Below are 71,612 nucleotides of genomic sequence, written 5' to 3'. Positions count from 1 at the left end.
TTGGAGAGCTGATCTGGGAGGATTACAGTGAGTTCAAGGCCAGCCTGGGTGGGCTATAGAGTAAGATCACGTCTCAAAACAAAACAAACAAAACCCTATTGAGATTTAATCAAGTACTTCATGTATTTTCACTTATACACAAAAATATTGGCTCTCACAACCTCTACTCTGTATTCTTGTTTTAAATTTTGAACACGAAACTCTCAAGCCCAAGTATTTGCCAACACTCCAGAATATGGCGTTTTGAAACACCAGGCATTTTAAATCAACTGCCCCCGACAATGAGTGTGCTGCCGGAGGGAGGCTTTACCCTAATCCTTTATCTGAATTAAGCCCAGTCCTACAGTGGAGGCTTCTTCCAGCTCTTCCCCCAAATTCTCCATCTACAGCAAGAGAAAGAAATGGCAACAGCTCTTGTTGTCCAACTTGGTATCTGTCCCTGGAGCTTGTTCAGATCCTAAAGACAAGCTCTCCTCTGCCCTAAAGTCCACTCCTCTTTCTCAGATCATTCTTTATACCATTGGCTCTCAACCTTGCTAATGCTGCGACCCTTTAATATAGTTCCTCATGTTCCCCAACCATAATATTATTTTTGTTGCTACTTCACAACTCTAATTTTGCTACTGTTAGGAATTGTAATGCAAATATCTGATATTCAGGATATCTGATATATGACCCCTGTGAAAGGGTAGCTCAACCCTGCCCCCCCCCCCCAAAGAGGTTGCAACCCACAGGTTGAGAACTCTACTCTGGAATGTCTGTGCTCCACCTCCATGAAAAGGGCATTTATGTTGAGTATGGTGGTGTATGATCGTAATCTCAGCACTACAGAGGTTAAGGCAGGAGGATCAAAAATTAGGGGCAAGCTTGGGATGTAGAGTGGGACCCTACTTCATAATTACACAGATAGATAAAGGGGGCAGGACTTAAGTCTCACACAGCCTTTTCTTTGAGTTTCATTATTTTGCACAGCTGCTGAGCATGTGTGTGTGTGTGTGTGTGTGTTGAGCATGTGTGTGTGTGTGTGTGTGTGTATTGAGCGTGTGTGTGTGTGTGTGTGTGTGTGTGTGTGTGTGTGTGTAAATTCTGTTATGGCTTTTGTTCTATCAGTCTATTGTTAGCTTGTTTCCTCAGACTGGATTTAAACTTGCAGATGGAAAGTATGACCTTCCCACAGTCACATGGAACGATGGAGTCTTTGGGTGACTCACTTCTACCCAGTCAGTCTCTTACACTCTGCTCTTAACCATTCACTGTGAATCTGCTGTAGAATGGGGAGTCCTACAGGCTTGGCTACCAGGCCTGCTGAGTGACCCGCCCCCGCCCCCGCCCCCGCCCCCGCCCCCAACTATTGCAAGCTTACTCTCTGAGGACCAAGGATCGTTTTTGAAATGAGCTCCAAGTCTGGAGACACCCAGACACAAATTGTTTACTTACCAATGTTTGTATGCTTCCTATAGGAAAGACATCCAGAGCCCACTCAAGGATGGTTGGAACCAGCTTTTCAAGAAGGACACTTTCAGAAGAAGCCAGTTTACCTAGTCCCCGACCTTTTGAGGTCACAGGCTCAAAATTCCTCTCCCAAAACAGGATACTCTCCAGAAAAGAAACACTTAGCCTGGAGGACAGTGTATATCGAAAGAGAAGTCTGGACTTTTCTTCTCCTGTCTAGCCAAATTCCTCCCAACGGATTAGGGAGGGGACTGGAGCTTGTGACAACAGGCTTCCTTGCTGGTTCACCGCTCAATGAAGGTTTTACAAATTAATATTTATTTATTTACCTATTTATTTATTTACTTGTGTGTGTGAGAAGGTGTTTCTATGTGTGTTGTGTGGGGGTCAGAGGACAATTATGGGAGTCAGTTTTTCCTTTTACCCTGTGGCTCCTGCGGCTCAAACTCGGGCCACCAGCTTGTTCAAAAGTACCTTTATCCACTGAGCTATCTTGCTGGTCTTCAATAAAGTTTTTATGTTTTGTAAAATCCTGGTCCTCTGTAGTCCTGGCTCCTGCATAAGTTAGGGAGCTAAGCCCTGGCTAGTTAGCAGAGTGCTTCACACAGGCAGACACCTGCTCTGTAGCTGTGAATTCTTTAAATTAACCTCTGCCTATTAAAGAATAAGTAAGGAAAAGGGCCTACCGTAAGGCTTCCATGAGTATTGTTAACACAATGGTGGATCACAGTGCTAAGGATTAGACCAGTAACAGCTTTCTGAGAGGTAGGGGCTTAGCAATGACCCTGTTTGGATACAACAGAAAAAAAAAACAACAACAACAACAAAAAAAAAAAAAAAAAAAAAAAAAAACAACAACAATAGGCTGAGCATGTTGGCACATACCTGTAATTCTAGTCCTTTGGAGGTAGAGGCAGGAAGATCAGGAGTTAATGGCTGGCCTTGGCTATAAGGTGAATTCAAATCCTGACCTTCCTGCATCAGACCCTGCCTCCAAAAACCAAGGAAAAGCTGGAGAGGTAGATCAACTGGGAAAGTGCTTGCCATGTAAGCATGAGGATCTGAGTTGCATGCCGAGAAGTCAAATAAAGATAGACACGGCAGTGCACGTCTGTAATCCCAGCTCTAGAGGAGGAGGGAGGTGAATTCCTGGGCCTGCTAGTTAGCCAGCTTGGCTTAACCAGCAAGTTCAGTGGAAGGCTACATCTCACTGTCTCAAAAAACAAGGTGAGGGGTGGCACCCGAGGACCTTGAGATTGGTCTCTGAACATCCCAGGCAGGTACACACACAAACACACGTACATACCTGCACACATAAAATCGAACCGAAGAAAAATAAATTTTAAAAATACTAAAATAAAAGACCTGGCTTTGTTTTCATCAGTTTTAAATTTTCTGTGGATGAATCACTACCTGCTCCCCTGCATCTGTTAGGTGTTCAACCTGCATCAGCCCTGGATGAAGCTGCTGGTGGGGCCACCTATGGTATGTACTGACCCCTCTGCTCAGAGACACCCTGCTTGCTGGCTCACCTTTGGAACATGTCTTTCATCACCAAGGCAGCAGCTGCTGAGGTCACTGGGGCCAGCTTGCTTCCCATCACTCTCCATCCCATCTGCTACAAGGCTCCCAATGCAGTGCAGCCCCTGCCCTCACGCCATGTGGAGACAATGCTGCCAGCTGCACAGTAGGTACTCAATGTGCACTCCCTGAAGAAGAAGAAACACAAAGAGGAGAGTACATGCGCAGGGAGTGGGGGGAGGGGCGGGGAGGGGACTCGATGGGGGAGCAGGCCGACTGCTGACAGGAATGTAGTCTGTCTCTAAACCTGGCAGGAAAAAAGAGAGAGAAGCCAGATAGATGCCTGAATGACCACCAAGCAACTAATCTGCTACTAAATGAGATCGAACTGTCCCCAGATTAGAGACCAGAACATTCCACTCCCAGCATGATGTGAAAAACCCTTTAAAATCAATTCGGAAAGCGAGCTCAGAGCACTCAGAAAGACTGCAGGGTAGAACCAGAAAACTTGGGACCAAGGTTCTGAGCACCCACCAGGCTTGGGATGGTTCTAGAACAATGGGAATAACTTTTATCTAAAGACCTGACAAAGAAAGTTCTTCTGGACTTTGAGCTGCTGATTCCTGCTGTTTAAGGATAAGTCCTTAGAGAAGTTTGTTAAATCTGCATTGTGGCCAGGCAGTATTTACAGGGGGATTTAGCATGTGAGGTATAACAAAGTTCCGCAAGGTTTTCATTCAACCCATTGTAAATACTTGAGAAATGGCAGCCAGATCCCATCTAAGGACTGTAAACTACTACCTCCCCCTGAGCTCTCAGGCATACCCTGGGCTCCCTGTGATACTTCCGCCACCTGCTCAGTAGATCAACCTAACAAAGCCCAGCAGGTATCCTCCAGGAAGGGAAGATGGCCATGTGTGGTAGTGCACACCTGTAATCCCAGCACTTTGGAGGCAGTGGATCAGAAGTACAGGATCATCCTCTGCTACACCACTGCTTGGAGGCCTCTCTGGGCTACATGAGACCCTGTCTTAAGAGGACGAGGAGGAGGTTTAGTAAAAATGAGATGTGCATAACCAGGAGAATTGCTTTCCACTTTGTGTGGACAAATTCCTGTGTACTTTAGAAAGAGAGGCTTTGTGAAGTATGTGGTCGCACGGACTGTGTGAGAGCACCTGAAGCCCCCATGCTGCTCTTTCCTAGCTTTCTCCCTTATTTTAGAAGGGAGAACAAGGCAGGATTTTACTGTGGCCTGGATTCTATCTCTAGTCACAAAAAAGAGAGGCAAGAGCTGAGGCTAAGCCAGCCAGATTACTGGGAATCACCAAGTGGTTTCCTGGCCTTTTTTGTAGTGTGTGTTGCAGAAATAACTTTCCATGGTAATGAGTAAACAAGCAAATCACACTTCCTCCTAGATGACTGTCCTCTTTAAGATACTGACATGTAACTAAGAGCAAATAATAGATTTGGAAGTTCCTTTGTGGAAGACCAAGAAATGTCACCTAAGAAATAGAGGCAAATATCTGTGGGCCAGAGTAGTTAACAAACTGTCAGCTATTCATTCAGTCTGTATCTTTTTTTTTTTAAATTCATCTATGTATTTTACATCCCAGCCACAGCCTCTCCCCACCCCCACCCCCACCATCCTCCCCTCTCAGGCCCTTTCTCCCATTTCCCCCTCCTACTCCCCAACCACCGCTTCTTGCATCTCCATACAGGAAAGGGCAGGTCTCCCATGACTATCAATAAGACATGGAATATCAAGTTGCGATAAGACAAAGCACCTCCCCATGTATTAAGTCAGCTGTGTCTTTAAGCAGCAATAATGGGACATGCTGGAAAACTCCTGTAGGGTGCTGAGTTGGTGAAGGGAATTGGTCATAGAATGAATAGTTACAGGTTTAGACCAGGAGAAGGTTATGAAACCATGTTAGCCCATGTTGCCACCCAAAACCAAAGATGCTGAATCAATGTTATAACTATTAAGAAGTGACCTGCTTTTAGAAACCTAGATTCTCTAGAGGTACAAGGGTAGTACTGACCTCCATCAAGCACAACACCATAGCCCGGGAGCCAAGGATTCCACCTTCCTAATTCCTTTCCAGTCTGGCTCTTTCTTTACTCTGGGAGTGAATTAAGAGTCCTAAATAGGTCCTCAAAGAAAGAGGAACTGGGAGATGCTGATAGTCAAGAAGTATGCCTCTCCATTGTTCTATGTCCCAGACCTCATATCTTCGTTCCAGTAGACACAGCCTTCTAGGACCCGATCTGTCAACAGGACCCATAGAAGCACCCCATACCCCACAGCACACAACACCCACAGCAGTTGGCTCTGCATTTTCAACACTTCCCAAATCCATTGACCCCAAGCCAGGACCAGCACAGTCCCTATATCCTTTTCTTGTCCTGGAAATCCAAGTTTGATTGCTGAGTGGTCCCTCAACACCACTACTCATTGTCTACAAAATTGTCTTATGCTGTCTTCTCTGTTTGCCCCAAAGAATTCCAAAGAAAATCCCATACCACTTGGCCTCACAGGACTCCATCTTCTCTATCCTACCTCCCACACTGCAGGCTCTAGGCTCACTGTCCTACATTCGTTCTCTTGTCCACAAGGTCTTGCCATATGCTCCTTCCCACATGGACACCACTCTTAGCTATATTACCCTTAGAGCAGTTGTTCTCAATCTGTGGGTCGAATGACCCCTTTGCAGGGGAGATGGATGAGTAGATAGATGGATGGATTGGTGGATGACTAAGTAGGTAATGGATTGTTGGTTAAATTAGGTGAATGGGTTGATATAATGGATGGTATTCTATGGACACCTGATAAAAAGGTATGAATGAATCCTTGGGAATCATGCCTGTTTTTTTCTGAACCCCAGATAACATTCCCCTAAAAACCCTGCCTAGACGACATCCTGAATCCCCATAAAGGCTCTGTCATTCCCTTTCTCTCTCTTCTCCCTCCCTCTCGCCCTCCCTTCCTCCTTCTCTCTCTACCCCTCCCTCTCCCTTTCATGTCTCCATACTCCCCACTTCCTACTGGTTCTGGGATCTGTGGTGACACAAATCTGCTGTTTCATGTGTTCTGTTGGGTTGCTTCCTTAGTATGTCACAATCACACTCCAGTCCCAGTTAGACAGTGGCCATCTTGGGAGGAAGAAACTGTATCTAGGTCAATGAATAACGACCAGAATTTTTGCCTGTTTCACTCTTGCCTGTGGAAGGGGCACAGGGTCTGGCAGGCCAAGGCTGGAATTTACAAAGAAATCTCAAGACAACATTAGAAAATAATGTAATAACCAGCTGCCAGGGACAGAGGAGAACTCAAAAACTGCCTAGTGTCCTGCCTCAGCTGGGAGGACTCTGTGGTTGGCCTTTACCATGTCTTGGGAGGCTGGGCTCATTAGATCACCTGTGTAGGCTCCTTCTGACGGTGATGCACTTGATGTCTTAATGGACCACTTACTCCAAAACTTTGTTTCTGAGTCTAGCTGGATGGGATGGAGCACGGTGACGTGGGGGTGGCAGGAGACAATTAAACCTAGTTTCCGACATCTCGTGACTGGCTTGGGTAAATTTACCCTTTGATTCAGGGCCTTTAGTCCAGGTGCCTGCCATGGCTCTGCCTTTGAACTCCCCCTAAGCCTTGAGGTAGGAGACATGCAACACTTTCCTCAAGAGAGGTCGGGTCCATTTTCCTGTCTCTCTGACCTTTCTTGTGATCCTGCCACGTCACAATGCTCTAGGAAACCCTGAAAACGGCCTATTTTCACCCAATTTGGTTTAATGTTCTCAGGGAACTTGGCATTGTTGAAAATCCAGAAATTCCCATGTTCGAAATCCTATTTAAAAACTGCCTATCTATTTAAAGTTCATGATTGGAAGAATAAAAGAAAAAAAACGATTCCAAAAACAGGAGGGGGGGGCACAAGATAGGAAAAAGGCAGTTCCAGTTTGCTTCTAAAAAAGGCTGAAAACTGTGTCTATCCATGGCCTTGTGCCTCAAGTCTCACATATTTTTCTTTCTCTTTTGGTGGTTTGCAATCTGAAATGGAATTTTATTGTGGGTTACTTGGATGATCCTCTTCAAGTCCCTAGCCCCCAAAGCCTCTGTTCACTAGACCGCATGCCACTGAGGCTCCTCACGCTATGGGAAAGTGAATGGACCCAAAATAAAGCAGCCATATCTCTTGGCTCCTCTGCACTCCCCATCGTGTTTCCACAGCTCTGAGCCAGAGACCAGCCACACGGTCGTCCTGTGAACAACAAAACCGTGATGAAGGCAACAGGAGTCAGAATGCTATTCACGGCAGGAAGCCCCAGCATCCGGTGAGAAATAAGAAGTACTAGAGCACAGGATGCGCCCTGGGTCAGGGGGACGTAAAAAGCCTGGAGTCTGTAACCTTCTCTGCACCAGAGCTGTAGCGGCTTTGCAGCAGAGGCACAGCCCTCAGCTCCCCTCGGAGCACAACCCGGTGCCAAGCTCTAAGATCCAGAGGGGGCTGCTGTCATTGAGGGGGAGTCTAACCTCTCCCTGAAGAAGACACAGCAGAATGGCCACCTCAACAGGTTTGCTGCTGCTGCTGCTGCTGCTGCTGCTGCTCCTGGGCCAGCCCCGGGTAGGGGCTGCTGCTGATTCAGAGGCTGTCGTATGCCAGGGGACTGCCTGCTACACTGCCCACTGGGGCAAGCTGAGCGCCGCTGAAGCCCAGCATCGCTGCAATGAGAATGGAGGCAATCTAGCCACGGTGAAGAGCGAGGAGGAGGCCCGGCACGTCCAGCAAGCCCTGGCTCAGCTCTTGAAGACCAAGGAACCCTTGGAAGCCAAGATGGGCAAATTCTGGATCGGGCTCCAGCGAGAGAAGGGCAAGTGTACGTACCATGATTTGCCAATGAAGGGCTTCAGCTGGGTGGGTGGTGGAGAGGACACAGCTTACTCAAACTGGTACAAAGAGAGCAAGCGATCCTGTACCTCTAAGCGCTGTGTGTCCCTGATACTGGACCTGTCCTTGACACCTCACCCTAGTCACCTCCCCAAGTGGTATGAGAGCCCCTGTGGGACTCCTGATGATCCAGGTAAAAACATTGAAGGTTTCCTGTGCAAGTTCAACTTCAAAGGCATGTGCAGTCCCCTCGCCCTGGGTGGTCCAGGGCAGGTGACTTATACCACCCCTTTCCAGGCCACCACCTCCTCCCTGGAGGCTGTGCCTTTTGCCTCTGCTGCCAATGTAGCCTGTGGGGATAAGGCTGAGAATAAGGTCCGTTATTTCATATGCAATGAAAAGACTCCAGGTATATTCCATTGGGGCAGCTCAGGCCCCCTCTGTGTCAGCCCCGAGTTTGGCTGCAGTTTCAACAATGGGGGCTGTCAGCAGGACTGCTTCGAAGGTGGGGATGGCTCCTTCCGCTGTGGCTGCCGGCCTGGATTTCGGCTGCTGGACGACTTAGTAACTTGTGCTTCTCGGAACCCCTGTAGCTCCAGTCCATGCACAGGAGGGGGCACATGTCATCCTGTACCCCTCAGCGAAAACTACACATGCCAGTGTCCAAATGGCTACCAGCTGGACTCTAGCCAAGCACACTGTGTGGATATAGATGAGTGCCAGGACTCCCCCTGTGCCCAGGGATGTATCAACACTCCTGGAGGCTTCCAGTGTGAATGCTGGGTGGGCTACCAATCCAGTGGTCCCAAAGAGGAGGTCTGTGAGGATGTGGATGAATGTGCCCACTCACCCTGTGCCCATGACTGTGTCAACACTGTTGGCTCTTTCCACTGCTCCTGTAAAGATGGCTATGCCTTGTCTGGGGAAGACAGTACCCAATGTGAGGATATAGACGAGTGTTTAAACTCCAGCGGCAATACATGTGACACCTTTTGCTTCAACTCGGAGGGTTCCTTCAGCTGTGGCTGCCTGCCAGGCTGGGAGCTGGCTCCCAATGGAGTCTCTTGTATCAAGGGCATTGTATCTTTAGAACCACCAACCAGACCTCCCCAAAAGGATGGCAAAGGTGATAAAAAGGGGAGTACTGTGCCTCCTTCTGAAATGCCCAGTTCTTCCAGAGGCTCTGAGAATGTCTACAAGGGAGGACACACCACAGATCATCCCTCCCTCCCATCGGATACCTCCAATGCCTCTGTTCCACCAGAAATATCAGTCCCTAGTGAGGCATCTGGTGTCTGGATGGAGTTGAGTACACACCTCCCCACGGCCACTGGCCATAGCAAGCCCACACATGAAGATTCTGTGGCGGCACACAGGGACAGCGACACCAATGGGCAGAAGCTGCTTCTGTTCTACATCCTGGGCACTGTGGTGGCCATCTCACTCTTGCTGGCTCTGGCCTTAGGGCTTCTCATTTATCGTAAACGGAGAGCCAAGAAGGAAGAGATAAAAGAGAAGAAGCCCCAGAATGCAGCTGACAGCTATTCCTGGGTTCCAGAGCGAGCCGAGAGCCGAGCCCTGGAGAATCAGTACAGGTAAAGAAGCCAGAGGTTACTTGGGTAACTGGGTGGGCAGATGTGGGGTGGGAAGCACAGATCACAGTACTGAGGGGCAGAGACAGAAACAGTCAGCTGGCCATTTGATGTTAAACCCAACCTCCCCAGCCCAGTCCCAGGGGAGCCTATCCTGTAAGTGCGTGTGGAATGGAGGCAAGGGACCAAGATGTAGATGTGACAAGGTCCCATGGCTTCCAACACTGAAATCTTTTGTTTCCCACAGCCCAACACCTGGGACAGACTGCTGAAGACAATGCGGCCATAGAAACACAGGCAGCTGCCACTACTTTCAGAACTTTCCACTCCCGGATAAGGGGGAGACCTACATCATTCTGAAAGACTGGGCTGGACTCTCAGCAAAGAATGTGCACTGTCCCCTTAAGAGTCTGGTGACATGGGATGGGCAGGTATTCTCCAGCTGCATTTGCTTTGTCTAGGCCTGAAAACTGTGTGTTGGCTTGTCATTGTGGGGAGTTTTGTGGATATTGACAAGCCTCACTCACATAACCCTTTCAAATCCAAAATCAACTGATTTAATGTGTTCTTCTGGTTCCTGATCAGGACTTGAGGAGTCACGGGGGGTGGGGGAAGTGGGGTGGGGGGGCTTCAAAGACTTTTCTTATCTCTTCATTCATCGGAGAAGAAAAGGAGCTACTGGTGCTAATTAGGATGGAAACAATTCCTTTTCCTTCCTAGGGTAGAGAACAAAACCATTTAATTATTTAACTGTGTGAGAAGAAGGCTCTACCCTTCCTATGCGGGACTTTTTCAGGATGGCTGCCTTTGTGTACATTTGCCGTCTGGCATTTCCCCTTAATCCCCCTCAGTATTGTTGAAACTGTCAGAATGAGAGGAAGTTCAACCCACTGCTTAGGGAGCAAGCAGGCAGGATGTTTAGACATCCTACCCCCTCGTTCTTAACTTTCTGATGGTCTTGGGCTTATGGGCAAGTACAGCTGGGAACTGGAAAGTTGCTTCAAGTGAGTGAGAGGCCTTGGTAACAGCATAATCCAGGGGGAAGCAGCAGGGATTAGGCTAACAGATATTCGAACTAAATTTTCTGAATGGACTGATGTTAACACACTTGACTACTGAGAAACAATAATAGAACCCCAGGAACAATTTGTCTTTGAGCCAGCACAGGCCCCCAACCCCACTCCCCTGTGTCCCCTCACTGCATCCCTAACTGGGAAGCTTGGATAGGGGGCCTTTTATTCTGACTGTAAGGAAAAGATGTGTGAACCAGGCGATGATGGCTTTGCTTTGAACACTGTCACTTAAATGGAACTTAACCCAATCCACAGTTAAGAGTGCATCTGGAGGACTTTAGCCCTGATTTGTCGGTGTGGCACACATCAAACCAAGGACTAGTCACACAGAAGGTTCTCTCTGTTTGCTTAAAAACGAACATACAGAGGAAAGGGGAAGGGAAAGAGAGAGCAGTGAGGCTATTTTCCAACCGTTAAAACTGCTTAGAGCCATTTTATGATTGACATGTTTATTTCAAAGTGTACATTTGCAAAAGTGTGCCTTAAGCTTGTTGGTGCTGGAGATGTTCCAGCTACACTGGTGTGTCTGGGTCCTGTAAGGCAGCCCTGATGAGTCACTTCAGCATCTCTGGGAAGCCTTCAGTATCATGGAGGTTTTTTTTTTCTGCCTCTGACATTTGGAAAGCTGAGAAAGTGTCTCCATCACGGGATCCAGAGTCTTTGTTCTGAGATCAGGATGCCCTTTCATTTCTGGTTTCAAATGCATCCATCCTTCAAATTGATCTGGGGAGTGAAGATGAATAATGGCCACATTCAAGGCCTATGGAGTTAAGGAAATATCTTAAAAAAATAAAAACAAGACAAAACTCTCTCACACACACACAACACACACACACACACACACACACACACACACACACAAACACAAGTTGAAGAATGGTGGGAGAAAGACAGAGCTCAGTGGGATGCCTGAAATCTGTGCATTTAAAAATCAGCTCACCATCTGGCTTTCAGTTGGAATTTGGGTGTTTAAAACCTAAGGGAGATCAAAGCTATATCTAATTGGCAAGAAACTTCATTGGCCCTAGGACCCCTGGCAATAGTTGAGACTGGCAGCCAGTCCTTTACAGAGACCAGCACCCACCATGCAGATAATTTTATGTAGATGGCAGTATCTGTACATACAGACATGAACCCAAATACAGCACTTTTACCTCCAGGCCTTCCACTGCTCACTCTTATGGCTTGAGGTGAGAAAGATAAACTGATTCTAGGTTCCTGATAGCCTTGCCTGGTCTATGCTCAGACTGCTGTGTGGGGACTTAAACTAACGAAGACCACTTAGGGTGTAGACATGAAACCCTATCCCCAACACCCTCAAAGGCACTGGATCCTCGCCGTGAGGACTCCCAGAGAGGAAGGGGTGAATGAACATATTGCCTCAAAGTGTGCTTTCAGCATCAGTCCCACCCATGGAGGCAGAGCTCTCTTATCTACTGACCCGCCACAGCCTTGTGCAGAACCATACCTCACGTGTCTAGGCCAATGAAGCCACTCACTGTTCCTAAACCGGTGCTTCACTCTCCCTTCTGCCTTTTTGCTGTCGTGATGTTTGAGACTGGAAAATTTGGGGTTAGAGCATCTAACAGGCCAAGCAGTAGATAAGTGAACTTCCGTTGGCCCCCATCATCCAAGAAATCAGTGAGCAAGGACAAAACATCCTGCCTATAAGGATGAGAGAAGAGTCTGCTTGGCAACAGAATTTTCCTAAGTCCATACTTGGAAAAACTGTATTTAGAACCAACTCATCTCCTCCCATTCTTCATTTTCCAAAAAATTCCAGAGAATTTAGGGGCCATGCCTTCAAGCCTTCAGCCCTCTCATTCCTTAATTTCAGGTGACCATCATTCATTCCTTTTTGTCTTTTATGTGGTGCTGGTGATGGAAGCCAGTGCTGTAAGTATGCTAGACATGTGCTTTCCAGGAGCTATACCCCAGCCACATAATTATTTTTTGTTCATTAATAAGATAGGTGATATAGTACCCCCCCCCCCCCCAGTAATATGAAGAGCTTAGAAAATGAACTACTCAGAAAGAAATGCCTTGGGAGGGACTCCTGAATGCTATTTGTAAAGGAAATCTTGCCTTCATTTTCACTGCTATCTAGCTAGCATGGCTCTGATGCAAACCCAGATGTATCCATCTTCTGGCTTTGGTGACCCATTCATCTGTACCACCACCATCACTATCACCATCATCATAGCCACTTCATAGTACTGTGCATTCTCATGGCATTTTCTCAGTGACGGTAACTGGATGAATCCCAGCTGGCTCTGACTGAGAGCAAAAAGACCAGAAAGAAAAGAAGCAGGAGGCACCCACTGCTTGCTTTCTTTCAGGCTCTTACCCAGGGACAAGCTAGCAAAGCTCTGGGAAGGCCTATTCTGACATTTTCCCCAGAATGGTGGGGAATGTGGAGTGAAACTCAAACATTTCTGAGTGTGTGGTCACCTTCACTGTGCAGGGCAAACTGCTTAGGAAATGAATTCTTTTTGTCCTCATGAAGTTTTCAGCCTCTTTGAGCTCCTAACCCTGAGCCCTTCTGTGGACTCTACTCACCAACTAAACTTTCAATAGGTGGATGGGGTCATTCGGTCCTTTTGTTCTAATCCTCTTTTCCTATAAATATTTCTGCCAAAACTAAAGGAACAGAGATGAGATTTGACCAAAAAAAGGAAAAAAGATTACTCCATTCAAAATAACACAAAATTTTAAAGCAAATATAGAAAAGCCTTTTCCTATTATTTTTCTTCTTAGTTTCCCCATTGTCTGAATCAGGAAAACAGGAAAGCGTTGCTTTCTAGCACCTGCAAAATGGCTTAATGCCCTGCATATTTCCATGTCCTTCAACAATAGATTTAGCATGGGAATCTGAGATAGGCGTCCTGAAAACATCTGTCCATTCCCTGGCTCTCAAACCCAGGTCTTGACTGTGTGTGGTTTGTGAAACCTATCAACCAAAACAGAGGGGCAGACACACCTCAATCCTCCATGGGTTCAACAACCAGACACCCTGATGACCCCTCACTCAAGAGCTTGTTGAAAACGGCATCACGTGGCCTATTCTTGACAGTACCCGTCTATTTCAGTTGTTAACTCTGGACTTTCCATCCTCCCCATCTTACCTGAAATGTGGCAAGGGGCCCCTTTCTGCAGCTTTAACCTGTTATCCACGCCCCTCCCCAAGTTGAAGTTCATTGGCAGATGGGGGTTAAGCTTGAATTGTGTGGTGGTCAGTATTGTTCTCTGTTGTCAGTGGGCTATCATAAATGTTAGTCATCACACCCTGAGCCCTCAGTGAGAATGTAAGTATTTTAAAATACATGCATCAAATCCATTTCCTGGCTCCTGAAACTATGGACTGTTCAGACAGGAGTGACTTTAATGAGTATTTCCCAGGCTGTAGGGAGGGAAGGCTCACAGGGTACATGTCTTCTTAGACCTACAAGACGACATTCTGAAGGGAGGCTCAGGATCCCCTTCAAGAAGTTGTAGCTTTGTCATTCTTTGGGCTTCCTGTTATGTACCTGTCCTAATAAACTCTGAAAAATATTTTTGGACTTGTTTCATGTCATTTGTGGCAATTTAAAGCATGTGGAAGAACTTCCTTGTGATTATTAAATTTATGTGACCCTTTGTGAACAGTTACCTTGATGGCATGTCTCTGACCAGAAGGAATGTTGTATGCGGCTTTGTTGGTGCTGTGTCTCGGGAAGCACCCTTGGTAGACATGGGATACAGAGCAAGACTGCACTCCGGGGGACAGTGGCCATGACAGCTGAGAGCAAGCCCTACTCCTTCCAGATTTCACATTCTCATCTTGGTCACCATGGCCACCCTTAATTCCCAATATCTTGTTAATTGCCTGAGTGATGCCTGGTAGATGATTAAATGCAGCCAATTGGTGTGATCAGAAAGCACCCCCTACAATTATCTCAGAGCATTATCTCCGCTTTGTCAGCCAAGCTCTGCCAGTTTATTTAACTAATTGGACAGGATCATTGCCTGTTTGGCTGCAAAGATCTCACTAAGATCCTGGATTGTTGGAAGCAGATGACAACTGGTGATTTTCAGATGGTATGCTTGGTAAAGAGAGGGATTAAGTGAGATAAAGGGCTCCATTCTATAATGCTAATGGCATAGGACACTTCCAATAAATATCCATTAAAGTTAAATAAACCTGATCTTCTAGCAGTTTAGGCTCTAACAGAATTCAGAATTCATTGGGAAATATAACCTTATTCTGAGACTTACAACATGCACACACACGTTTACAAATGCAGATACATGCTCACAAACATAACACACACAGCATGCTTCAGTAAACACACACAACTATAGACATAGACACAATATTCAGATACCCAGAAACACACAATTCTAACACCTATTTCATGCTGAATCAACTGAAGACCAATGTTCTTTGGTTTAGGGAAAGGTTGTGAACAAAGGTATCACCTTTTAATAGTGGCATTGTTGGGTGACTGTAGAGTACTCAGGTGTCAGGTAAATCTGTCAAAAGTGATTCATTTACCAAAGCCCTCAATGTACAGAGTTACTTATATCCACCGTACATCTTCATTGTCATCAGACACCTAGGTTGAGATCAGAGTTATGTTTATATTGTGGTGTTTGTTGTGAGTTGAGTGAGCATGCCAAGTTCTCAGCCTAATCTTAAATGTATTTGGTAAGAAAGGACGGTAGTATCAGACAAAAATATACCCCCAAACCAAAGCAATCTCAGCTTAGATTTCTTCTGAATTACATTTTAGAGTGACATGGAACGACTTTAAGAGAGACCTGTGGACTGGTTCTTCACAACCCATCTCATAGGAGATGATGGGCAGGTCAACAGTGAAAAGAGAGGAAAGAGCTAGAGTTGGTGGTGCATGACTATCTGAGCACTTGAGAGGAGACAGATGACTTAAGTTCACGATCTGTTTGAGCTATATACTGAGAGTCTTTCTTGAAAATAAAAAGAAAAAAGGAAGGAAGGAAGGAAAGAAGGAAGACAGAAAGAATGAATGAAAGAAAGAAAGGAAGGAAGGAAGGAAGGAAGGAAGGAAGGAAGGAAGGAAGGAAGGAAGGAAAGAAGGAAGGAAGGAAGACAAAATGAAGGAACTGATAACTCTTCAGACCAACGATTAATCAAAGAAGTAGGATTTGACGAAAGACCTTCACAGGACTGCTTAGCCCAGTGAGGGCACTCTCCAGGAAGCTTGCAGTTAGAGCAGGTCATGAGCCATTTTCTCTTGATTAATTCTATTTCTTGGGGTTTATTGAAATTCATCTCCATTGTCTTGGGTGTTGATTGATCTCTTACATTTCACCCTGGTTCATAATGTTAAAATTAGTGAAAGGAGGAAGTGAAAGAAAGAAGGGAGGAGAGAAGAGGAGAGAGGGGGAGAAGGAAGGTGGGAAGGAAGAGGGAGGAGGGAGGAAAGGAGGGAAGAAGGAAAGGAAGGAAGGAGAGAATAAAAGAGAAAAAGAAGAAAGAGAATACAAAGGGCCAGGGATGGACCCTGCTGTGGTGATGTTCACTGGGCTGTATCCACAGCTCTCACTTCAGCTGATGAAAGTCTTTATTCCTCAAAGCCACATAGACCCACTTTACTATGTCTGAAGAAAAGCAAAGCTGTTTTGGTGGACCCTTGTGGGGATTAGCAGCCCGTCTGCTGCTCACATCCCCTCCTGCTGAAAAATGTTGCTTCTCTCTTCCATATTAGGCTAAACTCCTGTTTACATGTATGTGTAAGAAGCCTTAAGCTGAGCCTATGACGTCTGTTACACTGGATCCTTCTAAAGTAGAATACAACAGTAAAATGGTGAAAATGATGACATGGTAATAAAAAAGATACAAATGGTAACTTTTATTTTTTTTCCCTCTCCGAGATCTTGCCCCTCCCCTAAGATTGGGTACAGAAGCATTTTCCTTTGTTGTCAAAACAATCACGTCTCCGGGCACTCAAGCGTGCCATGTGTATGTAATTCCTACATCCAATCCCACTGCGGCCTTGCCCTCTGCTGCTCAGCCCTCCAGGCCTTGCTGGACAGTCTCCTTTCCATGTTGGGGTCTGTCAGAAGCTCCCTGGGTTTGATCGTTTGGTTTCTATAAAGAGCTGTGTTGTTTGTGGGACTGACACATACCTAGTAGGCTGCTTCCTTTGCCAATAAGAAAAATATAACCGTTGGAACTATTTCATTCAAATGATGTGTTGTCCGGATTTAATATTTATTTTATTTTATTCATTCTACTTTAATTTCCTTTTTTCTTTTTTTGGGGGGGAGTGTCACTTTGTGTTATCATGAAGCTAGCTTTCACTTCGTGTAGTTTTTCTTTTCTTTTTTTCTCTTCAGTTTGAAATACCTTTTTTGCAATGGAGAAGCCATTCTACTTGCATTTCCAAGGGTCCTGGAGGCTTCTTTTATACGTCCCCTTCACAATGATGTCAAGCTAACTGTGTTCATCTATTATAAAGTCAGCCCCACCAGGCTGTTCCTACTTTTGCTCTCTAATATGTCCCAGCCACCCAGAACAGGAACTGACATGCAATGGTACTTGATATATCCATACCAAATGTGTGACTGACTTGGAGATGGCATACCATTGTAAGAGGCATGGTGAATCATGTCAAGGCCTTGGAGATCCTGTCAGATGCCTGAACACCATACAAGAGCCTCCGCTGATCACCTAGCTCCTGAGGCCCTTCAGCTGCCTTTCCATTGGCTACTCCTTTGTCTTGTATCTATTTGTGGAAACTGCGCACATTCAACCACTGCTTGCCTAGACAATGGCAACCACAGCTACCTAGTCTCCAGTTATTTCCATCCCAGCTCCTTGTCAATCCTGATGGGAAGATTCAAGTTGCAAATAGCTCATGGAGAACAGTGAGAGGGACCAGGGTAATGGTGTCACTGAAAGCACAGGGAAATTATGCAAACACATATGTGGTAATTCACTGGATGGCTTGCTTTTATAGATCACTAGTAGAAAGCAGTTCAGATGCTATGGATGAGTAAGTCCCAGAACTTCCAGGTGATCCAACATTGAACACAGTGACTTTTCATTTGGAGTAGTGGAATCTCTGGGTGCAGATGAGATGCTGGTAGGTGGAGTCTGACCTAAGTTCTGACAACTGACTACAGGCTGCTAGTGCAACACCACATTCCCTGTCTTACTTATATCTGCTCTCTATACCATGAATAGTTACCCCTTCCTAACTCCTTCCCTCAGGGATCCTCAGTCTTTAAGGAAGAAATTGGCTTTCATAATTTCTCTGATGGGCCTCACCATAATAACTGAGTAGTTATGTGTCCTGGCTTCCTGAGAGACTGTAAGACACTGGAGAGGGCAAAGATCACGTTTTTATTGTGCCCTAATTTATATTCCAGTCCCAGTTACATTGGACAGAAGGCCAGCAGGATACATTATTTCATAATAAATGTTACTAAAATCATCTAACTTTTAAAACTTATTGAATGTGAAAGTTGTTGTGTGATATTTGATATTTTGTTTGTATTCTGACAAATAAAGCTTGCCTGGAGATCAGAGAAGCAGAGCAGCCAGCCACCAGAAACTTCTTACGTCTATAAAATCTCAGACCAAATGGGTCAGCTTCTCTCTACAAATTCTCAGACTGAGTGAGCCAAGATCAACCTCTTCATATTCCTGTCTCCACCTCCTATGTGCTGGGATCAAAGGCTAGATCCTCTCAAGTGATGAAATCAAAGGCTTGAGTCTCCCATGTGCTGAGATCAAAGGCATATACCACCATCATCTGGCTCTGTTTCTCTTTTAGACTGGATAAATCTCGTGTAGACCAGGGTGGCCTCGAACTCCTGATCTTCCTTTTTCCTCCTCCTAAGTGCTGGGATTAAAGGTGTGTGCCACCATTGCCTGGCCTCTATGGTTAACTGGTGATTAACACAACCAAAATATCATACAACAGGAAGTAGCATTGATTTATTGAGCAATAGGTAGTATTTCTGTGCCCTACCAGACAGGGACATTAGGACAGAGAATTTCAGAATCTGTTCACAGATGACAGATGCTGATGTAGGGTGTAGATCACTAGGTTTCACTGACTTCTACTAAACATGAACAGAAACTACATCTGGGAACTGTAATGTGAATAAAAAATATGTGTCAACCATTCAGTTAGGGAACAAGCTGGCTTTCAGCCTTTTGGAATAGGAGAAGTGGAAGGTTGAGCAATATGTGCATTTTGACAATGTTTTATGGTCAACCAGACATACTTGTGTCTACATACCCCCCCCCCAACACACATGTACCAAAGACAGTCTCTGCAGTCCCCAGAGTCATTACATACCCTACAATGGGCTTTACCTGATTTAAGGCAGATCGCATTCATCCATGTTTAGACTAGTGTGGTCATCTTTTCTGCTTTTGTTAGACAATGTGCTTGTGTGCAGTAGTGGAGGGAGAGGGAGTATGCGGATTGCTTCATGGACATATCTGGCCCTCAGAAGCTCAGTTGGAACTGGAATACATGCTGCTGGGAAGGTCAGTGGCATAGGCTCTTCAAAATCAGCTCCTATTTTCTTAAAGAGTTAAAAATACCCTCACTGTGAATACCAGTTGTTTTGGGTGGGGTGGGTGGGGACCTGCAATGCTGGGGATTGAACTGAAGTCCTCACATATTATAAGCATGTACTATACCTATCTCAGAATCCAGATGTTCTGCTCTTAGATGGTTATTTAATAGAAATGAAATCATGACCTCTGCAGTTTTGGCCATAGATCTTCATAGGAAGTTTATTTGTAGAGCTTTTACCTGAAAGCCATCCAGATATCCACTAGCAGGAAACTGGAGAAAGCCCATGGGTTGTCTATAGAGGAGAACACTCCTCATTAGGAAACGTCTTATAGTCAATGAGCTATTAAGGAGGATTCAGGAGGACAAGGCAAGCTAGATGCTTAGGAGTTAGTTTGTATGATTCTTGAACAATGGAAATAAATCTATGATAAGAGAAGGTAGATTAGTGATTAGGTGAGAGGGAAGTGAGGCTTACTGTAAAGAATCTAAGGACCTCCATGGAACCATGGAGCTACCATGTCTTGATAAGATGGTGGTTACATGGATGTTTGCTTTTGCCATCACTTATTAAACCTGACACAGAAAATGGGTAAATTTTATTGAATATAAATTAGAGCCTAACAGCATTGATTTTTAAAATGTTGCCCATCAATGTTCGAGAAAAATAAAGATTTAAAGATATGGCCTGAATTTATTTTTCTAGAGAAGTGAGACATAGTTTCCCCAGGCTTTATTATTCCAGAGGTAGTAAAAGGTGAATAAATCTCTTGTGGGTTTGAGTTGGCTTGTGCTATCTCATTTTTCTCTCCTGATTGTTCCTTGCCCAAGCCTACTGTTCATCATTAGTGATTGTGGAGCCATACTCTTGTGACCCTGCTGCCATGAAAGCCTTCCACACAAAGTAGCCTAGTGATCAGGCAGTGCTTTGTTATACTAACCTCCATCAAACTATTCAAACTCTTCCTGAAGCATCTCCTGTCTGCTCTGTTGCCATCTTCTTCTCCTCATACTGAGTATTAACTTCATAAATGTGAAGTGCCAACCTCTTTCTTTTACATCCTTTTACATTTCCTTTTTACATGCAGTCAATCAATCCAGGCCTGCTCTTTAAAGGACATGTTTTTTCACTATGGAGACAACCTTTGCTATTATCAAACTTTATAAGCAAAAACAACCACGGCAAAGCTTCTGGCAGAGTCTACAGGTGCCAAGCTGGAAGTGGAACTGGATCGGTGATAAAGTCATGGCTTTTCATTAAGATGGATTTTGGGTTTGTTTTGTTTCCACTACACAAAGAAGACCAGATGCCCAGTTTGGCTACTTCAATGCTCTCTGGGACTGGATTGGATGCTTAATGGATTTGTGGCTGAAATTAAGCGACATCTATTAATTTGAATTACATGTTGAATGGTCTTCAGCATGAGTTATTTATCCTTTTTGAGCAAAGGAAAAGATGACTCATTTGGGCCTCATTATTTCAAAATCTGGAGTCATGTTGAGTTGGAATCAACCCATGCATCAGCTTCACAAACAAGAAAATAACCCAAAAAACATTTTTAAAGGGTTGTTAAAGGAAATTATGTTCATAAGTAGGCTAAGCTGCAGGCCTACTAAAAATTCTTCTGGTGGGGGCATTTACCCCTGTGTTTATATTTACACAATATATCAAAAGGTATATTGTATATGAATAATATACAAATATAGAGAACCAATATATGTCATAGATATTTTTTCTGATTCTGATTATATGTAAATAAACTATATTTGACAGTGAATTTGCTTGCACATGATAAAATCTAATGATCAAAAATCTTGATCTTTTTCTTAAAATGAAATGTTCAGAGTAGCCAAAGGAGAGCTTCTGCACTGACTGTTCATTGTATTTTGTCTCTGTGGTCTTCCATTACCAGTATGTGGCTTTCAGCCTCATGCTTGACATATAAATGCTGTATTTCTGAGTCTCATGCAAAAGGTCCACCCACTAAAGCATTCTTAGAATTTTCTGGGCAAGGATGTGTGCTGGAGAGAGGGTTTAGCAGTTGAGAACATTTACTGCTCTTGCACAAGATCTGGGTTTTGTTCCCAGCACCTACATATAGCTCTCAACTATCTGTAACTCCAGTTCTAGAGGATCCAATACCTTCTTCTGACCTCTAGGACTTTTGCGTGCACATGGTGCACATAAATACATCCAGGCACACATGCATGCATAAAATAAATAGATGTCTTTAAAAATAATTTTAATTTTTTTCTACTTAAAAAATTATATGTATGTATACATCTGTATGTGAATATGTGCATGTGATGGGAGGTGCCTGCAGAGGCCAGAGGCATCAGGTCTCCCTGGAGCTGAAGTTACAGGCTGTTGTGTGCTGCCTGATATGGGTACTAGAAACTAAACTCAGGTCTTCTGGAGGAGCAGAACATGCTGTAAAATGCAGAGCTGTCTTTCTGGCTTTGTTTCTAACACACTGTCTTGCTGTGGAGCCCAGACTGGCTCCAAACACTCAATCCTCCTTCCTCTGACTCTTGAATTCTGGGTTAGCATGTAAGTGCACCATGAGACCTTGTTAACACTGGGCTTGTGCACCTTATGGGTTTTGACATACACATAGTGATTAATCACACATTTTAGCACAGCAATATCAGACAGGGCAGTTTTAGTGGCATGAATGTCCTCTGTGATCTGTCCACTCAAGCTGCTTCCCTTGAGAACTATGATTTTGTTCATTGATTACATAGTGTTGTCTTTTTGGGGAAGGTGCTTTGCATAGTGTGTAGCATTTTCAGATTGGCTTCTTCTACTTGGCTGAGTGCATTGAAGGTTTATCCAGCCATTTTTATGGCTTGATAATTTTTTTTGGTTTTGATCATTGGCTAATATTCTATTGCCAGTTATCTACTCACCTGCTGAAGAACATCATGGCTACTTCTGAGCCTTGACAATCATGAATAAAGCTACTAATATATTCTCATACAGGCATCTTTGGGGATCGAAGTTTTCAACTCATTTGGATAAATGCCTGGAGGTAGAATTAATGACTGAGAGAGTAAGGGTGTACCTATGTTGTAAGGAAGAGCCAGTCTTCCAGAGCATCTAAGTCATTCTGCATTCCTGTTACTGACAGCCACACTGTCCTACACTGTCATCAAGTGTAAGTGTTGGATTTTAGTCATTCTAATAGTTGTGTATTGGTGTCCCACTGTTTTAATTTGGAGTTCTCACCGAGATATGTTGCTTATATAGATCTTTGCTACCTGTGTCTCTTGGGATTTGGGGGCCATTTTTTTTTTAACTTGAGTTGTTTGCCTGTTGAATTTCAGGAAATCTTTGTGTATTTTGGAGGCTAGTCCTTTCTCAGACAGATATTTTACAAATATGTCTTCCAAGCTGGTGATGGTTTGTCTTTAAATTCACCCAGCGGTGGCATTCATGAAACAATTGTCTTTAATTATGAATGTATTGTACGGTGTACTTTAGCTCCTCTTGGGTGTTGGGAGTTCGGATGAATTTGAGAGAACGCTGAGCTTTCAGGTGGTAGAACAGCGAATACAGAAACTGCACGCCAAATAGAAGCAAGTGCTTTAATTACAGTGTTCCTGTATACGAGAGGCTGAACTCAGGGAAGACGCTGACTATGTTGTTTGACCCCCAGTGAATATTAGGCCAACAATGGGGTGTTAAGATTGAGCTTGGCATTGAGGGAGTTGTGAAGAAAAGGGTCTAGTACTCCACAGAAGGAAGAATGTGAGAGGAAGGGCAAGGAGGTCAGAGTAGGAAAACGCTGCACTAACTGGTGGAAGCCACGGCTGAGGATCTGAAAAAGACATCCTCAACTCTGAGATGTAGGCTTCATCCTCATTTTGAGGGAAGAGGCTGAGCTCAGGAAGATTCACTCTTCTAGAAAGACAGCCAAGACTAGAAATACTTGCTCAAGATAATCCCATGGCTTGGCTCTGTGTTAAGTGTAATGCTTTGAGATTCGTCCATGCTGTTCCACGTTCACTTCTTTAAGCTATTGAATGGAATTCAATACGCCACCATTTATGTATCCATTTTCTTGTTGATGAAAATCTGGTGCTACGGCTCATGTTCTGGAAGCTTGGTCCCCAGTGTGTGTTATTGAGCAATTAGTGGACTCCTTAAGACATAGAGCTTAAATCACTGCTCTTAGAAGGGATTAGGATTCACATCAGGGGGTAAGTTAGGTCTCTCAATAATGAAGTGCTTCAAATGAGATTAGGTTGCTAATGGCAAGATTATCAACATGCTTGGTCACTTCCCTGTGTGCCCTCTCAGGAACTCTTGTCATGTGATTCCATCTGCCAAGGCCTGTGAGTTGAATGACTCTCTTTTCTTTATAATGTTTCCAGTCTTAGCATTTTGTTATAGAAAAAGAAAACTAACGCATATGGGGGTTTCTGCTTTGGGACTATTTTGAATACAGTGGCTGTGCCTCTTCATCTATTCAATGCCCCTTTCACAAGACTGCCTGAATGAAGACTTGAAATGTCTCAGAAGCATAAAAATAGACAAGCTCATATTTCTTTTGACATTTCATTTTGCCTAAGCCATTTTAAGTGTAAACATATGGTTACATGTGGATGTTAGTGTTTATGACTTAGAATTGAGTCCTGGTTTCACAGATACCCCATGTCTTTGGCCAATTTAATCTGCTTAAATTTGGTTTCATCCTCTGTAAAATGGGAATAATAAAAATGATGTGGACACTTGTTATAAGAGTTGAAGGAAATGAATTTTGATTTATACTTGATATGATGTCTGACACAAAGCAAGTTATCAGAAAGTGGAAGGAATGAAGGGAAATGATATATAATAAAGGTTTAATATTAACCCAAAACTCTAAACATCAAGCATGGCAGGGATTCTAGAACTTACCATCAGGGACATCTACAGAGAAAGTGTTTTATAACATTTCTAAGGAAAGGGATTCCATATATCTGAAAATAAAGCTTTCTAAATTGGCCAGTTGTCAGGAATGTGGACTGTTCATTTGTTATTTTAAAGGTAATTTTGCCATCTGTCATTGAGTAAAATGGCATAGTTACACAGTTTTGGTTAGCCTGTGTGTCACCATTTCTGGAAAATGAAATGCTATCATAGATCTGTGGTGATATTGTGTTCCCCAATATATCGTGCACCCTAATAAATTTATCTGGGTCAGAGGACAGAACAGCCACTAGACAGACATAGAGGCCAGAAAATGGTGGCACTCACGCCTATAATCCTAGCATTCCAGAGGCAGAGATCTGCCTGGATCTCTGTGAGTTCAAGGCCACACTGGAAACAGCCAGGTGTGGTAGCAAGAGACTTTAATCCCAGGAAGTAATGGCAGAAAGCAGAAAGGTATATAAGCCATGAAGACCAGAAACTAGAAGCTTTTGTTTGGTTAAGCTTTTAGGCTTTTGAGCAGCAGTACAGCTGAGATTCATTCTGGATAAGGACACAGAGGCTTCCAATCTGAGGAAACAGGATTAGCTGAGGAATTGCAAGGTGAGGAAGCTATGGCTTGTTCTGCTTCTCTGATCTTCCAGTGTTCACCCCAATAACTGGCCATGGGTTTGTTTTTATTAATAAGACTCTTTACGATTCATGCTACATAGACCTTACTCCAAAGAGGAATCTGAGGAAGACTGAGTCCCATGACCGCAACTACCAATGAACTCTGTGCACACCATGTTGCATCAGATAGCTTTCAATGTAGGACACTTATTGTTAACACAGTCCTGAGGTGAATGCAAACCCTGACCAGCCCAGGCTGCACCAACACGGTACTATGCATAACACGTTCTTTTAAAGGAAAACACAAGAGTGGCAAAAATCTAGAAAACACATTCCCTTTCATTACAGTATAGATGTTGACACTTTGATTGTCCAGTGGGTAATGCTCTTGGCAACAGAAGTTTTTAATTGGAAATAGTCAATTTAGTGGAGAAAGAGATGAGGAGGTCATTTAAGAGTTAATAAACTGCAGTCCAAATACTGTATCAGTTTATGTGCTACACCAGAAATACTGGGGACCATATGCCATTTTGGCAAGAAGGCTTTTTCCCACTTGGTTTGGTTACTAATCCTTCACTGTCCTTTCACTCTGGGGCAGTGGTTTTCAACCTTCCCAGTGCTGTGAGCCTTTAATACAGTTCTTCATGTTTTGGTGACCCCCAGTCATAAAATTATTTCATTGCTACTTCATAATTTTACTACAGTTATGAATTGTAATATAAATATCTGCTACCTGCTATGCAGGATATCTGACACAAAACCCCTGTAAAAGTGCCATTTGACCCCCCCAAGGGGTCACAACCCACAGGTTGAGAACCACTGCTCTAGGGGCTCTAGTTTGATGGCTTAGTGCATTCACATGGTCTGTAGAAGGTAGAACAGGGAGACATAAGAGTCAATCAAAGCCAGGCAGTGGTGGCGCACGCCTTTAATTTCAGCACTCGGGAGGCAGAGGCAGGCAGATCTCTGTGAGTTCAAGGCCAGCCTGGGCTACAGAGTGAGTTCCAGGAAAAGGACAAAACTACACAGAGAAACCCTGCCTGTCTCGAAAAAACAAAAAAACAAAAACAAAAACAAAAAAAAAGAGTTAATCAAGGGAAGAGAAACACAGAGTGGGGGAAGGAGGGAGAAACAGAGAGAGAGAGAGAGAGAGAGAGAGAGAGAGAGAGAGAAATAGAAGATGGTTTCTATGCTGATGGCTTTGAAGAAGGAAGAAGGGCCTGGACTGGTAGCCCTAACAAAAGATGAAGGAAAAGACTCTGCCTGGATTTCCCAAAAGGCATTAAGCTCTGTGGAGTCTGAGATTCTGGGTCTCTCATATGTAGAGCTGTAAGATATTGCATTGTTATAAACCACTTGCTTGTGGTAACTGGCTGTCACAACAACTGTAAATGCGTACATCCTATCATAGAAAATACTATACTATTTGTTATTAACAACAGGTATTTTTTTGAGTTTTAAAAACACAACTTAGTAACTGATGGAAACAGATGCAGAAATCCACAGCCAAGCACCAGGCCGAGCTTGGGGAGTCCAGACGAAAAGAGGGAAGAGGAATTATATGAGCAAGCAGGGTCAAGATCATGATGGTGAAATCTACAGAGACAACTGAACCAAGCTCATAGGAACTCACGACCTTTAGACCGACAGCTATGGAGCCTCCGTGGGACTGGACTAGGCTCTCTGCATATGGGAGACAGTTGTTTAGCTTGGTCTGTTTGAGGGGCCCCTGGCAGTGGGATCAGGATCTATCCCTGGTGCATGAGCTGGCTTTCTGGAGCCCATTACCTGTGGTGGAATACCTTGCTCAGCCTTGATGCAGCAGGGAGGGGCTTGGCCCTGCCTCAACTGAATGTACCAGTCTTTACTGACTCCCCATGGGAGCCTTTACTCTTTTGGAGGAGGGTATGGGGGGAGGTCAGGGGGGAAGGATGGGGGGAGTAAGAGGAGGGATGAGAGGGGGATCTGTGGTTGGTATGTAAAATGAATAAAAAAATTCTTAAATAAAAAAAATTGTAACAAAACAAAAAAAACACAACTTAGGTCTATAGTGTCAGAGTAGTCCAATGAATTGAAGATCAGTTAGAATGGACATGTACAAAATGGAGTGTGCACAAGTGTGAAGTCTGAAGGGTCAGAAACTATGGCTCCTGTTGGCTGACTCTGCCCAACCTAATTAGAGGATAGAAGCTCCTTGGTAGCAGGAAAGATAGATCTTGTTAACAGCCAAACAAGAGACGCATTATTACACATCGGGGGTGATGAGTTCAGAGACTGGAGGGCTCTGAAAGAAGGAGTCTCAGACTTTCAGTAAGCTACACAACGAGGTCTCCCCCGTGTCCAGTGAAGATGGGGAATCTGGAGCTATTGGATTGTGCTTTTGTTGGAGGGTACGAGGATGCGTTTCCTCTTACTCATGACACAGAACAGTACTTCTTTCTTGTTCTATGGTACAAAGCTAGTGGCTCTAGGCTTTTCAATCTCCAGTGCATCTTGAGTTTTCTTTTCCTCCTCTTCTTCCAGTCATTAATGCCTCTGTAACCCCATGACTTGTTCAACAGCCAGAGCGGGTAAGAATTTTATTCTGTATCTGTTGAATAAAATACTTCTTAGTCATTGGGTTTCCCCTTTCTATCTCTAGCTCTTCTTTCAACAAGAAGAAACTTTTGTAAGCAAAGTCTGCATCTTCTGAGATTCTTTTGTCAGTGTGTGCAAAGCCAGTTGAGAAATCGATGGCCTGAAGACCCAATCTGTCCCACTGCATGTTTTTAATGTAGCCTGTGAGCCAATAAAAATAGTTTTTTTTACATATTTTAATGTTTAGAAAAAATTAACAGAAGAAAAATATTTCATGGTACATGAGAATTATAAAATTTCACAGTCCATAAACCAAGTTGCATTGGAAGGCAGCCACATGTATTCATTTACATACGGTCTGTGGCAGCTTTTCTGCTGCAACAGCAAAGACCAAATGGCCTGTAAAGGCCAGTGTATTTGTCATCTGGCCCTTAGCAGAAAAGGCGTGTTGACTTTGCCTTAAGGTGTGTGACCTAATAAACTTTGTTCCTCACAATAGTTAATAATGCTTTTTGACTAATAATAGGGGCTAGGCTTGATGATGAAAGGTCTGAGAACCAACAATGTGCAATCCAGTGTACCACACTCAAACCTTGTTCAAGTTCATACAGACATGCTGACACTTAGTAGCATGGTCAGTTTCCTCACTGTAGTGGCAGAAATCTAATGAGGATTTCTTCCTTTACCCTGACAAGAAATCCAGAGCTTGGCAGGACATGACTGCTCTGTGAATTCTGAAGACCCCAGATGCAGGGGTCGGTCATTTCTCTTCCTTTCATTCTACTGTAACTTTCAGCTTCATGACATTGATGCTTGTCCTACTTTTCTTTGTGTCAAAATTCTAACATTCCATTTATCTTGGCTTAAATGTAGATTTCTACCACCACATCAGGGCATGGCTTGGGGTAACTGTGCCCAGGGTCAGAAACTATGATTACAAGGGCCAAGAAAGGGTAAGCCAAGTTCCAAGTGAGAAGCCCAGGAGGGAGAGTTAAGATGATGAGGATGGGATAAGAATCTTGGAAGCCATTAGTTCATGCCTCTTACAGTGAGATTATATTCCTCAAGCCTGTGCCTCAGAATCCAGTGGAAGGCTGAGGCTAACACCTCAGCTTTTGATCCAGTGTGTTAGGGCTGGAGGCCAGGAATTCTCTTTTCAATCAAGTCCCCAGTGGCTGAAGTAGAGAAGATACAAAATTATTGTCTTGATCCACTCTGAGAGAAGACCATCAATAGCCTGATGGGAGGCAAAGGGAAAACCCAACTCCTGTTCAGGATGCTCACTGAGGCCATTGGGTTGACTAGTTGGCTCCTCTAACACAGCTCCTCCAGGGGAGTATATGCAGCAAATCTCCCAAACACCCTCCCCTAGTATCTCTTCAGCAAGCACACTCTGACACAAAAGGCATAGGGTAAAGACAAATATTCTGCATTTCTAACAAGTGTCTAGGTAAAATGGAAGGAGCCAATCTGGGATCACATATGTTGAGCAAGGAATGTAGACTATTTCTTATTTGTAGACTCTTCTATTCCTCAGTCTGTGCCACAGCAGGCCACCCTCTTTCCAATGTGAACTGCATTTCATTCTGCCAAGAGCCCTGAGGCATCCAGAATTCTAGGGAAGAGCATCTGCATCTTTGTTACTTTTATTGAACCCTGGGGACTGATGGGTTTCAATGAGATTCTCAACTCTTTAGAAAGAAATTGGATCAGCAATGGAGTAACAGCAGCAACAGGGAGAGAAACAGAAAGCCAAATATTTTGTTTACAAGGACTGATTAATTCCTAATGAAATACAACTTTTAGACAGAAAGATGAAATACAAAAATGATGTCTAGGCTTAAGACCACAGACAACAGCAGGATGTACAAGATGATAAAATTGAAAGTTCCAGTGTCTCTGGAGTATTTCAAGTTCTGGGTTTACTAATTTTTCAGCTGTTTGTGTTTATCCTATTTGCAGTGGAACCAGCTGGACTTTGAAATTTGCATCATGGCTGGTGTTGCCAAAATTATCTTTTGCAGCTGTTGGCTCAGTAGTTCTTTAGTGGCCAGCTGGTCATCAGGAACAGAAAAGTGACTTCTCATTCTGAGAAAAAAAACAGACAGATAAATGCCCATCCCGTTACCCCATTTCTGGAAAACCCTGGAAGTGACTATGGGAGGATGCAATTTGATGTGTGTTCCAAAAGTCCCTTCCAAGGAGGAATAAACCTCACAGAGGAGCTTTGGCCAATGCTTCTGTGGGATCTGGCATCAATTATCACTCAGTTTAATTATCTGTAATGATTTGGGTGTAGAATGGATGTTTTCCACCCTTCCCTTCACCTTGAAGCCCATGGTGGGTGGGCTGGCTCTTGGTGGAAGTAAGTGGGTCTGCAGCTCCCCCAGTGAGGAGCATTCCTTTGCTCTTTCCAAGGAGAGAGAGATTCTCAGTCATCCACAGGCTTGTGGGTGGCAATGTGATTTTTAAATGATGGACTGAAGTGTTGGCCATCTCTGACCCCAGAATAAAGTCCTCCCCTCCCCTCCTGTCCTTGAAGGCTTCACTCCTAGAGGTGTCACACCTGTCATAGCCATAAAGGGTGTGAGGTTGTTAATCTGCAATCCATAGTCTTGACTGAGCCATATGTGCAGAAAATATGTTGCCAGCCTGTATCATCCTCTGCCAGCTGTTGAAAGAACTCAGTTCAAATCTATTTGGTCATGGTTGGATGGAAAGCTCAAATATTGAGTGTTCCCAACAGAAAGTGCTGGGGATTTTTGTTACAAGGCAGCAGACATTGAATTGTTATGGGATGCAGCTAGTGTTTTCCTCCTTCATGATACCAATGCAAGGCTGTCTGGTTACAGCAGAGATGGGAGGTTCCACACATACTGAAAGAGTGATTCTGACCCTTTATGGAAAAACATATCTGTCTCTGTTCTAGGATGTCCCAAGAATTACTCTAGATCCATGGATCCTACGGAGCTCTCTCACTGCCTGTCCTTTATACATTAAGCTAAGATATAGTGTGATATAGCAGCCAAATAGTAAACTGGGACTGGTAAAGACTAGAGAAAGGCTAGGCACCTTCTGAACGGCCTGAACCCTCGGGATAAAAATCTGTCCTCTTGTAAAATGTGTGTTTGGGGAATCAGGCTTACTGATGCAGGGTGAGCTCACAGGATGCAGAACATATATCTTCTTAAGTCCTAAGAAAAGCTTCTATCTGAAGCTCATTGTGAACAGAGTTAGAAATGTCAAAATAGCTCCTGTTTGCATAAGACTGCAAAAATGAGACTATATTCATAACCAAAGCACTTGGGAGTCACTAATTTTCATTGCTTAGAAGTAATTTCATCTTCTTTATAAAAATTGAAACCTTTACTTATGAAATTTATACTTGTATAACAAAAAACAGAAAACTAAAAAGTGGTTGTTATGCTTTCACTCAGAGACAATTTAACTGTTACAGAGTTTCTAAATTAGGCAAGGCTATTTCCAGAACTTTCCACCCAGTGGTTGTATTAATTATAATACTTTCAATATACTTCTCATGTTAATGAAATGTTCAGCTTTTTTCCCAAAAAAGATTAAAGGCAAGCATTAAATATGTTCAATTAATTTTAGGACAGATGTTTCACTGCTGGATTTCTCACCTTTAATAATTTAAAGTCCATATTAAATTATTCTTCTATCATAACATTAAAATAGATAGTTCTTTTTTTATATTCTCTTCCCTACCAAAATAAGTTATATTCTCTACACATGCTTGATGTTTAAGCCTCTTGTGCTGTGTACTCATGAGCTCTGAATTTACCCCCCAGGAAATGTTTGTGAGAAGTCAAAGCACATTTGACATCTTTCAAATAACACTTCTGAATTTCTTGGCTCTTCTATAAGGGCTAGATTCCAGGGTGCTGTTGCTGAGTGTAAGAGCATATTCATTTCAAAAATGCATTGTGTTTCAAATTAAAATAAGATCTATGAGAAGTATGGTGTGCAAACTAAAGGGAGAGCCTAACATGACATAATGTACCTTGACAAAATACTAGAGGTTGTAATTTGACTGACAGAGAGTTCTATGTTCTTTCAACTTAGTGGTTCTTAATTTGGAAGTTCTGTCAACTTGAAAGGAGAACAGGTACATTTTTATTTTCATTAATCTTGACATGAAATTTAGTGTATGTTTTCATTCAGAAAGAGGAAGAGGAGAAAGAAAAAGAAACAGAAGGGGAGGAACAAGCAGGGGAGGAAGAGAAAGAGGGAAATGAAAAGAAGAAAGAAGGGAGGAAGTGGGAGGCAAAGGAGGCAAAAGCAGAGAAAGAAGGGGAAGGAGGAGGAAGAATAGGAGAAGATGAGAAGAGAAAAGAGGAGGTCAAAGGTGAAGAGGAGAAGAAGAGAAAAAGGAGGAGGAGCCAGCACTTACCACAGCAGTGTTGACAGGACTCGGGCCACCAGCAGTGGGAATCACAGATATTCGCAGATATTTGTGTTGGTGCAGATCTCTAGAAACATTATTTACACAGACCACCAGTTTGAAATGATGGAGAACTGGGATGAAAAATGCTCAAAAAGAAGCATTTGTGGAGGAGGGCAAGCTCAGGGACACCACTGAGAATGTCAAGGCAAGATCTAGGACAAATATAGCATCCTCCCAAACCAGCAGAGGATAATCTTTAATACCAAGCAGCTGAAAGATAGCTGTACCCTGTCTGACTACAACATCTGGAAAGAGTCCATGTACTGAATGCTTTGCCTCAGGGGTGGGATGATAATCTTTGTGAAGCCCCTGACAGGCAAGACCATCACCTTTGAGGTAGAGCCCAGTTACACCACTTGGGAAGCCAAACAATGGGAAGATGGGCATACGTTTCTCACTACAGTATCTAGAAAGAGCCCTCTTTGTACTTGTTCCTGGACTTGGCGGGGGGGGGGAGGGTGTCTTAGTTTCCCCTATCTTTTAAGCTTTCGACAAGCTTAATTGCACTTTCAATAAAGTTGTTGAATTTTTTTAAATAAATCATTTGTTTGCTAGCAGATATTTGTTTTATTTGATCACATTTCAATATGAATGATTTCTTTTTGGAATTCTGTATTTTGGTTGGGGTATTTATTTTAAATATTATTCTGAAAATGAGTCCATAGGCTTTATCTACTAATGATAGATGGTTCATGGCACAATTGCTTCTTATCTCTTATTCATCAACTATTGGCCAATAATATACTGCCATGCCCCATAGGTAGATTGTTTCAGAAGGGTGCCTTGCTCAGTAGGCTTGGATGCTGTTGGTCTCTTTCCATTTTCCTCAAGGTTCCTGCTTTATTTAAAGACTCTTCTGATAAACTGAACTTGGAAGAGTTCTCTGGAAGAGCAGCCAGTACTCTTAACTGCTGAGCCATCTCTCCAGCCACAAAGAGATTATACTTATCCCACATAATAATTTTGATACCTTTGTGGGAATCAATTAACCATAAACATGTTATGTTCAGATTCTTCATTCCACTTTGCTGATTTAGCGGCCATCTGCAAATTTTGCTTGCTATAGCTTTGTAGTATGTTTCAAAAGGAGTAGGTGTGGATTTTCCTTTATTGATCTTTTTTCCCCCAGGAGTTTTTGACTTTTCAATTCACAACTTTACGAATCTCAGGTTACATGTTAAAAAATAATGAGCTGGCATTTTTATAGGTAATGCACAGAATCTTTAGATTAATTTGGAAAACATTGCCTCCTTCTCTGTATTAAGTCCTCTGACCTACAGGCAGTAAGGCAATATTAAAATAAATTTTAAAAGATGTAAACAAACCTTATGTCTGAAAATTAAACATTTAAAAAACTGAGCTGAAATAATTGACATGTTACTAATTAAGTCTCAGATGTGTCCTGCATTATAGATCTTTTATCTAAACAAGGTCTGGTGACTCATTTCACCATGTATTGACTGTGTGATTTTTGGGGGTCACCTATTCTATCTGGGTTTTGGTTTCCACATCTGGAAAATGAGGAGATTAACAGTGGATGCCTCCAGTGTGGACTGGAACCAGAGGCCCTATATCACAACATCTTCAACTGTTTCCCTATGCCTCCTTTGTTCCTTCAGATTTTTTTTCTCAGTTGCTCATTATTATAATTGGCAAAAATGCTTGGCTGCATTAAATTTAATCCAGTAGACAGTGACTTTCTAGTGAGGACCTAGAACCATGCTGAGCATTGGAAGCAATTAGTGGCTGCACTCAAATTCCAGAGAAATGTGTGATTTTTTTTTTTAGCTAAAATTTGAGAGTTCATTATAGTTCAGTTTTACTAAATGCTTTACACACATAAACCTATGAAATTCTCATAATGCTTTTACTATTATGATTCTTATCACCCAGTTGAGGAAACTGGGGCCCAGAGAGACCAGAGAAATGTGAGGTTTTCAAAAATCTTAAAATTAAGAAAGAAAAATCTTGTAAATGATGGGGGTAGGACTCAAGAGCAGCCAAGTTAGCTCTAAATCCTGTACTCTAAATTACCCTGAAGGTTCTGAGGTCCTTCATCCTTGGCTTTGCAGGTTTCTTTGAAGAAATAACCCAGAGGGACACCAAAAAGTGCACATCACTACTAAGTGTACAGATGCTCAGTCACTCCTGGGTGCTGACTCTGCACAAGCCGTGATAGTAGATGTGAGGGATACAAAGAGGTGCAAGAGCCATGACTCACCCTGGGAAGCCAGACTATAAGTGCAGCCAAAGGTGGACACATGGGTGACTTAGTGAACTGGGAAGAAGCAGAAAGTAGAAAGACTCATAGGAAGGGCACAGGGAGATCAACTCTGTTGTAGTTACTCAGAAACACTCGTTGATGAGGCAGCTTGCCAATGAGAACTTAGAAGGGAAGGCTTACAGAACATAGGGACGAAGAGGTGGGTTATCCTAGCAGAGGAAGAGATGGGAGATGGAGACTGGATGCTGGACACCGATTAGAAGCTGCTCTCGCCAGGACTTTTAACATCCATTGGGCCTAGAAGAACATTGATCCCTGAAGCTGTGTGAGGAGGCAGAGTGCAGATTCTCACTCCAGATCTCAGCTCAGTGTTCTTAAATGCAAACCCCCTTGCTTGTGGCCTTGAGCACCTTCAGGAAGGAAGGGAGCAGAAAGGAGCTCAGGGTTCCCTGAGTCTGTAGTGAGTAAAACTGAGGAGGGGTATGAGGATCCAAGTGGCACGGGCAGTGGCAGAGAAGGCAGAGAGATTTAGAAGCCAGGAGCAGAGTCGAGAACCCAATTGCCTCAAAATCAATTGTTATGTCAGGAGCAGTGATGCTTGAGAATGGAGAGGACAAGAAAAAACCAGATGGAGCCTGAGACAGAGGATGAAAAGATGGTTTCACACTGGCTGGCTTGCATAAGACTCTCCACTGTTGTTAACCGTTTCCTCTGAGATTAAAACATTCTATCCTGCAGAGAAAGTCAACAACTCAAAAATATCTCCAGGAAGTCCCTGAAACTGACCAAATTTATGGGGCCCCTTCCTGCCAGAGTAAGCAATAAAAGCTGAGATTCTCTCTCAGAAGAGTGGAGCCACGCTGCAAAGAAGACCTTGAAGCCAAGTCAGTGGCCTGGAAGATGTTTAGAAAAACTGAAACACCTGGAAAGGACACTCTGCAAACTGTTGAGCTCTCTGCAGGCTGGGAAACGTGCTCCAGGTTCCCAGCTTTGTGGGCTGTCACATATTCTGAGGTGGGCTTTGGTAATGCAGTTGTCTTTGAGTGCCTTCTAAGTAACCCCTCACCCGTATTCCTCCAAGTAACCCAATAAAACACATTGGTTCACCAAGTTGGACTTTGTATCTGTACTTTGGTTTGTCATGGATTCCCTACCTAGGGTGAGTAGACCTGTGTTGCATTTCCCTGAAAAAGTTTTGTCATACAACACCCATGAAAGATGGCAATGAATCAGCAAAAACCCCTCCAAGACCCTAACCAGCTCTTGATCGTATTCATGGTTGGTCTGCTGGCTAGTTCAGTGCCAACTTGGCACAAGCTAGAGTCATTTGGGAAGAGGGGACCGTAATTGAGAAAATTCGCCCACTAGATTGTCCTGTAGTTGAGCACTTTCTTGATTGATGACTGGTGTGGGAAAACCCATCTCCTTGTGGGCAGTGTCATCCTTAGGGTGGTGATCTTGAGTGATATAAGAAGCAAACCGAGCAAGCCGTGAGGAGCAAGCCAGTAAGCAACATTCTGCTATGGCCTCTGCATCAGTTCCTGCCTTTAGGTTCCTGCCCTAACTCTTCTGGATGACAGTCTGTATGCTATTAAGATGAAATAAACCCTTTCCTCCCCAGTTGCTTTTGGTCATGGTGTTTTATCACAGCAACAGAAACCTTAATTAAGACAGCTGGCATGCTCAGAACTCCCAGCTCAGGAGGATAACCACCCTTTAATGCTGTGCTGTCACGGTACTGATTTACTAGTGCTTGAACAAGGCCCCTGGTTCACACTCTTCAGACAGTGCAGGAGGTCCTGTTGTCTTCTACTTAGAGAATGTCTCTAGTTTGGGGTAATGCCCCTGGAGGTCCCATCTCACATCAGAAGGTTGCCTCCTTCCCCATAGGCCATCCTCATTGTCCAATCCTTGGCCATTCCTTCCTCTTTCCCAGAACCCATGTAGCTGTACTCATTCCCAGAGCTTAAAAGTTTGGTATCCATTAGCAGCTCTGGAGTTTTCTTGACTGAGAGTTGGGGAAGTTTTGAACCAATAAAGAAAAGGCACGCCCTTAATCCCAGCACTCGGGAGGCAGAGCCAGGCGGGTCTTTGTGAGTTCGAGGCCAGCCTGGGCTACAGAGCAAGCTCCAGGACAGGCACCAAAACTACACAGAGAAACCCTGTCTCGAAAAACCAAAAAAAAAAAAAAAAAAAAGAATCCAGTACTTAACGCCCTTTAAGGCGCAAAGCTACACAGAGAAACCCTGTCTCGAAAAACCAAAAAAAAGAAAAGTTAAGCCAATGGAACTCTACAGGTCCCAGCTCTGGCTTGGCAGAGCTCCGCATGGGCTACGGAGGATGTCCCACCTGCTTCCTTTCACAGTCTTGGTGCTCTCACCCTACCCCGCCAGTCAAGGGTCCATCTGTGCCTGTTTTTCCCCACATGAGGATACAGCAATCTTCTGTTCCCTATTAAAATCCAAGCTCTACTGGATCAGCAAAGCGATTCATGTTTAAGCAGTGAGAACTATGTGGGGCTTCCCACAGCTGAATTTCCTAATATCAGGCTAGGCCCCAAGCAGCCCACACTCTTCTCCATAGTAGTTGTTATGCTCCATTATCCTTGGATTAGTCTAGAGTTCAACAGCGCCGCCTCCTGGCAATGGGGTGGAAGTGACAGCCGTAGAGGGTAGGGGTGTGTGTGTGTGTGTGTGCGCGCGCGCGCGCGCGCTTTGATTTGAACCCCGCCCTCCACATTCTTGGTGAGTGCTTAAGCAGATAAAAGTCCTAAGTAACAGACTCCCATCCGCCCCTCCCAGAGTTGGTGAGTGCTAATGCAGATAAAAGTCCTAGTGACAGACTCCCATCCGCCCCTCCCAGAGGCTCGGCATCCTGCCCACAGGACCCCTCCTCTTGAATGCCTTTTGTGAGCAAATGGAATGTGTAGGCATCTCTATCTTTTGAGCCTCTCAATCATCACCTCAAAGGAAACCAAGTGGACTCCGTTGCAGCTCACACCGCCTCCTTGCGGTGGCTCCTAGCCAGTTTCTTTGAGGTGTGCGGGGGATGGGCTTGGAGTAAACAAAACAAAACAAAACAAAACAAAACAAAACAAAACAAAACAAAACAAAACAAAACAAAACACCAGAACAAAGGAACGCAACACTCTCCCCTACAGGGTTCTTCAGGAGTAGTACTAGGGAAGAGGGCCAGGATCTCTGAGCCCAGCGCTTGCACGACTTTCTCACGCAACCAGCTAGGGTCCGGCCTTGGAGATACCTGCCCAGGAACTGGCCATTGCCGGCCAGTCTTCAGAGTGGAGAGGAGGGGCGGAGAGGAGGGTCTGGTGTTATTAGGCCAGTCTTCTTGCTGGTGCAGTTGTTTCCCAAACCCAGTCTAAGTTCCTTTGGGACTTAGCTCTCCATTTGTGGCCGCAGCCAGGCTTCCTAGTTAGTCCTCCGTGGTCTAGCTTAATCAATCCTGTCCATCCTCTTGTTGTTTGCTAATCCCTCCCAGTGTCCTGCAGGTTTCAGACACACCCTCTAACCGACTCTTAGCTTCTTCTTCCTAAAGCCCCACCAACAAGACCATCCTTTAAAGTTTGGTAGCCTCTATGGGGAAGTGTGTACATGTTTGTGTGTGTGTGTGTGTGTGTGTGTGTGTGTATGTGTGTGTGTGTGTGTGTGTGTGTGTGTGTGTGTGTGTGTGTATGAAGGGGCTTAAAGACAGGCTACCCGCAGGCTACCTCGGAGTGTCTGGGGCGGGAACTGTCGCCTCGCTGACAGGGTTCTGTTCTTTGGTGGTGGTGCCTGCGGGCTCCGTCCGAGGACCTCCGTGAGCCCTGGCCGAGTTTTACTCATCACACAGAGGTGATCCTAGGCTGGAGGGCGGGCTCAAGGCGTCCGGAGAACCCAGTAATCCGAGAATGCAGCATCAGCCCTTCCCACCAAGCACTTCCTTCCTTTTCCCGAACGTCCAGAGAGGGAGGGCCGCGCATTTATAAACTGGAGCCGCAGCGGAGTGGCATGTCAGAGGCTGACTCGCTGGGACCAGGAGCTTGGGCTAGAAACGTCTAGGCTGAGACAGAGGCTAGCTGCTCTTGCCCGAGGCTTCCGAAAGCTCCCCTCGGGCGCTGGGTGCCTACACCTCGCTGGACTAGCGTTTTCCCCCGGAACTTGCACACTAACCACTGGACAGCATGCTTGGGGTTCTCCTTCTAGGTGTGCTGGCTCCAGCCGGCCTGGGGATCTCCCCAGCAGCCAAGTTGCAGTCCAGAGGCAGTCAGTGCGTGGAATACGAGTGCTTCGCGCTTTTCCAGGGCCCCTTGACCTTCCTCGATGCCAGCAGTGCCTGCGAGAGCCTACAAGGACATCTAATGACAGTGCGCTCCTCAGTGGCTGCCGATGTCATCTCCCTTCTGCTGAGCGACAACAATAGTATGAACTCACGTCCCTGGATCGGCTTACAGCTCCCACAGGGCTGCGGCGACCCGGGGCATCTCGGGTCCCTGCGCGGCTTCCAATGGGTTACTGGCGACAACCACACAAGTTACAGCAGGTGGGCGCGGTCCAACGACCAGGCGGCTCCACTCTGCGGCCCGCTGTGCGTCACGGTCTCAACCGCAACAGCGGCTGCACCCGGTGAGCCTGCCTGGGAGGAGCAGCGGTGCGAGACCGAGGCCGACAGCTTCCTCTGCGAGTTCCACTTCACAACGTCCTGCAGGCCTCTGGCGGTGGATCCCCGAGATCCCGAGGCTGCTCACATCTTCAGCACCTACCAAGCCCCTTTCGGGGTCCGTGGTGCGGACTTTCAGACTCTGCCGGTAGGCAGCACCGCTGTGGTGGAGCCCCTTGGCTTGGAGCTAGTGTGTAGGGCCCAGCCTGGAACTTCTGAGGGACACTGGTCTCGGGAAGCGACAGGAGCCTGGGACTGCAGCGTGGAGAATGGTGGCTGCGAGTACTTGTGCAACCAGAGCACAGGCGAGCCCAGATGCCTCTGCCCCAGCGGCACCGACCTGCAGGCGGATGGTCGTTCATGCATAAAACCCTTGGTGTCATCGTGCAACGACCTCTGCGAGCATTTTTGTGTCAACAGCCCCGACGTGCCAGGCTCCTACTCCTGTATGTGCGAGACAGGCTACCAACTGGCGGCGGACCAACACCGGTGCGAGGATGTGGACGATTGTAAGCAGGGGCCCAATCCATGCCCGCAGCTCTGTGTCAACACCAAGGGTGGCTTTGAATGTCTCTGCTATGATGGCTATGAGTTTGTGGATGGAGAGTGTGTGGAGAGCCTAGATCCGTGCTTCGGATCTAACTGCGAATATCAGTGCCAGCCAGTGAGCCCCACCGAGTACCGTTGTATCTGTGCTGAGGGCTTTGCACCTAAACCCCACGAACCTCAAAGTTGCGAAATGTTCTGCAATGAAAGTTCATGCCCGGCAGACTGTGACCCTAACACCCCTGAGTTTTGCCATTGCCCTGAAGGCTTCATCCTGGACGAAGGTGCCATATGCGTGGACATTGACGAGTGCAGTCAAGGAGAATGCTCCGCCGGCAGTGAGTGTCGAAATCTTCCGGGCTCCTATGAGTGCATCTGTGGGCCTGACACGGCCCTTGTCGGCCAGGTTACCAAGGACTGTGACCCCATCCCTGTTAATAAATACAATGAGGACTCCGGCTCTGGGGAGCTCCCGGTCAGTCCGACGCCAGGCTTTCCAACAGGTCCGCCGTCTGCAAAGCCAGTGAATTCTGGCGTGCTCATTGGCACCTCCATCGCCAGCCTGTCCCTGGTGGTGGCGCTTTTGGCGCTTCTTTGTCACCTGCGCAAGAAGCAGGGAGCGGCGCGTGCACAGCTGGAGTACAAGTGCGCATCACCAGCCAAGGAGGTAGTACTGCAGCAGGTGAGGACTGATCGGACGCTGCAGAAGTTCTGAGGGACTTTGCCCCAGAGACCCAGGTTGCCTTTGTCTTTCCTGGTTCAGTACCTCTTCTCTCTCTCTCTCCGGCCCTCCCAGCTGTGCTCCCTGACAACTTAAAAGCGTCCCCGCTGCCAAGATAACCGGAGAAGACCTTACCCCATCCCCATGAGAAGCAGGGGTGGGGAGGACTTGAAGTGAGAGAGCCCAGCTTCTTCCAAGTCCATACTGAACAACTGGGCGGGCGGAGGTCGCAAATACACAGTGAAGAGTGTCCCAGGCCCTCACCTCAGAGTGTAGGATGTGTAGGCGCTGCTGATCTTTAGCCTTTAGGCAAAAAGCTTGACGTCACGGGCTAGAGATGACCCAGATATTTATTTTTTTAGAGTACTTAGATATTCTTCCCTTTGGTTTTCCCTGTCTGTAAGTCTCCAGTCCGCCCACCCTTTCTCTGTCCCTCTATGCCTTCCCCTCCCCTTCACACTCTCCCTTTCTCATTTTTCTGCCCCCCAAATCTGATCTTACTTTGCTTTCACCCTTCTCTCCAGACAAAACTCTTATGTGAAACAGAAAAGAAACACTAAACGCAGAAAGTTTTCTTTTTCACCGGCTTTGGCAATTTAATTGGAAAATTCAGGTTTCCAGAGCAAAATAATTTTAAGGAAAGTTAAAATGCTATAGCTGAACACTAGTTAATAGTGCTGGAATGTCACAGAAATTAAATTCAAGGAGGTTGGGTTTTTTTGTTTTGTGTTTTTTCATCTTTATTGTTGAAAAGGTGAGCCTGGGTTTTATTGTTGTTGCTGTTGTTTTGATTTAGAATGACCAAAAGGTAATTATTGTTAAGCTTTTTGTATGCCGGCTCCTATAGTGTTACTTATTTTTGACAGTGTTGAAAATGTTCAGATGAGCCTTCCTCCAACGTTTTGGTGTTGCAATAGGACATTGCCATCTTCAGACGTATTGGGCCACATTCATAGCTATCCTGGGATGTATGTGGTCCTTAGGCTGGACATATCTGAGACTGACAGATGGAAGCATCTTCCAGAAAAATTTTGAGTTATGTGCTTTGTGCCTAGCTGACTCTCAACTGCTCTTGCCACTTACAGTCCCAAATAAAAGCAGTATGATGCTTAGGGAGATATGGGAACTTGGGAATAGAGCCTGGAGGGTGCCTAGATATGGCCTTGTCTTAATGAGGTTCTTGGACAATATCTTCTACTTCAGAGGGACCTTTTAGCCCTGGCCACTGGCCCATGAACAAGAATTGGAACCTCCCTTGGGATCTGGCTAGAATTGCAAAATCCTAAGCTCACCCTCCCCACTTACAAGAAGCTGCATTTTAACAACTTTCTGGAGAACATTAAATGTCAGTTAATAATAAGTAGCAGGCCATGGTAGGCCATTTATTATTAAGAAACTGAGGAATTTTTCACTGCATAGCTTTGCTTTCTGTCTAAAAAAAAAATGACTAGGTACACACCTCTAGATATTACCACACAGGGTCCAGAAGGGTTTTGGTTTAACTAAGCTAGGAATGAACTCATATGTCAGTGTAAGAAACAAATGTATCATATGTGTATCTTTTGTAAGGAAAGGTTTTTCTTTACTGTTTTGTAAGCTCGGCGTATTTGTACATATTTATTTATTGGAGTTTAGCTAGAACACAGGCAAAGCCTTTGCTTATGATGTCACATGTACAAAATAAACAGATTACAATGAGCTGTTGAGTGTCTCTTGTCCTTCCTTTCTCTCTCCCAGTTCCCTCATTTTTATGCCTTATTTTATGCACACAAACATGCAAGCTCCAGGACATACATTAAAGGCTGCCCTGCACCCTATCACCTGCTCACGGCACAATCTCTGGCTTTAAATGTCCCTTCCAAAAGAAAGTTATTTTCCATGTAGAAGGAGTTTATGTTATCTCTGTACACACAGGTATTTATTTTTTATTTGTGTAACCATAACAACTTTATACAGGATGCCTCATGTCTGTGTTTTCAGACACTCTAGGATCTGAGGCATTTTTAGTTTCCCAGCTGAGTGTTTTTCTGTGTGTGCTTCAACATTGCCTGTTCTGTTCTCTGACATGTAAAACTCAAGATTATCATGAGAGGGCTATGGCCCGAATTCATGTATTGTTTCTGAATGCCAAGGTCATTTCTTCTGGTACGAACCAATCCTTATCGCTGCTGGTAATGACAGGCATTACTGTCTTTGTTACACTGATCTCTAGGGCCTTTTTTGTGGAAAGGTGTAACTATCTGAATTTTATGTGTAGGAATATGAAAGTTTCCATGAGGAAAACATGAGAAAAAAACAGTTAAGTAAGTCATTCAGGTAATTTTAGGCATCCAAGTAGGGCAGAGATTCTTGGTGTTGACTTGGGCTGTTACTGTGGGAAGGCAGTGTGTGTGTGTGTGTGTGTGTGTGTGTGTGTGTGTGTGTATTGGCAGTATGGCTGTGTGCATATGTTATTCACCTCTGTAGATACTTATGGAGGTCAGAAGTCAATATCGGGATGTCTTTGTAAATTGTGTCTCTACCTTATTTTATTTTATTTTTTAAATTGAGACAGGACCTGTCATTGATCTGGATCTCCCTGTCTTCAGGTAGATGAGTCCTTCGGGATCTCTCTTACTTTCTAAGACTGGGTTGCAGATGAATACTACCATGTCAGGCTTTTATGTGGGTTTGAGGGGGATCTTAACTCAGGTTCTCACACTTGTGCAACAAAGCACTTCACCGTGGCCCCACAGGTGGAGATTTCATCATGCATTCCAGTGATCAGTGAGAATGGAGGTGAGCCCAAAGAGGTGCAGGTGGATGATGCTGGGAGTCCTGAGGAAGGGAATTTCCTTAGTGCTGCAAGCCACTCTGGGATGTTTTATCAGGAACATGCTGGGTTTGAAAATTGTTTAGAAAGATAATAGAAACTTCTAGAGTATTTACAAGTCCCTAAAAAAAGAAACATGCAGTTTGTCTTGTCTAGTCAGCAGAGCTAATATGAACTAGGATTATCATAGACACCTTGATTTGACCCCAGCCTGATAGTTGGGTTTATGTTACCACAGGCCCCCTCCCATGTTTGAAAATGGGAGCCAGAAGTGCTACCTCCATTCGGTTGTATGAGGAGTAAAATGATGAGCAAGCAGTTTCTGGCTCATAGTACATGGTTAATAACTGTAAGGCTATGAGCCATTGGGTGAATAGATGCTTACATGAATAAAGAGAAGGTTACATTGGAATGGAAACACCATGGAGGCAAATGCAAGGCAGTACAAGAATGACCTTTAAGGACATATAGCCACTTTGCAAGGGTGCTATCAGCCCTGGGGCAACTGTGGTGGTGGACTGGAGTATCGGTCACAGTTTAAGGAGGGCGATGTTTGCAGGGTGAGAGTGACCCTATAGGCAATCCAAGCTCCAAGCGCTCTAGCTTTACTTTCTACTTCTAAATCTCATAAACATGGAGGGCCACAGAGACCTCTGCCATCACAGAGAGGAGAGAAAATGCTCTCAGAGGGCTGGGGGAGAAACTGGCTCCGGTCCAGATGGGTCTGGCCTCCTGTGTGGGTGACACTGGGAACAACGCTGTGCTGTGGACAAGGCCGGGATCTCTAATGCTGCTCGTGTTCTTGGACTAACCAGTAGTGACACAGCAATCTCAGGAAAACGGAGTTTACAAAGAACACAAAACACATCACGGTGGTTAGGCTCTGAGAGGATGGTACCCAGCCGCATCTCCTGACCTTTGCCTGATGTTCATAAATGACACAGGCCACACCCAGATCTGTTTGTTTTGTGTTTTTTTTTTTTTTCTTTTTCCAGAACGAATGCCTGGCTCAGCACTACCTTTTTGCTTCAAGTGGGTTCTTCCTCCTTTTTCTCTTGGTCAGCAGGTTCAGACATAAGCAAACAATTGATTTCCTCACTCATGAAAAGCTACGTATTGTTTTAACATTATATTCTAACAGAATGAAACTCCTTTTCAGCCTGTTTTGAAAGTGTGATTGCAAAACACAAAAGAGTCCATGGAATGTGTTCCCTCAAGTCATGCCTACTTGAAATGGGGTGGGGGGTGGGGCAGAGGGCTTCAGGGATCTGGGGAAAGCACCAGGATTCAAAGCTGGGCCTTGTGGTAATTGTGACACTCAGACTATAGGCTGGGGATGTCTGTCTTTAAGCCTCTGCCTGGAGGAAATCTGTTGTGATAGGGAGTTACAGGATGGTGGCAGAAGCAGGCCTGCCATTTGTCTGCACCTCCTTCAGAGGCCTCATCTCACTAGCATGGCCTTGGCATCTGCCTCTCAGGCCTCAACTGCAAAAACACTTGGCTGGTGGAAGAAGGTGAGCTTGTTCAGAGAAGGGGAGAGAGGGAAGGAGGGAGGGAGATAAAGGAGAGAGAGAGAGAGAGAGAGAGAGAGAGAGAGAGAGAGAGAAGAAGAAGAAGAAGAAGGAGGAGGGGGAGGAGGGGATGGAGGGAAGGAGGGGGGGGGACACTTTGCTCTAGCCACTCTCTGCTTGGGTTTAATTACCTTGAGAAAAAGACCTCACCTTGCACAGACTCAGTCACTATCACTTTGCTAACAGCAGCCCCTGTCTTTCCACTGTAAGACATTTGTTGATGCTATTAGAAGATACAGGAACCCAGTGAGCACCCACTGGGGCTTTCATGTTCTTGTGTCTCAGAATGAGAAACTTGACAGGGACACACAGACAGCGGTAGAAGCAGAACAAGTTTATTACGGAAGAAAGCACTTCCAGAGGAGGAAGTGGGTCAGTAGCTCAATGGTACCCATGTCCTACCTCACAGATTGGAAGGAACCTTTGCGCAGGCTCTATTTGTTACACCTCAGCTTTGGTGAGAAGGGGTTAGCAGTCTTCCCTTCAGTCAACTAGTTTCTTTCCCATGCTAACTTTGACCTCACTTTCTGCCCTACTCTCCTGCTGCAAGTGGAAACGGTGGTGTGCAGGTATGCACCACCAACGCAAACACCTGAGATTCTTCGCAGGCGTTTAACTGCCCCCTGTGTTTTCATCCTCCTCCTTCAAGGTGGTTCTGCAGGAACCCAGCACTGACAGCAAGAGGAGCTGGCTGGCCAGACGGGCTAGAGTGAGATTCTGCTTTCTTGGACTTTGAAAGCACAGGAAGCCAGCCTAAATAAGAAGCTGTATCAGAGTGACACAAACCCAGGACAGGCTGTCTTCAGAGCAGTTAGCAGAGGCAGACCACAGCAGAGGCAGGGTCTGGAGGAATACCCTCACTGTTCTTCCAGGAAGGGAGCATGGGTTTCTGGCCTGGAAGGAAGCCACATTCCTTCTCCATTGTCCCAAAGGTTACAAGGTCCACAGGGAGTTCACAACTTTGCCTAGGAACTTATTCAATGTCCCCGTTTGTTTAAGAGGCTTCTGAAGTACAGAGCGCTTCTTCCAGGTTTCGGACTGAAGGGCAGGCTGCAGCTGCCTGGGTCTCTGGGCTGAGTTCTCCCGGGTAGTTGAAGGAACCCAGGGCTGGTATAATGAGGGCAGCACTCAAAGATTTAGGGAGAGCCTGATTGTAATTTTACATGCCTCTTGTCTTCCCTGTGGTCCACTTCTGTAGGCTACAGATCACAAAGAAAGCAAGAAGGATGGAAATCGTGTCTCTCTTGATTGGGGTGTCAACTTCAGACCTGTGACTGCACATCAACAGTCACAGAACAGCACACCTGGAAAGGGTGAATTCTACCTTATGCAAATGATGCTTTCATCAAAAGTGAAGAACAGAAATCACTGCCTGCACAAAATGACTAAAGAAAGGCTAATTTGAATAATAACACAGAGAAGCCTCCATACCACCCTAGTCCCTCCTCCTCGGTGTCCCAGGAATACCTGCTGTAAGAGTAGGGCTGACTCTATTGTATTAGCTCATAGGAGCCAAATTCTTTCTTTGAACTGTGTGTGTGTGTGTGTGTGTGTGTGTGTGTGTGTGTGTGTGTGTGTGTGTGTTGTTGCTGGGCATGAAAGCCAGAGCTTTGCACATGCTAAGCAAACAGTCAGCCATTAAGCTGCATCTCCAGCCAAGGCATGATTCTTATATTAGCTTAGAGTTGAATTATACTTCCATTTGTATGGTCATTTGATTAATACCCATCTTTGCCAATCATTTGCAAGTTCCACGCTATGAAGACTCATCATGTTGTCTGGAGGCTGGTTGCATCACTGAGAGAAACCCTCAGCACTCTGTCACTGAATACATCTCCTTGCACATGGACCCACAGAGCAGAGTTTTGGGGTGTGGTGCTGACTAACACAGTAGAGTTAGACAAACACAGACTCAGAATTCTGACATCTGTGCTCACAGAATTTAAGACTGTATTGTCATGTTCTTTGGATAAGAGAGTGAGAAATAGGGGTGATTCACCACTTACAATCTATCAGGCAAGTGTTACAAGGTCCAAATTTGCTGGGATACATGTCCAGATTCTGTGGTAGCACAGACAAAACAGAAAACTTGGAACTTAAACCCTCTCTTTGTACATATGTTAAGAGTGGGAAACTGAGGCTGGAGAGCTGAAAGTCCTGCACATGAGCTAGCTAAAGCTGATGCTTCCTGTTATCACTGGAGAATATCAATCAACCCATCAGCTTGAAGGTATCTGCCCCTCAACCACCATTAATTCTCATTAAAAGATTGCATTTTAAAAAATGGAATTAGTGTTTTTCCAGGCAAACAAACATGTCTTAGGACCTGTGTGGGTCATTAGAAGGCTGAAAAGAGGAACTCCAGTCCCACTCAAACTAGGCAAAAGCCTAACACTTTCATACACTGCAACTGTTAAAAGGCCAAAAGTTCTCACTGCATGATCATTGCAGTGAAGTTCAAGCATGCTTATCAGGTGTCCACTCTGCCAGGCATCAGGGACAGAGAAAGAAACAATTTCTTTTTAACGACTTGCAAGAAGTTGCTGTTACTTACGTAAGAGCCACAGACATGGCACTGACTGACTTGTTCCAGATGCCCAGGGTGACTGTAAGAAGTAAAGACCAGTTAGGAATGATATGGGCATGTGTGTGAACATGTGTGGATTCATGCTAGTGGAACCAAAGGGGTCAGTGCTCTACTTAGATATTTCCAGTCCACAGCCATGGCCTTGCATGTGGAAGAGACCTGGTAATGCACTTCTCTCAGAGGTAAGTGAAGCTCACCTGATAAGCAGACCCTGATAACTTCTACATATTCCTACCTAACTCCCTGACACACCTACGATCAACATTAATTGTCATTCTTAGGCCATCTAGCTAGCTGCATTTGGAGAAGGTAAGACCCCCTACAGCTGTACATCCAGACACTTAACATTGGCCTTCATCTTTTCTATTGTTAGTGAAAAAGTTAGAATAACTCGTCCCTCCACCCTGCAAAAAAGTATAAGATTAGCCCTGTAAGAGTCACCATGTGGGTCTGGGGATGTACCTCAGTTGGTGGAGGGCCTGCCTAGTCAGTATGAGGCTCTGTGTTCTATCCCTAACACTGTATATAAAATGGGCATAGTGTTGCACACTGTAATCCCAACACTCAGGAGGTAGAGGTAGGAGGATCGGAAGTTCAAGGTCATCCTTAGCTACTACGTAGTGAATTCACAGCTACCTGGTGTTACATGAGATCTTGTCTCAAACAGCAACAGAACAAATGGCAACAATGACAAACAACAGAAACACTGAATCAACAAGAGTCCCCACACTATACAAGGACCTGCTGATTTTTCCAGGCACGAATTCTGAAGACCTGGCCTGAGTGTCCTGCTTGGGTTATAAGACATTTGTGCCTGGGACCAGAATTCAGCTCTCTTGTCCATTTCCCACATACCAGGCACTGCTACTGTCACACAAGTCATGGCTCTGGGCAAGCAGCCCAGAAAAGGTCACCTCCTGCTTCTCCCAGGCTCTCAGAGATGCACTTGTAACCCACTTGGTGGTGGGGCGTGTCCTTAGGCCCCACCCTGCCTCTTGGGCCAGTATGGATTCCCAGTTGCCTCCCAACAGTTAGAACTCATGCTGACTGCCCTAAAACACGAAGAAAGATGTTTTCTAAGATGATAGGGCCCAGGTGTTTTCTTTTAAAGACCATACGCCCCTGCCAGGCAGCTGTGGAAACTGCCCAGTGACTACCCTGTCTTCCTCCTGCCCCTTTGACTTACTGTTCTAGTACCATCAGCACTGGGTCGGTGGAACTCAGCAGGATCTTTTGCTGTACAGATGTGGGCTGTGGTCAGCCACTTCTCACTCAGAGGCAGCATCTGCTTGGCTTCCCCCACTTCTTTAGCAGAAGCAAAGCTCTCACAGGCTGTCAATCTCTCTTTCTCAGGGGAAACGTCACTGGAGCTGTGGTTAACTTACCAGGCACACAGGGATGGCCTTTCGCTGTAGTCAGCATCTGATGTCAAAACACAGTCTGTTTCCCTCCACCCTGGTTCTCTGGTCTTTCCCTGACACCCTCCCCTCATAGCATAACTTGGGCTTTAATGAGGCTTCCTATTCCTGTAGCCAGGGAAAGAGGTGGGAAAAAAAAATTGCAGCAGATGAGATTTGTATCCTTTCTGCCTTTTAATTCCTGACCAGAAGTTTTATGCTCTGCAGCAACCCCCACATCATATTTCTATAAACCTTTTGCATTCACAGGAAGTCTGTTACTGGCCTCTTGACAACTGGGAGACACTTGTAGGGTGACAAAGCAAGTCCACTCAGCTGTTGCATAGACATCTCACTTAGCAACGAGAGAGTCTCAAACAGACACAGGGAAAGCACTTGGAGGTATCTTATCTTCTCCTGTTTCGCCATGTACACTATTCTACCACCATAAGGCAAAGGGCCTGCAGGGGAAGGGGCTCTGCCTACCTCCCCTCCCCAGGGCTCTTCCAAGCACTCACTGTCACAAGTCACACAAGGGTACACACGACTTTCTGACCACCTCCTCTTTCTCACCCCTTGAAAAACTGCCAGAGGTTCAGGAATGGCTGGTACTCTACCCCAATTCCCAGAGGAGTCCTACCCCCATGGAAGTGTCCTTGGAGCCCGTCCTGGGAGTGGGGCTAGCAGGAGTTCCGAGGCTCCTAAGGACAGCACAGACTGCTGAAAGGGGCTGGCTTCCTGAAAACAAGAGTTGTTCTTGAAGTTGCTGAGCTGAGAGGGTGGTGCGACCTTTTGCAGATGAGCTGAGGGAGGGTGAAAATGGTTTTCAGAAAGTAGTAGTCTTGGTGAAAGGAACTTGCTTGCAGCCAGGTTCTGCTTGCATGGGCTCCTGCTGGCAGGGCAGTGGGGGGCATATGCATCCTGCGCCCCCTCTGCTTTTGAGAGCAGTGGCATAATAGTCCAGGGGCTCTTCCTCGGCCCCTGCAGTTGTTTCCAGGAGACAGCAGCGCAGGCACAGAACCCTCTGGAAAGAGCGCCGGAAGTTGTCAGAGAGGAAGCCATAGAGAATGGGGTTGGCACAGCTGTTGGCATAGCTGAGGATGAGGGACACATGGTTGACTGTGGCATCGAGGCTGGTGACAAACAGATTCAGAAGCTGCACCACATAGAAGGGCATCCAGCACAGCACAAAGACGGTCACCACCATCAGCACGAGCCTCGTGATCTTCTTCTCTGAGCGCCTCCGTTGCTGCCAGCCCGCCCGCAGGGCCACCGCACGCATCTTGCCCACAATCAGCAGGTAGCATAGACCGATGGCCAGAACCGGGAGTAGGAAGCCCAACAAAAAAGTATAGATCACGAAGACTGCAGACCAGGCTGGGTGAGGCCAGTGCAGGTTGCAAGCCACGGTCTCGCCCCCGCGAGCCGGCCTGGTGTCAGCAAAGACTGCGATGGGCAGGGTGACCAACAAGGATGCTAGCCACACTCCTAGGTTGATTAGCTTGGCCACGCTGGGCCGCCGGTAGGTGGCGGCGCGCAAAGGGTGCACTACAGCCACATAGCGGTCCACGCTGAGCACGGTGAGGCAGAAGACACTGGTGAACATGTTAAGGCCATCCACGCTAAGTACTGCTCGACACAGCACCGCCCCGAAGGGCCAGTGGTGCAGGGCGGCCGCCGAGGCCACGAATGGCACGCTCAGCATGAAGAGCTCATCGGCGACCGCCAGGTTGAGCAGGTAGATGTTGGTGGCTGTCTTCATCTTGGCATAGCGTAGTATCACGAAGATGACCAGGGCGTTGCCCACCAGGCCCACCAGGCACACGAGCGCATATATGCATTGGATGGTGACCATGCCCGCTGTCCCCGTGCTGTCGGACCGCACCGCATCCTCCTCCTCCTCCGGAGCGCTGCTGGCGTTGGTCCCGGGGGTCCAGGTGGTGTCCTCGCCCCCGGGGGGTAGTGTTGAGGGCATGTTCATGCTTTGGGGTGCTCACCCTAGGCGGCGGAACGCGGTGGAGCAGCTGAGTGCTGCACCAAGGACCAAGCGGCGGGCTGGGGTCGCGCGCACAAGCTCCGCTCCACCGCTCCGCCTAAGTAGCGCACGGGGCCTGCGAGCGCCCTCCAATCCCCGCGCTGCCGCGTGCCCCCCGGCCGCGGGAGCTCCGTTCGCCCGGCGCACGCCCCTCCCTCCACGAGCCGGGCCTCAGGTGCAGTCTGCTCTGCCAGCAGAGCTCTTGGCTCCTCACAGGCTTTCCCTACCCACACCATTCCTGCCATGCTGCCAGCTTCGCCCGAACTCCGAAACTATACTTGACCCCGGGTCCTGCCTTTTCCACCCAGATCACGCCTCCCTCGGAGCTTCAAATCCTCTTGCCTTGGGATCCTTGGTTTTCCATGACCTGTTAGCTACCTGCAGTTCTCTGGGTACTGAAGTATCCTGAGTCGTCCCAGATTACTCCAAGCGTGCAGACCCATCATCCTAGCACATGACATCCCTCCCCTGCCCCTTCAAGAAGTCCTGTATCATCCTTTAACTCACTCCAGGGATGAAGCAAACTGAAGTTCCCTATGGACATCTTGGTGATTTTTGGTCTGTGTGTATTCTCTCTCTCTCTCTCTCCCTCTCCCTCTCCCTCCCTCTCTCTCTCTCTCTCTCTCTCTCTCTCTCTCTCTCTCTCTCTCTCTCTCTCACACACACACACACACACACACAATACTGCCCCCCCCAACCTTTAAGTTGAATCTGCGTGGAATTGAGGTCCTCAGGAAATGGAGAGGTAATCGGAGAACTAAAGATAGCTCCCAAAGAAAACTAACCTTGGGCAGATGAGATGGCTCAGGGATAAAAGTACTTGTTCTCAAGTCTGAAGATCTGACTCCCATCCCTAGCACCCACAAGAAGAGAAATTTGACCTTCACTTCCCACTGTGGCATGCATGTACCTGCATCCCATACATCCATAATAAAATATATTTATTTTTAGAAAAAGAAAGTGACCTCTGTCTCCCAGGTGCTTACAGAGTAGGTAAAGTCCACTGGCGGAGAGGCCTGGTAACTCCCCGCTTGCAGTCATCCATGGAGGTGTTCAGCCACAATGTCCCTAGAGAGGAGGGTGGTCAGGAAAGATGGCTTCCCGGTCTGGGTTTCCCCTGCCTCTCTAGAGCAATCTCACGGCTAGGCTGTCAGCAGGCAGCCCTCCCCTTCAGTTAAACTGCTAATACAGGGCATCAGTGGAGAGTTGGCCCTAGCAAATATGACTTAGTTTATCTGCTCTCTACGGATCAGGATGTAAAGTGACTCCCTAGCTGCCTGGGGAGGAGGGAGCTCCCATGTCCCATTCTATGTGGCTGGGACAGTTGTACAGGAGATGGAGCCAAATGCTTCAGGACCACTGAAGGTTGTCCTGCGTGGGAGGGCTCGAGGCTGTCATTGTGACCGACCCATTTAGGCTTGGGCTGGGGACACGTATGGTTAGTACTGGACAACCGAAGAGCTGGCCTCCAACCTTGTCTCTGGCTTTGCTCACCCCAATGAACTGATATGTGGCCACACAGTCCTCCACCTGTTTTGTGATCACCCCGGAAATGTGTCTGCTTTTTCCTTTGGTCCGATTCCTATCATTGTCTCCATGGGAGGGACCTGTGGGACCTGTGCCCTCAGAAAGAGAAAGAGTGGGGCAAATGTTTAGGGGGGAAGAGTACTGTGCTCTCCCTATAACTCTGGACTCCGGAGAGACTTTTAAATGACCCTTCTGCAGATCAGTTCTGGTCCCAAGTCATGGATGTTGGGTGATTGTCCCACCTCTCTGGACTCCCCTCTGCTGTCCTCTCACCCATTGAACGTTCAACACCCTCTCTTCCTGGAAGAGTCTTTCCTGTTGTCCTCCAGTGAACTTTTGGAACCCTTTCAATTCTCCAAAGGTTCTCTCCTGGCACTTCCTACCTCCTTACCCCTATGCCTCAGGCTCAAAGCACAGATCGGGAGTGAGGTTCAGTGACTGGTGGGGTCATGTTGGCTTTTAAAAGTTACTCCACTGAAGTGAAGTTTACTTGATGCCAAGAGGCCCTGCCCACAGTACAGCACTGTAGCAATGGTCAGATCTCCTGTGGATATGAAACAGGAAGTTGGGAAACATGACTCTGTTGTGGTTTGAATGTGAAATGTCTTCCACAGGCTGTGGCCCCTTGGTGGTAGCACTATTTTGCAGAGGGTGGAAACTTGGGAAGGCAGAGCCTGGTTTAAGGAAGTAGGTTCCTGGGGGCATATCTTTAATTTTTAAAATTTCATTATTTTATGTTTATAAGTGTTTGGTTGCACATATGTCTGCACTACATGCTTGCCTGGTACCTTGCAAAAGGCAGAAGAGAGTGTCTGATCCCTGGGAACTGGAGTTACAGATGGTTGTGAGCTGCTATGTGGGTGCTAAGAATAGAGTAAAGGTCCTCTAGAAGAGTATCCAATGTTCTGAACCAGTGAGTCATCTCTCTAGCCCAGGTAGTGGTGGTAGTGATGTGGGTATGTGTGTCTTTGAAGGCCATAACTGGATCCCTGTCTTTTCCGGTCCTTTTGCTTCCTGTCTGACATGTAGTGAGTAGCCTTTACTAGATGCCATGACACTCTGTCTCAACACAGAATCAATGGAACAAGAACTACGGACTAAAATTCTTCAAATCAATTAAAAATATATCTTTCCCAGTGTAACTTGTTTATGGCAGTCATTTGGCCCTAGTGGCACAAGAAATGAATATGAGGTCTGCTATGGTCTTTGTTCCTCAAGTCCAGAAACAAATCCTGAAACTAAAATTTTGATTCTGCTGATGTTGCTGGGTGAGAGGTGAAGCCTGTTCAAATTCTAGATGTTTCTAGAACACATACAACATTACATTACTCTGAGTCCTGGCTTCACTGTGCACCAGTGAATCATCTTGGGCAAGTCATCCAACTTATCTGAGCCATGTCACCCTCCTACATAAATGGAAGTCATTCTAGCCCTCTTTCCAATGTACTGCTGTGTGGTGCAAACAGGTTGACATACTGAAACTGTTAGAAGTGTCTGACATTGTGGGCATGGTGGCACACATCTGTAATCTCAGCGTTTGGAAGGTAGAGACCGGAGGATCAAGGGTTCAAAGCCAACCTGTACTACATAGTGATTTCAAGAACAACCTGAGTACATGAGGCCCTATACCATAACAGAAACAGCATAATAACAGAAACAACATAAAAATAGAACAGTTATAACAAGAAAGGTGTCTGGCACCGAGAAACTCCATGAATTCATCGCCATTAGTTTCACTGGTATTTGGTAGTTCAGCACACTAGATACCATGTTACTAAGCTTTTGGTTACTATGACAAATACCCCAGATAAGCAGTTTTTGGGAAAAAAAACACGGTTCATGTTAAAGCCTCTGGCACGTTGATTGAGTACCTGGAAGGGGGATTGGCCAATCTGTGAAGGGGGATTGGCCAATCTGTGAAGGGGGATTGGCCAATCTGTGAAGGGGGATTGGCCAATCTGTGAAGGGGGATTGGCCAATCTGTGAAGGGGGATTGGCCAATCTGTGAAGGGGGATTGGCCAATCTGTGAAGGGGGATTGGCCAATCTGTGAAGGGGGATTGGCCAATCTGTGAAGGGGGATTGGCCAATCTGTGAAGGGGGATTGGCCAATCTGTGAAGGGGGATTGGCCAATCTGTGAAGGGGGATTGGCCAATCTGTGAAGGGGGATTGGCCAATCTGTGAAGGGGGATTGGCCAATCTGTGAAGGGGGATTGGTCAATCTGTGAAGGGGGATTGGCCAATCTGTGAAGGGGGATTGGCCAATCTGTTACTCCACGAGGGGAGGAGGCTAATGAGAAGCAGGAGGGGGTTGGGTTTCAAGAGGAGAAAAGGCCGCCCACAGGCACAGTGGGTCTCAGGCTGCTCCAAGTGTCCAGGCCCAGAGACGAGATGGGGGAAAGAAGATAACTACTCCATCTACCCCCCCTCCACCCCTCCCCACTTCGCTTTCCTTCCAAAGTGACTCTTGGGCTGGGAAGAACTGAAGGCTGGAGATGTTCCGGAAGCCTCTTTCCACAGTCCAGGGATGCCCTCAGACTCCTTTTTCAGATAGCAGCGCCCAGGGGAAGGCTTAGCCTGCTCTTGAGAGCGGCCGCTATCATCTGCTGATGAGTAAAGCGTTTGGAAGTGCTTTCATCCGCTCAGCTCTGCTGTCAGGGGCTCTGCTGCTGCTCAGGTCAAGAGCCTGGTGTACCCAGCGCCACGCGCCTGGGGCCTTCAGCATCTTCTAATGTCACCAGAACTGCAGTGATGCCCTGGAGAGCAGACTCACACAGTAAGTACCTCCACAGACCCAGTGCTCACATAAGTGCCTTTCTTAGCCTCCTGTTATAGAATAAGCGTCCCTAACCCCAAATGTGACATCTGACATGCTCTAAAACCTGAAACCTTTGAGTATGGACATAAGAGAAGTAGGAAATTCCACATAATGATACTATTTCATGAGCAAAATAAATTTGAAAATTGCATAATATTCCTTTCAAGCTATGTGTATGAGGTATATATGAAGCAAATGAGCTTGGCATTTAGATTTGGGTCCTCTAGCATTATGTACATGCAAATATCACCAAATATGACAAAAAGCCATCCTTGAAGTAAAAGATAGCAGACCTCAGCTTACCGGCTTCCTTCTGAAATTTTAGGCAATAAAAAGGTCTGTGACATGAGGCTTGTTACAGGGTGCTGCGGATTCTACCACCCATCCCTGGAAGCCAGGCTTGCAGCCCCTCATATGACATGTGAGCACCACGCCAGAGGCCTTTCAGATCATCTCTCTGCTGGCAACCTGGACTCATAACTTCTTGCAGAGAGCAGAATAATTGGCAGGCAGAAGCAGGGGTCTCGGTTCTAAACACCGTTACTGAAAGTATGGGCTGAACTTGGGGGTCTCTTGTTGTTCTTGCTCTTTTGAACAATTTCTTGCCATGTAGCTCAGGCTAGCCTCAAACTTGTAATGCTTCTGTCAGAGCCTCTTGAATTCTAAGATTACACATAGGGGCTACCATACCCATCAGAGCAATGACTCTCAAAGATTGGCCCCGGGCCAGCCCATTCATATCACATTCATATTCCTATCCTCAAATCTGAGAGTGCTAAGCTGGGTATATTGGTACATGACTGGAATCCCAGCACTTGGCAGACTGAGATAGGAGGATTGACAAAATCTGGAGATCAGACTGGGCCACATTGTGAGATTGGCTGAGAAACAACAACAAACCAACAAATAAATAAAACCCAAATATCCTAGTCCACCCTTTGGAGCTTTGCTTTCCCTGGCTGGGTCACCTCCTGGAGGTGAGCACTGGAAAGAACATTTCCATAAACTCGTTTGAAACCTCTGGATCAGCATTGGCCACACAGGCAGTAAGCACTGAGGTACGGATGTGAGGTACCAAGGTTCTCTGCCAGATACACATAGGATTCCTGGCTTAGGACAACAAACAAACACAACAAAAACAGTGAATGTATCTCAGTCTTTAAAAAATATTGGTTACATGTTGAAATGATAATATTTTGGATGTAGAAGTAAATGAGTTACATTATATAGTAAATTTACCTGTTTCTCCTAAATTTTGAAGGTTCATTTTATTTTTAATTATGTGTCTGTGTGTGGGGGTGGGGAGGTGGATATGGGCACATTAGGTACCTAAGAAGGCCAGAAGTGGGTAGCATGTTCCCTGGAGTTGGGGTTACAGTCAGTTATGAACTGCCCAGTGTGGGTGTTGGGAAATGAATCAGGGTTCTCTGCAAGAGTGATACTCATACTTAACTACTGAACCATTTCTCTGGAATCTCTTTAAATTTTTATGGTGTAGCTACTAGAAATGGAAATTCTAATAGTATTGAGCACTGTATTTTTAACACAAATCTTAAAAGGTCTTATTAATAAAAACAAACCTGGAGCCAGGTATTGGGGTGAACGCTGGGAGATCACAGAAACAGAACAAGCCACAGCTAACCTTACCTCACCAATTCCTCAGCTGATCTTGATTCCTCAAACTGGAAAGCCTCTGTGTCCTCATCCGAATGGATCTCAGCTGAACTGCTGCTAAAAGCCTAAAATCTTAACTGACCTTAGTTCCTGGTTTTCATGCCTTATATACCTTTCTGCTTCCTGCCATCACTTCCTGGGTTAAAGATGTCTGTCACCATGCCTGGCTGTTTCCAGTGTGGTTTTGAACTCACAGAGATCTGGATGGATCTCTGCCTCCAGAATGCTAGGATTAAAGGTGTGTGCCACCATTTTCTGGCCTCTAATCTATCTAGTGGCTGTTCTGTTCTCTGACCCCAGATAAGTTTATTAAGGTATACAGTATATTGGGGAACACAATATCACCACACTGTATTTCGCATTCTAGACCTATAGCATATTTTTACTCTTATAGCAATGTTGATTAAATCAGTGATCCATGTCAACATGGCAGCTAAGAGTCCCAGGCAGCACTTTAAATTTAAGTGAATGTTGGAAAACATTTTAAATTGAACTCCTCAGCATTTTGGCTGTATTCCACTTGCTCAGTCAGTCACATACACTTGGGGCTAAGGTGCTAGGCAGGTCCACAATACAACATGCCCCGCTTGAGGGCAGTGGGGACCTTCAGGTTAAGGATAGAGCTTTTACTGTTTATAGTAGTCTTGTTACAACATAAGCCTAAATACTTACCAATAATTGAGTGGGCAAAGAAAACATGGTCCATATGCATTTTGGAGTCTTACCTAGCCATGAAGAAGGAAATTGTCAATTGCAGGAAAATAAATGGAGTCAATGATTACTGTGTTAAGTGAATAAATCAGGCTCAGAAAAACAAATAGGATGTGTTTATTGTTTTATGTGGAATCTGGATTTTAAAAGAAAGATATGAAAACAATAGAGGATCTGTTTAGGAAGAAGAAGGGGACCAGTTTGTTGAGGGAGGGGCAAGAGCAGACAATGAAGGAGTGATATGATCACATTATGAACCAGTATGAAAATGGTACAGTGAAATCCACTTCTCTGTATAGTTCTTACTACCAAAACCTAAAAAATATTAGACCCCGAATCCCACTGCTTTCACCTTCCCAAACCCACTGCCTCCTTTTCCTTTCAGGTAGATCTTTGACTTTTTAAACTTGGTAATTTACATGTGCATATTCTTAAATTGGCTTCCTTCCTGGGACTCTGGATTGTTTGCAGGGTGGGCAGGGGTTCAACTCTGACCAAAGAGGCAAGTGGGGCGATCTGTAGGGGCAACGGCCAGTAAAGGTTTGGTCTTTGTCTCATGGAGCTATGATGCTTGGAGTTGCTGTAGCTGTCTGTGACTGTGACAACTGAGATGGCCAGTGTCCTGAGGATAGAGGGCTAGAAAGAAAAAAAGAGTGCTTGATAACAGTGAAACCTGATAAATAGCTAGCTTAACTGCTGCCATTGACTTCTCTTTGTAGAAAATGGTAGCCATTTTCACTTCACTGTGTTTAGTTGTGCTGTTGGTTGCATGAAGTCTAAAGCATTCTGGCCTATCACTGACCTCTTAAAGTTCTATTTTTTTTTTCATCCCAAGAACACCAGAGTGCTTATCTTGTCAAATTAGGCAATATGGTAATAAGGATGGAAGACACTTCTGTCACATTTTGTGGTCTGCCCTGTTTAAAAGAGTCAAGTCACATAGCACACACAAAATGCTCAGCACAGAATTCAGAACCTACATCATCTCAAACGCACCATTGACAGCCCAAGCTGTGGATTCAGAAGGAAGTTGTGCTTTGATACCTTCACAGGCAATGTGTGTGTGTGTGTGTGTGTGTGTGTGTGTGTGTGTGTGTGTGTGTGTGTGTGTGTTGGGAGGTACACTTTCCCATCATCCTCCCACAACCGCAGGAAGAAAATTACAGGGATGTGTGAAGAGTGATTTCAGCAATCTGTGAGTTTTGAAATTAAGATTCTCTCACAATCAGATGATGTCGGAGGCAGTCCCTGGAACACTGTGCCTTCCCAGTGTTCAGGATGCAATGATCATGTTTAAAAATAGATTCAGTAAAGTTCCCGAAGTTCTCCCTGGGAGCTGGAGGAGCTTGAAAAAGGAAGTTTTACTTTGTAGTACCCAACCCTGCCATTCTCTCTGCCCCATTTAACCGCTCAATCACTAGTCTATTTCTTACTTCTTTCAGCAACTGTGAAAGGCTGACCACTTGCCCTCCTAGGAAGCTAACTGCTTGGGTCACCACAATTTCATAGCCTCTGGGCGAAGCTGGCTGAGAACAGTGCTATATTACTCAGGGCAGAGCTGACCTCCTGGGCATCTCCCTGTTTCCTTCTCCCCTTACCCTTGCCCCCACCCCTACAGCTCATAAAGGGCTCTGGAGGACTGCTATGCATCAACATTGTCTCTAAGTTTGAGAAATCTTTATCTTCTAAGGGGCAGATAGCAAGCCTGCCCAACCTTTGCCCTAGACAATGGTTGTTATCTTCATTATCCTTCTCAAAAAGCAAATTATCCTTTTGACCCCAGAGATCTTATCTCTGCTTCTTAGAGTCCTTGTTATGCAGCTATCTCTCAAAAGATAGTTCAGTGCAAAGGTTGCTGCTGGATCAGCTCCAAGAGGTGCATTAGCTTCAGATCATTGTCTCTTAGGGTATCCTGGGGTGGGAAAAAACTCCACTTCCACTGTAAAATAGGAAGGGATTCTGTACAGCATGTCCTAGCTCCCTGGGGTGGAGGGGAGCCCCACTTCCCCTGTCAAATGGTAGATGCTTCTGAGCATCTTGTCCTAGCCCCTTGGTGTGGAGAGAAGCTCCATCCCCATTGTCAAATAATAGAAGCCTCCGTGGTTCTCGTTTCCAACTCTTGAAGTGTGGAGGACTCCCATTCAGACTGTCCTGCTCACCTCCACTGCAACATCATATGTATTGTAATATAATTCAAATAGTTTGAGCAGAAAACAGTTTCATCCGTAAAACCACTTAAAACCATGGTGCATATTCTGAATATTTTTTAAAGGGGTTGGACCTTGGTGCTGACAGCTCCTTTCCTTGCTAATGACTTACTGGCTCTATGTTCTTTGCAAGATGCCAGCGGCGGCGGTTACCTTGTAAGAGAAATGTGTGCTGTTCGTATAAATTCAGAAAAACAGAAAAGAAATTGCCAAACGAAGCCAGCAGCTTAGAAAGAAAGAAATATAGGGAGGAAAGAAGGCAGGCAGGCAAACAAACCATATGAAAGAGCATTCTTGGTAGACCTTGCTGTTGCGACATTCTATAAGAACAATTCTTTCTCAAAAGGGCCTTAGGAGACCTGAAGCTGCCTGACAGGGGTCGGGGTGAGATTCTGGCAGAGGCCTGGCTTAGCCTCATGTGAGTGGAGGCATTAGAAGTGGCAAGCTGGGTCTTCCTCGTGACCTCCCTTTTCATCTTGCTTCCTGGGAGCCTGTTTTCTCATGGTCACCTGTAAGAGGAGCTTATGCCTAGGGGCTGACTGAATTCTTACCAGGCCTGAGGCTCTACAGGTTTCCTGAAGTATAACGACTCTTTCATAACGGAATGGAAGAGTCATGAGGATACACAGATGTGGGGGCACATACCTGTAATTCCAGCATTTGGGAGGTAGAGGCAGCAGGGTCAGAAGCTTAAGGCCATCCTCAACTGCATGGAGAACTCAAGCCAAGCCTGGGTTACAGGAGACCCTGTCTCAAAGCACAACAAAAACCCAGAAAGATAAAACCCAACAACACAGACAGCACAGACGGACAGCTATGGACACATGGTCAGAAACCAGCATTTGATGGGGACATTTGAGGTTATGGAGTGGGGCCGTGCTTTCACCCTTATACTTATTTTGACTCCCTTGGCTTCCTGTTTTGCTTCCTATCACAGAGTTACGCATCTCAAACCCCTTCCTTGGCTCCAGGGCTAGTTATCTTCAAGCATTTTCAAGTGATGAAATGAGTCCCAGTCTTCCTTCTTTCATCATGCAGTGAACTGACTTCCAGCTTTGTCTTCTGCTCAAGCCCTGGAAAGTAGCTTTTGTCCCTGTGCCATGTGGTTTCTGCTCTCATCACCTTGATCCCCAGTCAGCAGCCTTCTGCCTGCCTTCTCACCACCTCTGCAGGTTGGAGTCCTTGGCTATTAGTTTATCTATTCATGTATGCATTTGTTTACTTGTCAGCATTTTTATAATAATCTGCAGATGTTAGACTAAGCATTTTTGAGAGATAAAGGATAAAACAAAATTCTGATGCTACGATTTGAACAAGAATGTCCCCAGTGGTCTCTATGTCAAAAGCTGGACCCTAGAGTGGTGCTCTTGGGAAGTACCGTGGACCTGTAGGAGGTAGGACCTAATGAGATGTTCTTTGGTCTTTAGGGCTATGCCCTTGGAAAGGGTGAAGAAATACATTTCTCTTCCCTCCCTCTGCTCTGCTTCTTGGCTTAAAATGTGACTGCTTTCTCAGACATGAGCTTTCCACCATTGCCATCAGCTACCTTTACCAAAGGACAAATACATGGGACGTCCAGACCTTCCAAAACTGTGGGCTTAATAAACTTCTTTCCTTCATAAAGTTGACCAACTCAAGTATTTCATTATGGTACTAGAAAGCTTACTAGTGCCTGGTTCCTTTTCTTAAGACCTTGTAACACACTGCAGAGACAGTCAAAGAATGAATTCTCCCCCTCACAATAACGATGAGACAAAAGCTTGGGCCAGTGATATGGCAAGCAGGGAAGAGGGATCCCCTTCAACGTGGAGCCCAGGAAGACTGCAAATCTCAGACTTCTCTCTGGGAATCTAAATGGAGTAGACAGATGACACCATGTGGATAAGTGACCATCCAAACACTTAAGCTCTGTGGTTGTTTGAATGAAAATGTTCCCCATAGGCTTATATATTTGAATGTTTGCTTCTCACTTGGTGAACTGTTTAGGAAGGATTAGGAGGTATGGCCTTGTCAGAGGAGGTGTGTCACTGGGGTGGGGCTGAGGTTTGAAAAGCCCATGCCAGGCCCAAACTCGCTCTCTTTCTGCCTATGGATCAGAATGTAAGTTCTCAGCTCTAGCTCCATGGCTGCCCACCTGCTGCCTTGCTCCTCACCATGATGATCATGGACTCACCCTCTGAGTAAGCAAGCCTCCCATTAAATGCTTTTGTTTATAAGTTGTCTTGGTTATGATGTCTCTTCACAGCAATGGAACAATAGCGAAGATGAGTTCACACTGACCCTTTAATTCCCACTCCTGTTTCTTCCTGTCCCTGAAGGATCCTTACAGGAGATCATATCCTTTTTACTCTGGCATAAACCAGGGTCTGGCTAAGAGCCTGGGCTGGAGAATCTTTGCCCATTAACATTGTACAGATAGTTACATATGCCTAAGAAAAAGTCCACAGAAGCCAGGCATGGTAGTGCACATCTGTGATCCTAGTGCTTCAGCAGCTGAGGCAGGAATATTGTGAGCTTGAGGCTCAGTCTTGGGTGACGTATCAAGACGATCTCAACAACAGAAACTACAGCCTGCCTACAAGCCTGTTTGGAGCAGAAGACAGTGTGCTCAAGGTTTCTATGAACTCTGTCTTCTCTGTGGGCCTTCTAGAAGCTAGGCTGAGGGTGAGAGGTGAGCACCTTCAAAGGCAGCATCTGGAGCAGCTTTGGGAGATGTTTTCAGAGTACTCAAAGCCATTGCACCAGCAGGTTCCAACCCTTGTTTCAATAACAAAATGACAAATATTTGCTGAGTGGCTGACTTGAAGCTTATCTTTCAGAAGTCCTAGAATGGAGCAATCAATGTTCCTTTACAGCAACATTTCTCAGAAACAGCTAGGGGACTTGGTAAAATGCAGAGCCTGCTGCTGATCTCTGGGGTAAAATGTGGAGCTGTGGCTTGAGATCTGGACTTTCAACACATTTCTCAGATGATTCCAGCACAAACCAGACTTGAGGAACTTGTCTGGGAAATAAGAAACAGGATCTTATTTTTAAAACCAATTATAAGAAGGGGGTGGGGTAGTGAAGGATAGGGGATATGATCAAAGTACATTATCTATTTGCATCATCAGCCTGGCTTCTAGAAGACCCACAGATAAGCAGAGCTTGGGAGTTTTCATATCTTCTAAAAATTACAGTGTTTATTAGCTGGAAGGGATGTGCTGTAGTTCAGATCTTGAGTGTTCTCCAAAGGGCTGTTGACATTGTTAAAGTCTCCCTTTCCTGTGCTTCCAGGAGGTGGCAAGGTGTTGGTGGACTTTTCTGTCCCATCAGCTGCTCCCCAGATTACCACACAGAGACTTGTTATTAATTATAAATGCTTGACTGATAGCTTAGGCTTGTTTTTAGCTAGCTCTTATCACTTAAATTAACCCATTTCTATCAATCTATGTGCTTCCCTGAGACTCATTTACCCCATGTGCGTACTTCCCATCCTGGTCACTCTGTGTCTCATGGTGTCTCCTCCAACTCTTCCCTTCTTCTTCCCAGCATTCTCTCTACCCTGAAAATCCTGCCTAGCCATCGGCCAATCATCTCTTTACTAACCAATGAAAGCAACACATCTTCACAGTGTACAAATGAGTTATTCCACAGCAGCAAAGCATTTAAAAGTGGGACTAGAAGGAGGTCTTTGGATAATTAAAATGCATTCTGTGGGCACTGTGGGCATGGTCCCTTCTCCCTCTTTTTAAATCCTTGGCCATGAAGGAAGCCATTTTGCTCTGTCATCCTGATGCCCTGCTTCCCATCTACCCAAAGCAAAGAAAGCAATTCATTACGGACTAGAACTTTACAAACTGTGAAGCACAATGAAACTTTTCTCCTCACAAGTTGATTGTCTCATGTATTTTGTTATAGTGATGAAAAGCTAACACAAGTTTTTGAGGTGAGCTGCTAATGAACTGTCCATGTTCTTAATATCACAACTAAAAAACCAAATCAAACAAATAAACAAATCTTCCGAGCTTTGCAGCCATAGATGATGGGGCTCACCTGTAATCACTGCTCTGGGGAGGGTAAAGGAGAAGGATTGCAAGTTCAAGGCCAGCCTGAGTTACATACTGAATTTGAGTCCAGTTTGAGCTTTATATCAAGACCCTGTCTCAAAAGTTAAAATAAATTTGAGCACTGTGATTTGAATGAGGTAATTTTTTTCTTTTATTTTTCTTTATTAAGAATTTTTCTACTCACTCCTCATGCTAACCACAGACCCCCCTCCCTTCTCCCACCCCCAGCCCTCTTTCCCAAGCCACCCCACATCCCCACATCCCCCAAATCGAGGTCTCCCATGGGGAGTCAGCAGAGCCCAGCTCACTGAGCCTAGGCAGGTCCAAGCCCTTTCCCACTGCACCAAGGCTGTGCAAGGTGTCACACCACAGGCACTGGATTCCCAGAAGCCTGCCTGTGCACCAGGGACAGATCCCAATCCCCCTGCCTGGGTGCCCCCCAAACAGTTCGAGCCAAACAACCGTCTTCTGTATCCAGAGGGCATAGTCCAGTCCCATGGGGGCTCCACAGCCGCCAGTCCACAGTTCATGGGTTTCCACTAGTGTGGTCCATCATCTCTGCACATCCTCCCATCATGATCTCAATGTCCCTCACCTGCAGTATCTCTCTGAATGAGGTAATTTTTGGAAGACAATGAAGAATAGATAAAAATGAGTTGCTGAGGGTTCAACAGACTTTGAGATGGTGACCAAGGGCCCCTCACAAAATTGACCAAAGCAATTTCTTTCTCTAGGAGTTGCATTGTTATGGAAAATTTTATGAATAATAGAAATTAATTTTCTCCTAGTAGGGCAAGTCCAAAGTCATGGTGTCAGCAGGTGTGTGGTTTCAAGCTAGTATACTCCCTCCCAGTTTTCAAAATGGGGCTTTACTATACTCCTGCAGAGCAGAGGAGCAGTACCCTTCCTTAACAGAAGGCAGGAGGGAAGAGTCCAGAATATCCATCACAAAGGCAGAACCAGCACGGTAGAATTGCCTCTTAAAGGATCTACCTGTTCCTACCATCACAGCCACATGATTTCCACACAAAGCTTTGGAGATGACTGTCTTAGGGAGGGTTTCTATTGCTGTAATAAAACAGTATGACCAAAAGCAACTTGGGGAGGAAAGTGTTAATTTTATATTCCAGAGTATATAGCCCATCACTGAGGGAAGTCAGAGCATGAACCCAAGGCAGAAACCTGGAGGCAAGAAGTGAAGCAGAGGCCATGGAGAAACACTGCTTACTGGCTTGTTCTCCAAGCTCATGTTCACCTGCCTTTCTTATATACCGTATCTCAGAACCATCTGTCCAGGGGTGGCACTGCTCATAGTGAGCTTGGTCCTCCCACATCAATCATTAGCCAAGATAATGTCCTACAGGCTTGCCTACAGGACAATGTGACTGGGGTAGTTTCTCAGTTGAGGCTCTTCCTCCCAGATAACTCTAGCTGGTATAATTCTGCAGAACACCAGACCATTGGTTTTCTCTTCTTAAAAAATATAGATTTATTTATTTTACGTGTATAAGCGTTTCACCTGTGTATATGTTTGTATACCATGTGCATGCCTGGTGCTCAGAGAGATCAGAAGAGAGTGTTGGATCCCAAGGGATTGGATGGTCGTGAACTACCATGTGGATGCTGGGAACCAAACCCTGGCCCTCTTCAAAAGCAACAAATGCTCTTAATCACAGAACCATCTCTTTACCTCTAGACCACTGATTTTCAAAGTAGGAATCCTCGACCAGCCACACTAGCATCACTGTGGGCATAGGAATACAGATTCTTGGCCCAGTCTTCCACAGTCTCAAGCCCATGGGAGTCCTGTCATCTGGGCTGCAATAAGTCCTGCAAAGGGTTCTGACGGTACTCAAGTTTGAGAATCAGTGCTTCTACACTGATAGGGAAGGGCTGACTAGTGAGGATCTACCAGACTTTCCTGATGCCTGTTAGATGGAACATTTGAATCTCCTGTCTCCCTTCCTCTCATCACTGGAAGCCCCAGAGCAAACCTTGCAATCTATGTCTTTGGTGTCTATCAGTAACATGTTTGAATCACCCAAATAAAACTATCTTTATGGAACAAAGATGCTTCATAGTAATACTATTGATTAATATATGATAAGATTATTGAGATATTTTGCTTTGGAAAAATGCTGCCTAAAAGGGAAAAATAGAACTGTAGATGTAGCTCAGTTGGCAGGACACTTGTCTAGCACACATGAAGACCTGGGTTTGGCTCCCATTGCCACATAAACTGGAAGTGGTGACACTAATTCTGAATGTAGGAGGCAGAGGCAGGAGGATTGGAAGTTCAGAACCATCCTCTTCTACATAGTGAGTTTGAGACCATTCTGGGTTACCTGAGACCCTGTCTCAAACAAGGAGGGAGGGGACTGATAGCTCTCCAGTTTAGCTATCTAATGAACACTTTAAACCAAATGGTGACAGTTCAAATTGGCAATTGGGGCAAACCAACAGGCATGCTGTGACATCCATGATGATGTCTGGGTAGGAACACAGTTCATGTTTGTGCCATTGCTGGTTAAATGCGCAACCAACTCAATTATTTAAGAAGCATCAGGGAAATTTAAACTGTACGTGCCCTACAAAATTAGTAAGCAATACTCGATAAAGACATCAAAATCAAGCTATACATGGTAGTACACTGCTTGTAATCCCATCACTAGAGAGGCTGAAGCAGGAGGATTGTGACTTTGAGGCCAGCATGGGCTGCAGAGCAAGATCCTATTGTAAAAAAAACACATGAACAGACAACCCAAACCATCAACATCAAGAAACACAAGGAAGAATCATGGTGCTGTTTTAGCCCAGTCAAACAAGAGCTGATAAATGAATAGCATGTGGTCCTGGGTTGGACACTAGATGAAGTAAGACCTATGAAGTTATCCTTAGGGCAACTGAAAGCAGTTAAACATAGCCTGTGGATTTGATAGTGTTATTGTTTAATGTGAACTTTTCTGACTTTGATTATTGTACTCTGGTTATGTAAGAGAATGCGCGTGCTCTTAAGAAAAACCAACTGAAATATTTAGAGAGTAAGTGAGCCAGGACATCTGCAGCTTACTTTCAAATGGCTTAAACAGAAAGGGGAGTGAGAGTGAATGATGATGGAACAAATATTAACAATCAATTACCTAGGAGAAGGGCATGTGGAGTCTCAGGTTACTGGTACATCTTTTTCTTCCTATGGAAGCTCACTCAGAATCATGCCTAGATTTGTGGAATGAATATTCAAGCTATGGACGTTGCTTCCTAGCAATGAAACTGGGAGTGACATTGTTTTTTTTTTTTTTTTTTCTTTAAAGCCTGTTTCTCTGAAATACTTTATGGTAAACAAGATCTATCCTTCATATCAGAGATGCCTTAATGAAAACCAGATTGATTCGTTCTACATATGTAGAAAGGTTGAGATTCCCTTACACTGTCCCCATTTCATATCTACAACGGCCACTGTACTCACAGAAATCAGGGGTTCTGGACTTCTGTCATTGTCTCTTCTTTTTACTGGTGGAAAGATGCTCTGTTTTGTTACTGTTAGATAGAAACAGAAACACACAAGAACCATCCAAACCGTCCTAGAGCAATATATATCTTTCCCCTAGAATCCATAGGTGACTGATTCCAAGATCTGACCTGTATTTGACACCCACGGACACTCCCACAAAAGCTCGTGCAGTGTTTCCATATGACATCCTACCCTCATCCTCCTGTACACACCGAGGAGCCAGGCGTTGTGGTACACTCCTGCAATTCCAGCACTTGGGGAATCTCAAATTTGAAAAACAGCCTGGATTATGTAGTGAAATGAGAGTATCTTAAAACAAAAACAAAAACAAAACTCCAGATTGCTTACAACACTATAAACAGTTGTAATATTGTTTTTTTTAGGGAAACTTGATAAGGAAAAGGTCAAAGTCTGTTATGTTCCCTATGGAGGTATTTTTCCTAAATATTTTCTGTCTGAGGATATAGATGGAAACCTGAGGATTCCAAATCTGTGACTACAAAGGGTCAACTGTTCTCAGATGGAGGAAGGGAGAGGATTTAATGCATTTAATGCATTGTACTCAACTCTCCAGGAGCCTGCTGGCTGCTGTTGTCCCTTGCATACTATTGGGTGGTCTGTTTTTCACAGACTTCAGTATATCCATAGTGTTTATTTCACAACTAGAACTAGCCTGTTTCTTACAGAGCAACACCATTCAAAGCATCCGTGTTTTCCTTTTGTGCCAAGGGTGAAGCTGTGGGGATGCTGGAGAGGCACCAAATTCCCTTCCTTTCTGCTTCCTGTCTTGTTAAGGGTGTCCACTGCATCATGGAGATAGCTATCTTTTCTTAGCGTTTCAGTATTGTTACTGTGTGTAGACCTGGACAATACTTTGAAGATGCCAAGTGCTTAAGATAACGGCTGTTATTCTAAGGATCTTCCTCTTCTATGGATGTGGCTGCTAAAGTGACACGTACAGATTGTGCAGAGCCAAACACAATGAGACGAGTCTGAATATATAAACTGTGCAGTGTCCGGGAGTCTCTGGGTGAATCCAGAGGGCTGCCGAGGACATCAGATGGGCAGATCTCCGCCAGGGCCTGTCTTCCAAACAATAGGTAGTGAGCCAGAGGAAATTGCTGCTCAGCTACAATGCCCTGTTCTGTTTTAAAGAGCAATGAAAGTCTCTCCACTGCCACACTTTGAAACCAAGGGGAAACTTGGGACGACTCCTACCCTTGCTTATTTCTAGGATTCTTGTTTTTCTGTTTTCATTAATTTTGGAAGTTGCCTGCTAGTCAACAGACTTCCAACATACTGTACATAACACCTGCCAGGTCAGGATGGTCACAGTTCCCCACGTTGTTTCCTAGGAACTTGTAAATAACTGAAACCTCATCCCATTCATGTGGGACTTACAGATGTGGGTGAATGATTCCTCATGTCAGAGGGCTCCAACTTCACCCTCAGAGCTTAACACCCTCTATCTCCTCGTCACATCCCATTACAAGACATGACACTCGACCATGCATTCAAAGACCCCTGATGCATCACTTCCTCTTGTTCTTCAAGTCTCATTCCACTCCATTTTGTTCTTTCACAAATTACCCTAAAACCTTGTCCTCAAGAAGATGGAATTGAGACTTGGGGTTTCTATCTCATCATGTTTGGTTTGTAAATCAACTTATTGGGAAAATCTGACCGCTGGCAAAACAGGCCTCCTTTGGTAACTAGTAGACTTCTTTGATGCCTATTTCTTTGAGTATTTTCTCCTTTGGAGATGTGTTTATCACTCCTTTGAAAAATGTGATATACACATACAATGGGGTGTTAGTCAGCAGTAAAAAATGAAACAGTAAATTTGTAGGAAAATGGGCGGATCTGGAAAGTATTATATTAAGCTAGGTAACTCGGACTCAGAAAGACTCTTGTATTTGGATCCTAGCTTACAATGGTTATAAGTGTGTGCAGAAATGGGGGTGAATGTGACTATAGGCTATAAAGCCAGAAAGGAGACAGTGAGAGGGGAGCAGGAAGGAGGTGCTGAGCAAGGGAAGGAGGACATCAGGACAGAGCAGACATATAAGTGGAAGGGAACTATGATGGGAGACTGTCATGGGATATAGGAAATGGGAGGACAATCAACAAATACACATCTTGAAAATGCCATAATAAAATCCAATACTGTGTATGTTAATTTTAAAATACTTTAAATAAAAAAATAAACAACTCAGCTGGACTAAATTTCAGAAATCTGTGGACACATTCAGTAGAAGACTCTGGAAAGGGACAGCTATTCAATGCACTATGTTTGATCAATTGTTTCTTATAACTTCCCCCTAAATAAAATAATATAACATAGGAGTTGCTCAAAAAACTTAGTTCTAAAGCCATGCTTGTCCCAGAGCACATTTTTTTCCATCAAACACCTAACAAATTAAATAGTTAAATATCTCAGTTCTCTGCCATTTCCTTGCAGAACTGGGGTTTACAGTTTCAGTTACCATGGACTCGGTGAGACTGTAACAGGCAACTTGAAAAATGTGCTTTGTCAAGTCCATGACCAGCAGTCTAACCAATGTGGAGTGGGGTGGGGTGAGGTGGGAGTGCTTTAAGAAACACAGACTTTCAGGGCCCACTCTGGGACTTCTGACTCAAAGTCTCCTTTATTCAATAGAATTTCTAAGGAACTTGAGCTGAGTTCATGAAAGAATAAAGGCTGGGGATGAGTGCTCCTTCAATTCCACAAGGGCCAAGGGCTTGTATCACTTCTGGTGGGGAGGATGGATGTTACTCTGAAAGACTTGGTGATAAGGATGCTGCCTCCAGAAGAGAGGTCTAGAAAGCTCACCTTCAAAATGTCATCCCCCTATATATGCTCTGGAAGAATGCTATCCAAGCTGAGTCCTTGCTGTAGGAAGGAGGAATGTATACTTATTGGGGCTTGAAGCACTGCTCTGTTCTGCTAGATATAGTATGTGTGAGCATATGCACATAAAGACCTGTACATATATTTGGATATGAATATTTGACACATGTATGAACACAAACACATGGATGTGTATCTACATTCCCATTCACATAACTGCATATGCACACATAACTGACACATAACTGTGACACATGCACAAACACACATGTCACTTTTTGCTTCCTCCCCCAAGCTTTGACTATTCACCCCACATTACAGGATAGTAAGGTGATGCTCTGGTTGGGAGGGTCTATGACTTATGGGTAAGATTAAGGGGGCAGAAATTGCCATGAAGTCTGGCTGCCTTCCAACCCATGGCCTGCTGCCTCTACTCACTCTCTCTTTCTGAACAGAATAAAGTATCTTTTTCTGCTTCTAGGTGATTCCCACTCCACTGTGATTATTGAAGTATGTACACAGTGTGCACTCCGTCACTACTGCTGTGTCACAAGTCACCTACCTGGTCTGGCAGATCTCACAGTTGGTGGCCTGTGCCTTTCTCCATCTTCTTCCTGTGACAACAGGTCAGCTTTTATCCTTCCTGCTTCAGTTTTCTCATTTCCAAAGTAGAGTGATTTTAGTGAGGACTTGTAGCAAACACCAATATATGCATGTCTTATGTCTTGTGCCGGGGGGCAGGGGGGGCGGAGACAGGGACAGGGACGGGGACAGGACGACAATATGTGAGTTATCATGGGGACACCAATGTTGATGCTCCAAGTGTTGCTGAGACAATAAACTGCTTCTGGGAACCAGTAGGCTTGTCCTTTAGATGTTCCCCAAGTCTCACCTTTGGGAGAGCACAGTGAAGGCCACAGAATGCACAGATAATATCTGTGGATACTCAGTAATCTGGATGTGGACATCTAGTTGTCTGACTGTCATGACAGGCCAATGGTTGCCCCTCCTTTTATGTGGTCCAGGATATTGCATCTTTGGTTTGTCTGGTGTGTTGGATAAGTTTCCAGATCTGTTTTTTCTGATGTGATTTTTGATACACCCATTGTATTCATTTGTTCCTGATTTAGTCTGGTAGGGCCATGGGTGGTAGGATTTTGTTTGTCTCTCATTGTTTGTTTTGGGCAGAGGGTGGTTGTGTACTTGCACAAACCTCATATTTGCGGGCAAAATGAAGCAAATAATGATTTTATAGAATGGAGTCATTCAGAGCAATGCCCAACTTGAAAGCTATTGCTAACTATATACAGTGTAGAGTAATTTAGAGTGGCCTGGTATATGCACCTTAGCTCAGATGGGCACAGAGAATGTTTCATTTGCTTCCTAGAATGATCTATTCCAAAGCCATTTGTGCCCCTGAAGCCATTCTTCTGTTAAGTACCCCGTCTTCCTCTCTAGCTTTCTCTTCTCTCCACCCTTCTCCCCTCCCTGCTCTCTCTGTAGCCCTAGATGAATCGGAATCCCCCTTGGCAACTTTTAGTCAACTTAGCCTTAAGACTTCCCTCAGAGAGACTGGCTTCACAAGCACAGCCTCCTTCCAGGGGTGGTTGAAGCCCAGAGTGCCAGGACAGCAGCAAATAGGGGACATCCCCAGCCCACAGAGGCTGCCAGTGGATTTAGACACTAGATCAGGTCTACATTTCACATACACAATGAATAGGCTTTACTACAAGTATGTAAGCCCTCAGTATCTCATAGGACATACTAAAATTGAAAAGTCACTTATTAGTCTAAAGTTAAAGTTTAACTGGGAATCCTGGACTTAGATCTGGTACTTGTACTTCTGAGTCCCTGTTGAGTCTGATTTGACTTGGTTTGTGGGGAGCTTGGGAAAGTGTCCTTCATGTGTCCCTTCTTAGTCCTTTTACAAGGCTACCTTTAGCATCCCAAATTGCACAGAGAAATTCTGGCCAAGCGGTGAAGAAGGTGAAGGAGATGCAACTTTAGAACTGAGAACCTCTAATGATCTTGGTAAGGTCTCTCCTTAGACTTTGGTTATATCAA

The 71,612-nt window shown here is 45.2% G+C and overlaps 3 protein-coding genes across 3 annotated transcripts; 2 read left to right on the top strand and 1 right to left on the bottom strand.

Annotated features, from left to right (window-relative positions):
- Window positions 1-7,151: 7,151 nt before the first annotated feature.
- Window positions 7,152-10,873, top strand: Cd93 (CD93 molecule). Its single transcript, XM_059259637.1, has 2 exons — window positions 7,152-9,457; window positions 9,702-10,873. The coding sequence occupies exons 1-2, from the start codon at window positions 7,533-7,535 to the stop codon at window positions 9,724-9,726; spliced, it is 1,950 nt and encodes a 649-aa protein (XP_059115620.1). The 5' UTR covers window positions 7,152-7,532; the 3' UTR covers window positions 9,727-10,873.
- Window positions 10,874-37,879: 27,006 nt separating this feature from the next.
- On the top strand, window positions 37,880-41,486 carry Thbd (thrombomodulin). Its single transcript, XM_059259636.1, has one exon. It carries the CDS (start codon window positions 38,056-38,058, stop codon window positions 39,790-39,792), a length of 1,737 nt encoding a protein of 578 aa, XP_059115619.1. The 5' UTR covers window positions 37,880-38,055; the 3' UTR covers window positions 39,793-41,486.
- A 7,412-nt stretch (window positions 41,487-48,898) lies between these two features.
- Sstr4 (somatostatin receptor 4) lies at window positions 48,899-50,146 on the bottom strand. The gene has a single exon (XM_059259635.1). The coding sequence runs from the start codon at window positions 50,144-50,146 to the stop codon at window positions 48,992-48,994; it is 1,155 nt and encodes a 384-aa protein (XP_059115618.1). The 3' UTR covers window positions 48,899-48,991.
- Between the last annotated feature and the right edge of the window lie 21,466 nt (window positions 50,147-71,612).

The sequence above is a fragment of the Peromyscus eremicus genome, chromosome 4 (genome assembly GCF_949786415.1).
Source record: "Peromyscus eremicus chromosome 4, PerEre_H2_v1, whole genome shotgun sequence".
NCBI lineage: Eukaryota > Metazoa > Chordata > Mammalia > Rodentia > Cricetidae > Peromyscus > Peromyscus eremicus.
This window is presented reverse-complemented; position numbering and strand designations above follow the sequence as displayed.

Coding starts and splice junctions, on each gene's coding strand:
- Cd93 (XM_059259637.1), top strand. CDS start 7,533: ATGGCCACCTCAACAGGTTTGCTGCTGCTGCTGCTGCTGCTGCTGCTG. Junction 9,458..9,701: donor GCCCTGGAGAATCAGTACAG/GTAAAGAAGCCA, acceptor TGTTTCCCACAG/CCCAACACCTGGGACAGACT.
- Thbd (XM_059259636.1), top strand. CDS start 38,056: ATGCTTGGGGTTCTCCTTCTAGGTGTGCTGGCTCCAGCCGGCCTGGGG.
- Sstr4 (XM_059259635.1), bottom strand. CDS start 50,146: ATGAACATGCCCTCAACACTACCCCCCGGGGGCGAGGACACCACCTGG.